We start from the raw sequence: 72,089 nt of genomic DNA, 5'->3' as shown, positions 1-72,089 counted from the left end.
TCTTGCTCCTTATACTGCATTAGGACAACAACGATTCAACTGCTACTTTTCTGCTGCGGTAGTTGAACCCATTCCTCTGCATGACCTGTCATTGCCACAGTAAATAGTTGAAACCCACTAGCATGAGTAGGAGTTGCTTGAGCCTTGATGTGCCTACTCATCCATGCTTGTTTTCTTTATGCCGGCTATGCTTAGAGTTGTGTCAGGTCCGATTCATCGGAAATGAATCGGTTTGGTGAACATGTCCTACCGGTAAAAGCTGAGTGTGTGAACACGTTTTGGTAAAGGTAGCGATGAGAGGCCATGTAGGAGTACATGGTGGGTTGTCTCATTGGAACCGTCCCTAAGCACTGAGTTCTGTGTATGTTGTCCAAGTCCAGTTCCTACCACACATTGGGTTCTGGTTATCCGGCCCCTCTCGGCTTATTAATCCACTTGATCTCTGTCCAGGAGTTGCAACTAGTTTCTGGCGTTTGTAGGTAGTGCTACTTGTCTACCAGGTGGTGTCCGACGGGACAGGCTTGGGACAGACTAGGCACCGTGGCACGGTGTACCAAGTGGCACCCGGATGGTGGGCTTGGGAACCCTGCACACATCATTTTGGGCCGTGAGTGACACCCCGGCTGGATCTCCTTGCGGATGGAACCTGAATAGGCGATAAACCTGGACGAGAGACTTGTGTGGTTAGTCAGGTCGTGGCCGACACCCTCGCCCGGCTTCCGCATGAAGGTTGCCGAGGTACATGACGTGTACAGGGCTATAAGTGGCGAGAGCGTGTGTGAAGAAGTACACCCCTGCAGGGTCAACATTATCTATTTGAATAGCCGTTTTCCTCGGATATGGAAACTTGGAGGACTTATGTAGTACATAGACAACTTGAAGTGGATACCCTAAAATACGCAAGATAAGCGTGAGTGCTATGGATGGCCTTCTCGTAGGGAGACGGGAACGGATCCATAGTGGAGTATTGATATGGTGAATATGTGGACTAGTGTGTGTCTTCTCACCTCAAAGAAGTTTCTGATACTCGTAGTATAGGTTAGCCACTGAGTCAAAGCTGGCTTGCTGCTGTTAAAACTCCACCACCCCCTTTGTTGATAATGTTGCATATGTAGATAGTTCTGATGTAAGACTTGCTGAGTACCTTCGTACTCACATTTTCTTATTTATGTTTTGCAGTTGGTTACACTAGTGACTTCGACGAGTAGCTTGTATCCTAGCTACGATCTTGTACCCTTGGGAGGGTCGTGTTTAGTCAGGCTTCTTAGTCTTTTACTTTTGTAGTTGTCTGTACTCAGACATGTAATGCTTCCTTTGCTTGTATGCTCTGAATGATGGGTCATGAGACCCCTGTTTGTATTGAATGCTATGTGGCTCTTCTGGGCCTTTATCTATATGAGTTTGAGTTATGTTGTGATGCCATGTTGTACAACACATACTTGCATGTTATGCGTACGTGTAACGTGTATTGCTATGTGTGGGATCCGACAACCTAGTTGTTTATCCCTGGTAGCCTCTCTTATGGGGAAATGTAGTCTTGTGCTTCCATGAGCCATAGTAGTCCGCTACAGCCCGGTTCACCGGAGTCCTGCTAGCCCAGCAGTACTGCTCCAGAACACTTGACTGGCCGGCATGTGATTCACTTCATTCCTGTTTCTGTCCCTTCGGGGAAATGTCACACGGTGACATCCGGAGTCCTGCCTAGCCTGCTACAGCCCGGGTTCCCGGAGTCCTGTTAGCCCAGTGCTACAGCCCGGATTCATACGCTGTTGACCGACATGCTCGAGGTTGATTCATGTATGCCTGTCCCTATAAGTTAGTGCCACTTTGGGTTCACGACTAGTCATGTCGGCCCGGGTTCTCTGTCATATGGATGCTAGCGACACTATCATATACGTGAGCCAAAAGGCGCAAACGGTCCCGGGCCAGGTAAGGTGGCACCCGTGGGAATACCGTGCGTGAGGCCGCAAAGTGATATGAAGTGTTACATGCTAGATCAGTGTGACTTAGGATCGGGGTCCCGACATGCATCCTTCCCGATTTTCATGTTTTCTACCACAGGGTGTGCATCATTATGGTCGGGGATCTTGGGCTTCAGCTTTCTCAACACAACTAAGTCATCATCTTCTTCTTCTTCAGCAGCTTCAGGCACTGGGGCCTTGTTTTTCTCCTCACCAGGAATGTTTCTAGTGCTTCTCTTGGGTTTAGGCTTCTGAGCTGGAGCAGTAGCCTTGGGAGCAGCTTTGGGCTTAGATGGAGTAGCCCCTGATCTGATTGCATCTCCCATGAGCTTTTGAGCATTAGGAGCTGGTGCAGCATCCTCTTCATCTTCTTCTTCTTTTGGATCTCTCATTATGGATGATCTACCAAGCACTCTGGCAGTGGTCTTCTTGACCCTTTCCTTCCTTTTCTTTACTTCTCCAGTAGCCTATTCAGTTGGCTTGGAGGTTTCAGTAGTTGAGGCTCTAACTTTTAAGGTTGGCACCCTCTTGGCAGGGGCCTTCTTATGCAAGCCAGGCTTAGTTGATGCAATTGTGCCATACTCTTTCTTCAGCACCTTTTTCCTTGAAGTGGCCTCATCCTCAACAGCCACATAATCCTCATCCTCTGAATCAGAAGTTTTCTTCTTCCTTGTTCTGGTGGCTGCCTTGGGCAAGTTGCTTGGTATTCTCCTGCTTCACTCATCAGAAGTGCTTGAGGGACTAGTGCCCTCACTCAGTTGAACCTGCTCCTCAGACTTATTCTGGCTGTCACTTTGATCAGACATCTTGTAGGAAAACTGTCAGCAGACCCTGTGAATAGATTATAGATGAGGTAGAGTAGATGAGCACCACAAAGTACAGGAGTTTTGCAAAACAATTGACTCAAAAACTTAGTTTTAGTTCTTCACAGAAAGCATTTTGGATCTACCGATTTGTAAACTCGGTGATACCGAAGCAGCTTTTGGAACCTAAATTAGTGAGCTTGGTCAGACGGAGTCACAGTTCGGTGGGACCGAGACTGCTAGGGTTTCACAGAGAATTGAACTCGGTCACACCGATTTGCAATTTTCCGTCAGACCGAAAACGCATGTGCAATGGCCTAAGCCAAATCGGTGAGACCGATTTCTACAACTCGGTCGGTCCGAGATGAGTTCGGCGGAGACCTAACCCTAAATTTTCAAATCAAATCTAATCTATAGGATGCTTTCGCTGGTCAGGATGATTTCATACGTGGCAAGAATCATGGCAAAGCAATGTGCTACGAATCGGAGTTAAGGAATAGCACAAAGATCAAGTTCACACCCTACTTCAGCGGTGAACTTGCTACAGCGGCAACGGCGGAGCAGATTGCCGTTGACAGTGGCGGAGACTAGCGGTGGGAGGTCGCTGACGGTGAGAGGATGATCCGGAGACCCGAGGAGGTAGAGTACGTTATGCGCGAGTGAAGGGTTTCAGAAAAATTTCCAAAGTTTGACTCGTCAGTATACATAACCTGACCTTGTCGGCGTGACCGAGTGGAACAACTCGGTGGCACCGAGATGCAAAACTTTGAGCAGTTACTGCAACTCGGTGTGACCAAAAGGTTCTAATCGGTTGCACCGAGATTGAAAACCTAGATCAACTAAGTGATCTCGGTAGGACCGAAAAGGATGAATCGGTCAGACCGAAATTCACAAAGAGGTTTTGGAAGTTTAAGTCTACGACGAATCGGGAACTCCGAGTGCTCCTCACACAGAGTGGTTCAAATCTGACTTGATCAAACTTTGTGATGTAGCATGAATAGAGTTTGAGACGAGAAAATCATAGATAGCTAGAGGGAGTTCTTAGGCATTCTTGTCCATCCATTTGGCAAAAAGAGAAAAAGCCAAACAATCAAAGCAACAAATGGATGTCCTCGAATGAGTAAAATATGCAACCAACATGCTCACACAATAAGATGGCAAAAGAAATATGTTATAAAGCATGCACAAACACTCTAGCATCTATCAAGCAATTGGCGATGACTAGGTCATCTATATATGAGTATATTGACTTAGGAGTCAAATGAGAACATTTGATCATAGGTCATACTCATCGTTTGAGCACAAGTGGGGTCGCCACTTTTACATAAAGCATTGTTGTGCTCACACCATTAGAGTTGCTTTAACTCAATTGATTAGAGTAAAGCTCCCCCTAGATGTGATATCCCCCCTAAGAGGGATGAACTAACCTTGGGTTTTGTCGATGATGACTTCATGTAGGTGTTGAAGATGTGGATGCTCAATGTTGATGTAGATATTTCGGAGCAATCCTTTGGAGTGAGTTGCACTTTCAATACCTACATGGGTTAGTACCACAAGGAACAAACAAGGATATCTATAGACATAGAGTGATGTGTACACAAGATGATGTCCATGGAAGCATTAGGTTACCTTGTCCCTTGTCTTACCAACAAGAGGGTTTGTGACTCCTTGAATTAGTGCAAGATATAGAAGTTGTTTGCACTTGTCCTCGCCAAAATGATATGAGTGAAGTATGTTGGCGGAGTCACCCTCAAGAACTCTCTAGTTCTTCTTCTTCTTCGGGATCCACACCATCTTGATGGGAATCCTTGGAGTTGTAGTCGTACTTGAAGTAGAACTTGATGTAGTCTTGGGAACCCACTTGACCAAGGCCTTAGGTGCTTCTTCAAATGCATCAATCTCCTCTTGAAGCTTGTCCTTGCCTTTTAGCTTATGGTCTTGTGGTGGAAGATCATCTTGAGATTGTGTTCCTTTGAAAGAAGTAGGATCATACTTCTCTTGTTGAGGAACAAACTTCGTCTTGGGGTATTGATCTTCTTCCCACTCAACTCCATTGGCATTGAACTTTTGTTCAAAACCAACACCTTGATTCTTCCGGTGTCTTCCTTCCTTGTGTACAATTTCCTCAAATTGCTTACTTCCGGCAAGGCCTTATAAACACCTTTCTCTATAATTCCCTTCAATAAGCTATTTTCTTGCTCAAATGTAACTTGGCTAAGAGAATCATTAGTGGAATCAAGAGAGCTACTAGAAGCAACAACATTGGATTTAGCATGATTGTTGTTACTAGTAGATGAAGAATCTTTCTTGTTCTTGTTACTATATTTAACTTGTGGCATGTAAGTAGACAAGAGTAAACGCTTGGCAATGTAAGAAGAACTTTTCTTGCGAAGATCATCATTGATTGCTTTTAAAAACTCATGTTCTTGCTCAAGGTTGAGCTTTTCAAAGCGTAGCTTATCATGAGTCTTTAAAAGTTCTTGATGATCTTCCAAGGTAGTTTCATGAGCTAACTTAAGAGTGTTTAGTTCTTTAGTTAGACGCTCAATCTCCTTCTTATCATTGTCATTCATTTTATCTTGATTATTATGATTAATAGCAAGCTCATCATAGTTTTCATAACTAGAGTTGTCAACAAGTAAATCATCATCTCCTAGCAAATCATCTTCATCACTATTGAAATCAACATACTCGGGGTGTGTTACCTTTGGACCTTTAGCCATGAAGCATCTCCCAATTCCTTCATTTGGTGAGTCAAATATGTCGTAGGATTTGGTTGTCACAAGTGCTAGTCTGGCAACACCTTCATCTTGAGTATATTCCGAGTCGGAGTGATAACTTCTTTCGGAGTGATTGTCGGAGTCGGAACCGGATAGCCATTCACCAACATGAGCTTGATGTCTCTTTTTGTGTAGCTCCTTGATGACTTGTCCTTCCTTTCCGAGTCCTTGCTTCTCCGAGAGGGTCTTCGTTCATAACGATCATCTCTACTCCTTCTCTCTCTTGATGGTGATTCTTCTCTTCTACTCCTTCTTTTGGGAGAATCTTCTCTTCTTTTGTAGGGATCCGTACACTCATTGGAATAGTGTCCGGGTCTTCCACAATTGTAGCAATTGCGCTCACGACTAGAAGATCTTTTGTCATTGTAGGACCTTGACTTGGAACTTCTTTCCTTGCTTCTACTCTTGTAGAACTTGTTGAAGTTCTTCACCATTAGACTCAATTCTTCATTGAAGGTTTGCTTCTCACTTGATGATGTGGGAGCATCACACGAGGCTTTGTAAGCACCACTTGACTTGTTGTGAAGCTCTTCCTTATCCTTGAGTGACATCTCATGAGCAACAATTCTTCCAATAACTCCCGTTGGCTTGAGATCTTTGTAATTTGGTATCATTTGGATCAATGTGCACACGGTATCATATTCTCCATCCAAGGCTCTTAGGATCTTCTTGATGATGAATCTATCGGTCATCTCTTCACTTCCTAAGCCGACAATCTCATTTGTGATGAGAGCAAGCCTAGAGTACATTTCAGCGACGCCTTCACCATCCTTCATTTTGAACTTGTCAAGCTGACTTTGAAGCACATCCAATTTGGATTCCTTGACAGATTCGGTACCTTCGTGCATATCAATCAAAGTATCCCAAATTTCCTTTCCATTCTCAAGACGACTGATTTTGTTGAATTCTTCGGGGCATAATCCGTTGAAGAGAATATCACAAGCTTGAGCATTGTATTGTAGCATCTTCAACTCTTCCACGGTAGCTTCACGGTTTGGTTCTCTCCCATCGAAGAATTCACCTTGCAAGCCAATACACACAATAGCCCAAACGGCGGGGTTATCTCCAAGAATATGCATTTTCATCTTATGCTTCCAACTAGCAACATTTTTACCATCAAAGTAAGGACCTCTATGGTGGTAATTTCTCTCGCTAGACGCCATACTCTCCTAGGTTGTGAAACCAAGGCTATGACCACCAAAAGCTATGGAAATAAAAGCAAATGGAGACCAAAGCTCTGATACCACTTGTAGGATCGAAAGTATGTCTAGAGGGGGGTGATTAGACTACTTGACCAAATAAAAATCTAGCCTTTTCCCAATTTTAGTTCTAGGCAGAATTTAGCAACTTAGCACAAGTCAAGCAATCAACCTACACATGCAATTCTAAGAGTATAGCAGTGGAAAGTAAAACAATTGCATATGAAGGTAAAGGGAGGAGTTTGGAGTGTGCAAACGCAATTGGAGACACGGAGATTTTTTGGCGTGGTTCCGATAGGTGGTGCTATCGTACATCCACGTTGATGGAGACTTCAACCCACGAAGGGTAATGGTTGCGCGAGTCCACGGAGGGCTCCACCCACGAAGGGTCCACGAAGAAGCAACCTTGTCTATCCCACCATGGCCGTCGCCCATGAAGGACTTGCCTCACTCGGGTAGATCTTCACAAAGTAGGCGATCTCCTTGCCCTTACAAACTCCTTGGTTCAACTCCACAATCTTGACGGAGGCTCCCAAGTGACACCTAACCAATCTAGGAGACACCACTCTCCAAGAGGTAACAAATGGTGTGTTGATGATGAACTCCTTGCTCTTGTGCTTCAAATGATAGTCTTCCCAACACTCAACTCTCTCTCATAGGATTTGGATTTGGTGGAAAGATGATTTGAGTGGAAAGCAACTTGGGGAAGGCTAGAGATCAAGATTTATGTGGTTGGAGTGGAATATCTTGACCTCAACACAAGTGTAGGTGGTTCTCTCTCAGAAAATGTATGTTGGAAGTGTAGGCATGTTCTGATGGCTCTCTCCATGAATGAAGAGTGGGTGTAGGGTATAAATAGCCTCCACACAAAATCTAACCGTTACACACAAATCACCAAACTCGGTGGGACCGAGTCATGAAACTCGGTCAGACCGATTTAGTTCAAAATGTGAATGTTAGGATTTTCGGTGGGACCGACATGTCAACTCGGTTGGACCGATTCCATTAGGGTTAGGGCATAACGTAATCTCGGTGAGACCGTTACACAAACTCGGTGAGACCAATTTTGCTAATGGACTAATAGAGAGTTGGTGAGGCAAACTCGGTGGGACCGATTCGCTCATCACAGTTGGACCGAAACGTTACGAAAGGGAAACAGAGAGTTTGCATTGCAATCTCGGTGGGACCGATCACTCATCTCGCTTTGATCGAAATGTTATGAAGGGAAACAGAGAGATTAGAATTCCATCTCGGTGAGATCGAGATCCCTATCAGTGAGACCGAAAAGACTAGGGTTTCTGGCAGTGGCTATGTCAATTGAACTCGGTGGCGCTGGATAGAAAGTTTCGGTGGGGCCGAGTTTGACTTTTGTTTGGGACATATATGGATGTGAGAAAGTAGTTGAGGGTTTTGGAGCATATCACTAAGCACTTTGAGCAAGCAAGCCATTAGGCAACACCTCATCCCCTCTTAATAGTATTGGCTTTTCCTATAGACTCAATGTGATCTTGGATCACTTAAAATGAAAAGATGTAGAGTCTTGAGCTTTGAGCTTGAGCCAATTTTTTGTCCTTAGAATTTTAGGGATCCACTTTTCTCATCCATGCCATGCCAATCACTGAGCTTTCCTAAAATGTTTATCTTTGAAATAGCATTAGCTCAATGAACTATATGTTGTTAGGAATTACCAAAACCACCCAGGGATAGTTGCACTTTCACTTTGCTCCCCCTTTTCCCCCTTTCTATACCAGGTTGTTGTGACCAGATGTTGGAGCCCAGGAGCCAAACGCCACCTACTCCTACTACACCGGAGGTGCCTACTACTACGTGTAGCCGCCGCCGATGACCAGGAGTAGTTTAGGAGGATCCCAGGTAGGAGGCCTGCGCCTCTTTCGATCTGTATCCCAGTTTGTGCTAGCCATCTTATGGAAACTTGTTTAACTTATGTTTGTACTAAGATATTGTTGCTTCCGCTTACTTGTCTATGATCGAGCACTTATATTCGAGCCCTTGAGCCCCCTTGCTTGTATTATGATGCTTGTATGACTTATTTATTTTTGGGTTGTGTTGTGATATCTTCCCGTGAGTCCCTGATCTTGATCATATATGTTTGCATGTATGATTAGTGTACGATCTTCATCCCAGTTTGTGCTTCCATCTCCCCGGTGGTGAGATGACAGTGACTCTCGAGGACTTCGGCATGATCACGGCCCTGCCAATCCAGGGCCGTGCTCTCACTAGGCGAGTGGAGAGGACCAACTAGCAGGAGAGGTTGATCGCCCTCATTGGCGACTGCCCTCCCATGAAGGGGAACATAACATCTGTTGCGTGACTCAAGTGGCTCCTCGAGAACCGATCTGTATGCCCGCAGGATGTCGATGAGCAGACCGTGGAGCAATACACAGGGCGTATTTGTGATACCTTCTGGCGAGAGGAGAGTGGCTGAGATGAACTCCTAGCATGAAGTCCACATGAAGTGGTATGACGATGGTGTCAAGTACCGTACACGCCTGAGGCCGTAGTGGACAGAAGACGATGTCGCCGAATTGGAGGAGGATGACAGTGAGGACGAAGCGTACTGTGGGCGGCTTAGAGATCTTGAAGGTGATTTCATGGAGTATGCGCCCCTGATGAACAGAGTGGTAAGTGGTGTTCTCATTTAATTTTAGCTATGAGCGGTTGAGTGAAAACTTGGCCTTTAACTCAATGCTTACATGTGCAGGCTTCGAAGCTCAACAGAAGCATTATTGAAGGCTCAAACGCTCTTTTGTATGAGGGATACGATGAAGGTAACATCGAGCTTCCTTAGCCATGTTATACCATCACAGAAGCTTGATGCCGTGAACCCTGGGCACGCTTGAGTTGATCCTTATTATGTTTCCGATTGTCTACTTTTGCAGAAATTGTTGACCCGTTATCGTAAGCTAGTGGGTATGCTTGGGTGCGCTCGCGCGACCAGCGTCCATGATCCTGCTCATGGAGGGTCGATGCGTAGTCTTCGATAGGACTAGCTACCCCCCTCTTATTCTGGCATTCTGCAGTTCAGTCCACTGATACTACCCATTTCATTGATACCAATGCATATGTAGTGTAGATCCTTGCTTGCTAGTACTTTGGATGAGTGCTCATGGTTGCTTTGCTCCCCCTTTTCCCCCTTTCTATACCCGGTTGTTGCGACCAGATGTTAGAGCCCAGGAGCCAGACGCCACCTGCGATGACTCCTACTACACCAGAGGTGCCTACTACTACGTGCAGCCACTGATGACGACTAGGAGTAGTTTTGGAGGATCCCAGGCAGGAGGCATGCGCCTCTTTTGATCTGTATCCCAGTTTGTGCTATTCATGTTATGGCAACTTGTTTAACTTATGCCTGTACTCAGATATTGTTGCTTCCGCTGACTCATCTATGATCGAGCACTTGTATTCGAGCCCTCGAGGCTCCTGGCTTGTATTATGATGCTTGTATGACTTATTTATTTTTAGAATTGTGTTGTGATATCTTCCCGTGAGTCCCTGATCTTGATCGTACACGTTTGCATGTATGATTAGTGTACGATTGAATCGGGGGCGTCACAAGTTCGTATTAGAGCCGACTACCTGTAGGAATCCCCCTTCCAAACTCCTTGGCCGAAGTTGAGTCTAGTCATTGAAAAACTTTTACTAACATGGCAGTGTGGCTTACGGGCCCACATCGCCATTTGGGTGGTATTAGGATCTTTTATTCCTCATCTATACTCTTGGATTCTGATCTCTCTTCTATTCAGGTTAAATGACTTTACTAACTTTGACTCTTGGTTCTCGTAATTACTTCCTCCTTGAGAGCCTATCTCTTTAGATGATTGCTTTGTGCATTGAAGGATTCTGAAGATACTCTACGATGTTCTCCCGAGAACGTGTGCTCATCAGGTTTGCAATTCCCTACCACTGATACATCCCTATGGATAACTACTTACACTTGCCGCCAATACCTTCATTCCCAATTACTCTTGTTAGTACAAGATGCCCTAAACTACTTCCCGCTATTCCGAGAATCCTTTGTGCTTACTTCCTTATAGCTCTTTTCTGCATGATTACCCCTACGGATAATTCCTTACACTTATCGAGGATTAGTTCATTCCTAGTTGTTCATGTGTTTCACAAAATTCTTCGAAATACTATTTGATTTTTCTGAAAAGCCTGAATAGCATATTGCTCTTAAAATTCTTGCTTGCTTGCAATATGATTAATGCCATAAGGCTGGTAATCTAATTGGCATCCTTTGTCATTATCATTTTGAGTCTGTTGATTCAATATGTTGCGAATGCTCGCAATCCTCAATCAGATCCTAGAATTCATCCTTCCGGCTCAGACGTCATTTCAAACATGAGCTGGATCTCGACCAATCAAATTGCCATCAATTATTCCCCTAAGCCTACTCGACTTATCCATCCTTAATCAGAGCCCTTGCTCCCGATCCCTTGATTTGGGAATCTTAATTCCTTTGCCCTTGAACTTTGAATTAGTCAGTTGTTTCTATAATCCAAAGCCTTTGCTTTGTTTCGTCCTCTGATCGTGTGCCGATGCTCACATCAGCCCCGTTATGGACCATCAGATGCTTTGTTGAAATATCATTCGACAGTGTCCTTCGTATACAAAAACCTCAAGAAGTTCTTCTCTCATACATAATGCCATTGGTAAATCCTATTCTTTGATTTGGCCGTGATAATTACTTCCGAAGCTTGTGGTATATGTTTCTAAGATGCCCCGATGGGTTGAACCTAAGCCTTCCTGAATATGTGTGAACTCGAAAGTTTTTCAAGGTTCATAGTCCTCTGGTAATTCACCAAGTAGGTCTTCGCACTCAAATCATTTTTAATAGAGAAGTGAATGAAAGGTTATGCATTGAAGGAGTGGGAGTCGACCTTGAACTTTATGTTCATGCCCATGGACACGATGGAGAACTTATCATGGAAGCTTTTCTTAAATTAATTATTCCCTTGGTATAAATTCATCTTATATCTGGGATTTGGTTGCAATCGTGGTTACAACCCTATTGTTCTCCTTTGATCCAATTTTTTGGACAAGTTAAGGCACTTGCCTTCTGTAGATCAATACGCCTACCCAACGTCTATTTTGATCTGCCTTCAAGTATTACCCCCTGGTATCTCGAGGATATATCTTATGAATTTCTGATGAAGTAGTACCTTCCCTATCATAGTGACTCCACGAGTTCTGGGTTGTCGTCAACTAAGAATGCCGAGTATTGAATCGAATCCGCACTGCAAATCGGTACTTCTAGTACTCTATTCCTAGGAAGTTTAATACTCCATCATGTCATTCCTAGCCTGATCGGCTACATCACTATCGTACAAATTATAACTGTGCTACCTGGTCCTTCTTCCCGGTGCACATCTTTGACAATGAGGTAAGCTTACATCGATTTCCTCGTCTTATCGTTCCACCTTGAACAGTAAGCTTGATCCCGAGTTGGTGTCGTATCCATGGGTCCAATAATCTTTCGCTCCAGCATTGCTTTTGCTTGATGTCATCGCTGTTTAATGGCATCCTCATGAAACCTCTCGATGAATTGTGTCATGATCACCATCAACAATTTAACTCATTCTAAGATATCAATTGAATTCATGATGAGAAATACCATCCTTGCACCTCGATGATTTGTTACCATCGACAACATCCTTACCTTCCTTTCATCACAAACTTCTTCATATTATGGATGCAACTTGCTATCCAACTTGTATTATGATCTACCTTGAAGTATTAATGTCTTTTGTCAAGGATGTTGTGAGAGTTTCACCACCTCTTAAGAATTCTTGATACAGTGATGCTTCTCGCCATCACCATTCTTTTCTTGGTCTGCGTGTTGAGTGAACTCTTTTGTGAGAAGTTAATATCTCTAGCAACCCTATTGCTTCAGAGTTAATGGACAATAATTCCAGTTTAGAGTGTTGGTTACTAAATTGCCATTCTGACGTTGGTTGTGCAACCCAACCCATATTTCGGGTGCACCTTTCAACCAATGTTTAACTATGGATGTTTTCCTCGAACATACATCATTATATTATACCATTTGATCTGACAAATATTATCTCCTTTGTTCGCATAATTGTGGAAATCCATCTTATTGGAATTCTCGATAAATTATCACTAAGTCCATCAGCCAACTCCTCATTCTCTCCTTGGTTTAATGATGAACTCTTGTTTTGGAACTCGCTTCCATAGTTCATTCCCGAGAATCTTAAAATGTCATCTTGTCAATTGGTGTTGCACCTTTTCTTCTCAGACATCCTAAGTCTGAGGTATCCTAACACCAATAAGATCTGAATCCCGGTCAGATATGATGGTTGGAACAGATTTCCAAGAGTTACAACACTGGTCTTTATATGACCCAGTATGGGTAATGTCATGAAATTCCTCTCCACTTACCTAAATGGTTTTCTATTTCCTATTCTGTCATGGATATCATGTTTTGCATGTTCTTGGGAAGGATATACCCCTGAAATATGTGTTTAAACACATTTTCCTTTCCATTGTTTTGTTTAACCTTTCTTGTAATCTGACTTAACTGAATAGTAATTATTCCCTGCTTAGGTAAGCACCTTGTTGTACCACCCTGTCAGTAAGACCCTGTTACTATTGTTGATGGCATTCCGGTAACCACCGATGGACGAAAACTTTGCCACCGATGGTTCTCTTTGTCCCTCGCCCTTGGTACCAGCGTTGTTGCCGACAAAACTGGCAAACTATTCTCTGGCATTGCCTTGCTATCATAACCGTGCAAGATGTCAGCGCCCTTTCTACCTTTAACCCACATGGTGGGCCCATAACCCACAGTCCCACATGATCGAAACTTGACTCTCTTGTACACCCCATGTTTTCAAAGTTATTCCTCATGCTTGACTTCGTATGTAATTCACAAACCACCTTCTGACAGATCATCAATTCTGGTATGAAACACAATACTTATTCCCGTTGCCCTGAACCCCTTTCACACTCTGGTTCAGGCAACGAATGCTTGTCTATGCGCTTGAAACTTCTTATGGTACCTCCTTACTTGTCTCTCGACGTGTTTCATTTGTTCAACTCTAGCGATACTATGTGTTCATTCCTGGAATAACCCCAAATGATTTCCCCTTATACCATTCTATCGTTTTAGAGCAGCCCATTACCTATTTGTAAGTACGACAGAATTTTCCAAAGAAAGGAGGACCACTTCATCATGATGACCTGGCGGAGAGGAATGAAGGCATCAACGTGGATTGACCTCTTCGAGAAGAGCAACCAAAACCGAGAAGACCCGTTAGAATTTCGTAACCGAATCCCTTCCCCCTTACTCCCGCTCCTAAATCTCACGATGAGATTTCTTGTAGCGGAGGAGAATTGTGACGCCCGGATAATTAGGCTACAGTAATCCCATGTTAATGGTGCCAAGTCATCGCAATTACTGTTGCTAATCTTGCTTTGAATCAAACACAATTCATTTTCAAATTTAAATTATAAGTGAATTAATAAAATTCTCAAACATGAAAACTAAAGTGTTCCAAATGTGGCAAACAATTCATAGTCAATATTGGTGGAGGAGCCAACATTTTAGAAAGTGTTTAAAGGTCCTAAAATAAGTAAAACAACGGTAAAACAATTAATTAAATGTTTTTTAAGAATTGTAAAAATGTAAACTATATTGATAGTGTACCAAACACTTTGTGCCAGTTGAGTAAACTAAAGCATTAATTTAGGGACTAGGCTTATGTTTTATAAAACTAAAATAAAATAAGAACAAATAATAAATAAGTTAGCAAAAGAAAAACAAAACAAAACAAAAAACTAAAATAAAGAGAAGCCTTCCCCCTCCCGCTGGGCCTTGGCCTAGATGGCCAAGTGGCCTAGCCAAATAGCTCAACCAGCTACCCCATGGCCTATATGGCCCCAACCCACCTAACCCTAGATCGACCCTCTCTCTCTCTCTCTCTGTCGATCCCCCGCTGTTCCCCTCGTCTCCCTCCCAGCGTCGCCACACGAACACACACACACACACACACACACATCGTTCCAGGGAGAGGGGCGCCCCTGTTCGATCCCCTCCTCCCGCACGCCCGTGCCTGATGCAAGCCACCGCTCCGCTAAGGCTGTCGCCAGCCGGCACCGGTGCCGCCCCTCCCGGACTCCTCCGCGCCCCTTCTCTCTCTCTCTCTCTCTCTCTCTCTCTCTCTCTCTCTCTCTCTCTCGCACGGCGCCCACCTGAAGCCGCGGCCTCGTCTCGTCGCCGACCTGACGCCGTCGCCACCACCACGTCACTGGACCACCTCGTCGGACCACCTCCATCGCTCGTCCCCGACCTCCTCCCCATCGGACCACGTCGAGCCTCGCCGCCCCGCTCCTCTCCAAATGCTAGTGAGGGCATCGCCCTCCCCCTTCCCTGCCTCCTCTCCATGTCGGCCGCGCCGTGCCCCTACAGCTCTTGGCACGTGCCCCAAGCCCTCCCCTACTCGCCCGCGCGCCCTCCGACCCACTCCGGCCGCGCCCTGGCCGCGCTTGCCCGCGCCCCCGCGCCGGCCCGCGCCCTCCTAGCCTCGCATCTGCCTCGCCGCGTGAGCACGCGCCGCGCCGCCCTCGCCACGCTGCGCCCTGCTACCACTCGCCGCATTCGCCTTGCTCCACCACCCGCATGCCGCCCAGATCCCCGCGCTGTCGCCCTGTTCCGCTCCGCAGCCCCCCTGTCTGTCGTTGCCTCGCTACGCGCCACCGCTGCCGGCCATGCCTCGCCTCGTAGCGCCTTATCAGGCGGGCTGGCGCCCATCTCGGCTCCGCCCGTTCACCCGCTAGCGCCCGCATGCCCGCGTGCCCGTTAGCCCCTTTGGGCCACTGACTAACAAGCCCCACACCCTAGAACGATTAAAAAAGTATAACAAAAAATATTTTAAAATAAATAAATTTGTAATTAATTGATTAATTAATGAGTTAATTAAGTTAATTAATCATGTTTAACTAAACTAATTAAAATTGTTTAGTTAATCTTAGTCAATGACAGTGGGACCCACATGTCAGTTTGACTAAGTCAACTATGGGGTTGACTGCTAACATCACCCTGACATCGTGTTGACATCATAAATACATTTTCTAATTAAGTTAATTCTGTTAATTCTAAAAATGAATTAAATCTTTAAAAATTAATATAAAATAATCTGTAACTCGGATGAAGAAACTTTGTACATGAGAGTTGCTTAGAACGATGAGACGAATCCAAATACACAGTCCGTTCGTCCGCCACATGCCCCTAGCATAGCGAACATGCAACAATCCACCTCTGTTTCATCTGCCCCAAAGCGCCAAACACCGGGAACACTTTCCTGGATGTTTCCCCCCTTCGCCGGTAGCACCTAGTACTGCATTAGGTCATCCCTAGCATTGCATATTGCTATGTTATGCTTTGTGATTCTTTGATTGCTGATGACCAACAAGTATAGGGGATCAATTGTAGCTCTTTTCGATAAGTAAGAGTGTCTAACCCAACAAGGAGCAGAAGGAAATGACAAGTGGTTTCCAGCAAGGTAATATCTGCAAGTGCTGAAATTGTAAGTAGTAGAGTAGTTTGATAGCAAGATAATTGGTAACGTGCAAGTAACGATGATAGTAGCAAAAGTGCAACAAGGTAGCCCAATCCTTTTTGAGGCAAAGGACATGCCAAAACGGTTTCTTATGATAAGCAAAGCGTTCTTGAGGGTACACGGGATTTTCATCTAGTCACTTTCACCATGTTGGTTTGATTCGTGTTCGCTACTTTGATAATTTAATATGTGGGTGGACCGGTGCTTAGGTGTTGTTCTTACTTGAACAAACCTCCTACTTATGATTAACCCCCCCGCAAGCATCCACAACTACAAAAAAGTATTAAGAATAAATTCTAACCATAGCATTAAACTTTTGGATCCAATCGGTCCCTTACAGAATAGCACATAAACTGGGGTTTAAGCTTTTGCCACTCTCGCAACCCATCATCTAATTGCTATTCCACAGTGCATTCCCTTAGGCCCAAATATGGTGAAGTGTCATGTAGTCGACATTCACATGACACCACTAAGGGAATCACAACATACATACTATCAAAATATCGAACACATATCAAGTTCACATGATTACTTGTAACATGATTTCTCCCGTGACCTCATGAACAAAAGTAACTACTCACAAATGATAATCATGCTCAAGATCAGAGGGGTATTAAATAGCATATTGGATCTGAACATATAATCTTCCACCAAATAAACCATATAGTAATCAACTACAAGATGTAATCAACACTACTAGTCACCCACAAGCACCAATCTATAGTTTCGGTAACAAGATTGAACACAAGAGATGAACTAGGGTTTGAGATGAGATGGTGTTGTTGAAGATGTTGGTGGAGATTGCCCTCCCCAAGATGGGAGAGTTGTTGGTGATGATGATGACGATGATTTCCCCCTGCGGGAGGGACGTTCCCCCGGCAGAATCGCTCCGCCAGAGGGCAAAAGTGCTCCTGCCCAAGTTCTGCCTCGAGAGGGCGGCGCTCCGTCCAGAAAGTCCTCTCCTTATTTTTTATAGGTCAAAATGACTTATATACTAGAAGATGGGCACCGGAGGTGGGTGAGCTCAACCCACCAGGGCACGCCTAGGTGGGTTGTGCCCACCTGGTGGGCCCCCTCTGGTACTTATTTTCTCCAATATTCTTCAAATATTCCATAAAAAATCTCCGTGAAGTTTCGACTTGTTTGGAGTTGTGCAAAATAGGTAGCTTGACGTAGCTTTTCCAGGTCTAGATTTCTAGCTCCCGGAATTCTCCCTCTTTGCGTATACCTTGCATATTATGAGAGAAAAGGCATTAGAATTACTCCAAAAAGCATTATTATGGATAACAACATCATAAATAATAGTAGGAAAACATGATGCAAAATGGACGTATCAACTCCCCCAAGCTTAGACCTCGCTTGTCCTCAATCGAAAACCAAAATTGAAAAACATGTCCACTTGCTTAGAGAGAGGTGTCGATAAAAACAAAATACGAACATAGAAGCATCATGTTCATTATTATAGCAACAAAAAATTTAAACATAAGACTTTCATCAAAGAACTTTTATCATAGACTTCTCATGAATAAGTGACAATTCATCACACTATTGAAGTATAAAGCAAAAACTCTATTAGAAACTAACAAACTATGTTCTCTGTCAACTTTGCAACTACAATTCATCATCTTTTCAGGAAGGGTCACGTGTCGGAGCCTTTAAGCAAGTCCACATACTCAACCATCATATAGTCTTCCATGATTGCTAACACTCACCGCATACACATGAGCAAAACGTTTCAATCGGACACATAGAAAGATAGGGGCTTATATTTTTGCCTCCCAACGTATTGACCTCAAGGGTGATGTCAACAATAATAACTCATGCTATCTATATTCAACTGGACATATGTGCCTAGATATTTCCTCACCACATGATGCTTGCCAAAGGACAAAATAAAAAGGAATAGAGAGAAAACTTTGACTCTTTGCATAAAAGTAAATACATAAAAGTAAAAGATAGGCCCTTCGTAGAGGGAAGCAGAGGTTGCCATGCGCTTATTTGTTTGTATGTTCAACCCCTTAGTGCAAAAGAACATCATGTTGCATTGCCCCTTGTGATAGCGACCTTTATTATGAAGTCTGTCGCTTTTATTCTTCACCATCACAAGTTCGTGCAACGCTCAATTTTATCTTACAGTAAATGATCTCACACTTTTAGAAGCAATTTTTATTTCCTTTTTGCACTGATGACAACTTACTTGAGGGATCTTGGTCAATCCCTAGGTAGGTATGGTGGACTCTTGAAAATAAGATTTGGGTTTAAGAGTTTTTGGATGCACAAGTAGTATCTCTACTTAGTGCGAAATTTTTGGCTAGCAAAGGTAGGGGGAAAGCACCACATGTTAAAGGATTTGTGACAATATGACTTATATGGGAATATAAACAAACATAAATCATTAAGTTGTCTTCCTTGTCCAACGTCAACAATTTTGGCATATAATATTTTTGATGAGGGCTCACAATCACAAAAGATTTCTAGGATAGTATATTTATATGTGAATCTTCTCTTCTCTTATTAATTCTTTCATGAGTTGCATCATTGACTAATGCTATGTTTGTCAATCTCTAACAAAATTTTGTACTTATACTTTTCCTTATGTGGTGTCATCACCTACCATAAGATTAGCATATGATCTTTTTCATGTATTTCCTTTCTTTTATTTATTTCCTTTCTTTTTAACTACAACATGAAAATAAAGAATGCAAAAAATCAAACTTCTCGCACACGATTACAAGGATAGATCACTAAGCAAACTCTCGAAAAGAAAGGATCAAACTAAACTTTTATTCATCTAAAGCAAAAGATTGAACTAAAATAAGTAAATGCAAAAGGTAGTGGGGATGATACGATACCGGGGCACCTCCCCAAGCTTGGCTTGCTCATACCCGATACTCAATTCTATTTTGGTGATGAAGAAGAAGGTGGTGATGATGATGAAGAAATCCTATCCTTGAGGATCAAGAGATTATACAATCGATGGATGACGCTCCGGAGGTGGATGATGTGCTCTTGATGCAGAATATTTTCACGGGTGAGATACTTATTTTGCACACGAACCGTTTCAATGATGCGAAAGGCTTCAATCTCAGTAGGAGTAAGATGAGCATAGTAAGGTTTCAGGATATCTTCCTCTTCCTCCTCGACTGGCAGTGCTTGCTCGAAGACTGGAGGTTGATCTACGGTAGCCTCCTTGCTCTCGTCTCCCTTGACGACTTCTGCGTGCTCTTCTCTCTTCAACTCGATCTTCATCAACCAAGCATCCTCTTCCATGTTGTTGGAGGAGGAAGAAGACATGATGCCTGGCTCAATAGATCTGACCGAAAATAGCAAGAAAAGAGAATAGAAGATTTCTCCATGATATAGTGGTCAATAGGTCCGGCAGGTATATAAAGATTTTTTTATCTTGGGAAACAAGCAAGCTATAGAAAAACGGAGTCCGGAAGGTACCCCAGGTGGGCACAACCCACCTGGGCACGCTTGGCAAGCCAGGCGCGCCCTGGTGTCTTGTGCCCGCCTGGGTACGCTTCCTGGAAGTTTCTTATTTTCCTATTTTTTAAATATTCCAAAACTAACAAAAAATATTTGAGGATTTTTTGGAGTCCGTTCACGTACCGTATCACGTACCTCCTTATTTTCACGATTCTGGATTGTTCCGAAAGGACTCTTTTATATGTTCTTCCGGTGTCAAAGTTTGGATAATATTACTTTCAACATTAATGGGCGTACCTGAGATATAATGTTTTATTCGTTGCCCATTAACAACCTTCGGGTTAGTACCTTCGACATTATTTATTTTAATGTCTCCAGAACGATAAACCACCTCGATGACATAGGGGCCTTCCCATTTTGAGAGGAGTTTTCCTGCAAAGTGTCTGAAGCGAGAGTTGTACAAAAGAACATATTCTCCTACTTTAAGCTCACTCTTTTGGATTCTCTTATCATGCCATCTTTTGACTTTTTCTTTAAAAAACTTGACATTTTCATAAGCTTGGGTTCTCCATTCATCTAATGAGCTAATATCAAATAACCTCTTTTCACCAGCAAGTTTGAAATCATAGTTGAGTTCTTTGTTTGCCCAATATGCTTTATGTTCTAATTCAAGAGGCAAATGACAATCTTTTCCATAAATCATTTTATAAGGAGACATACCCATGGGATTTTTATATGTTGTTCTATAAGCCCAAAGTGCATCATCTAATTTCTTAGACCAATTCTTTTGGGACCTATTGACAGTCTTTTGCAAGATTTATTTTATTTCTCTATATCTAAGTTCAACTTGACCACTAGATTGAGGATGATAAGGTGATGCGGTTCTATGGTTAACATCATACTTGGCAAGCATTTTGCGGAAAGCACCATGAATAAAGTGTGAACCACCATCAGTCATTAAGTATCTAGGGAGGCCAAACTGTCGTGGAATTGTCACAGCAGATGTCCTAGCAAAAGGACTTAGTCGTAGGGCCATCGCATCTAGGAAGCTTAAAGGGGTTAATCGGGACAAAGGACACGAGAGGTTTTATACTAGTTCGGCCCCTTATGATGAAGGTAAAAGCCTACGTCTAGTTTTGTTGGAATTGCTGTGGTTTCGATCACCAAGAGGCTAATCCACCGGCTTGGTTATCGATCTCTTGTTTCTTGCCCTAAGCCGCCGCCGGGTCGTCCCCTTATATACACGGGTTGACGCCTGGCGGCCTACGGAGTCCTGGCCGGCTCATAAAACGTGTCCGGCTCGGTGACTTATTTTATATGCCTTTCTTTACAAGTCTTTCCATACATACGACGGTTTACAATATTGGGACTTAAGCCGCCTCTGGGCTTAGGCCTTCTATAAGCCTTAATAAACTATCGCCTTGAATGTTACTGGGCTTCCTTTATGACCCGCCATTGGGGCTGACCCAGCCCCTCCTGGGCGGGTCATACCTGGTAGCTATATCCCCAACATTAGGCCCCAGGTTGACTTTGAACTTTGTTCTTTGCCAATCTTCAATACTTAGACAAAATCCATCTTCCTCTCTTCGCAGAAATTTTTGTAACCCGCCATGATGTCATTTCTTGAAAACACGAAAAACTATTATTATGTCATCTCTCAACGGATCTTTATCCTTTAATGCCTTCCGAGAATCAAGGCGTCTGTTTAGTTGGATAATCATTATTCGCGTCTTCCTCGATTTTTGCGCCCGCCTGTTCGCTTATCCCCTTATAAATAGGCACGCCCCGGTCTTTCTCATTCTTCTCTCTTCTTCGTCTTCTACCTCTCGCAACCCCCGCTGCTGCTCGAGCTCCGCCGCCGTCAAAGAGCACCTCACCTCCGTCGACTTTGGCCGCTGCATCAACTGGAATCGGTCCAGAGAACGGCGGCGACTCTCCGCGGAAGATTTGTGGCTGTAAGTGTTTCCCTTCTTGCTCCTCAGATCTACATCAGGGCTTTCTAGGTTTCTGCGTGTTCTTCATAGTTCATCACAGTTTCTTCGTAGTTCTTCCACTGCAGCCTTTCTCGATCCAAAAAGAGATATATACTTGTGCGGTAGTTGTTTTGTGCCTACTCTTGATACTAGTAGATCCCTTTTCCCGGTATAAAGGCCTCATTAGGACTCATGAACTCATATGCGCTAGACTTTTAGGTCTAGAATATTTTCCATTTTGAATAGCCATTTGATCTAGAATAATATCAAGCAATTAGGAAACTTGTTTGTGTCAACACTTAGCCGAATCTGTTTTCTCAAATATCTGTAGTCATGGCAGCTTATTGCGCCAGCTTACTTTTCCTTATATGACATTAGCCCTTACTTAAGCCGCCATTAATCCTTTATACCATCATCACTTAACTTTACCATTATCATTGAATTGAACCGGCATGTCACTTTCTTTTCAGTTCGTCTTTTGAACATCATGCCATCAAAAGCATCGACTGTCTGCAACTGGGTTCCCTCAACAGTAACTGAGGATAATTTGAAGGACTTCTTCACCATAGGATTTTTGCCAGGGAAGAATGTTATGTCTTACCATGCACCTGACTCGGACGAGGAACGGCCCAATCCAAAAGATAGTGAAGTCATTGTCTTTTCTAACCACATGAACCGTGGCTTTTCACCACCCGGCTCAAAGTTCTTCAGAGATGTCCTCCATTTTTTCAAACTCCACCCTCAAGATCTCGGGCTCAATTCCATATCCAATATCTGCAATTTCCAAGTTCTCTGTGAGGTGTAACTTCAAGAAGAACCGACTGTGGAACTCTTTAGAGAGTATTTTTATCTGAAGCGCCAGAACGAGTGTACCAATGGCCCTAGCTTGGAACTTGGAGGCATCTCAGTTCAGCGTCGACAGGGCATCGTCTTCCCCCTAATAGTCTTGCCGAATCAGACTTGGTTCTATTGTCAAGACACTTCACCAGCAAATGAGAAGCCACTGCCGGGTTATCGCGCAGAGCGTCTCGACTCCAAGTTTGCGCTCCCTGACAAACTCACTGCCGCCAAACGCAAGAAGCTTATTCCATCAATTAAAAGGATTAACGCCTTATTGGGGAACGGCTTAACCGGAGTTGACTTGACCCGTTGCTGGGTCTCATGGCGGGTCATCCCTCTAAGCCGCCGATCCAAATTGATGTATGAATATGGTGGAGGCCCAAATGACTCTCTTCGTCACAGCTCCGTTCAATTAACTGAAGAAGATATTGTTTCAATGTCGACCCTTCTGGTGAACGGCAAATATGAAGACTGCAGTAAAGTCGGGTTAAACCCCTTCTGCAAACTTAACCCGGTGCCAGAGGTAAAAAACCTCTGACCTCTTTCTCTTTGTATTTTTCTCAGCCGTTTTAAATACCTGCATGACCTTTTATCCTATTTATTTGTTTACAGGCCAAATCTGATTTCTGGAAAGCCAAGTATGACCACGAAGCCACCAAGAAGGCTAGAGCCGCCGCCATGACCGCCAAGAAGACGACCCGGAGGTCTAAGAAGAAGAAGAAGAGCACCGATGAGGACCTGTTAAAGCTTGACGATGATACTCCTGAGTCGGAGGTAGCCCTTGACTCCCTTGGACAGGTTTATAATAACCTTATTGACACTAATTATTGCAAGGACGACACGGGGGCCAGTCAGGCCAGAGCAGAAGAGGTAATTATTTCCTCCGACTCAGACCATTTGCCGAGACAGAAACTTCGACGGGTAACCCGGAAAGTAAGGTTTTCGCACCCTTTGGCTTATTTGGACCCTCATTTTCTTTTGAAAAAATAGCAACACGAGAGCCGTCGTCAAGCCCGGAATGATGATGAGCCGCCTTCTGTTGTACAACAAACTCCTCAAAAATGCCAAAATGAGGTATCTTTTATATTCCTCTTCGGCTTTCATTAATGAATCTATTCTCTCTTGTTACTGACGTTATTTTCCCTTTGAAGGAGGTTTCTCGCTCTTCTGGCGACTCATCTCAGATGCAATTTCTGGCCTTCAAGACTGCCCCTGGGTAGGAAAAAATCATTTTTCCTCTGTGTCTTTAAAATTGCACCGCTGCACTAATTGTCTTATAAATTCTTTCTTAGTGGCCAAGCCAAATCCAAGAAGGACAAAGTGGTTAAACCGGTGGAATACCTGTCAGTTATTGCACATGAACTGGCTATGCCAACTTCTCCCCTCAAACTGAAGCGCCAGAAGATCCGGCTGTGACGGCTCAATCGGACCCTCCTGAACCGTCAGCTGATGAGACCACTCTCAACCCGGCTATAACTGAACCATCCAATTCAGCTAACCCACCGACAACCTCTAACACCGACGTCTTGGTTACTGGTAGCCGGTTTGTTGAGCTAGGGAACCCCACCATATTAGCTCGACACGCTGCTAAACAAGAAGCCTTAGAGAAGCAGAAGGTGCGGTTTGATGTCTCCTATTACACCCATCTCAATGTCAATGACGTGTTGTCCGGCTATCTCAGTCATGTGCACTCCAGCCGTGACTCTGAAATCGAGATGGTCAAGCAATTGCAGCTGAAGTATGAGGTATGCTCTTCCGACTTACTTATATTCTGCTAGCCCCCAAGTCTTTAGATTATGATAAAACCTGAATGATCTGTAGACTTATGATATAGGCTAAAGCTTTACCTTTAGATTTTTCTGAAGTCCAATAAAGTAGTATAAACTTCACCTGTAGTCCCCAAGGGCCGGTTCACTTGATCATAAATGAGCCGGTACTTAATTTCATAACTGTCTTGTGCCAAACCCAACATATATTGTAATCCGGCTTAATCTTGAGAGACTTTCGGAATATCATGCATTAGCCCCCAAGTGCCAAGTGCTGTTACTTTGTAAGGTACTTGGGACTTGAAATATATTAGAGTCATAAGAAATTGTTTTGGCATACATTAGCCCCCAAGTGTCAAGTGGTTTTGTAGTGCAAAGCACTTGAGACTTGAATCTTGAACTTTTTGTTTAAACCTTGACACCCCCGTGTATGTTTTGTAGAACGCCTTATCTGAATTGGGTTCCCAATTAACTGACGCCAAGACCCGTCTGGCGGATCAAGAGGTAGAAATCAAGTCCGCTGATTCTAAACTTCAATTAAGTCTTGCCGAGACGGAAAAACTGAAAACCATCTTGACTGCCAAAAAGAAATCCTGGGCTGAAGAAAAGACACTGATGACACAACGCGCCGAAAAAGCTGAAGCGACTCTTGAGGAGGTTACCACGGAACTGACCGGTTTAAAGAACCGGGTGTCTCAGATGGTTTCCGCCATCTTTGGTAAGTCATCTGTACTGATCTTTTATACCTTCTTTTGACCCGGAATATGAACCGCCAGCTGACCCCTTGTTTAAAAAATATGTGCAGGCCCGCGAAGCAAGAATCTGAGCCAAGATAATGTGACTAAACTGAAGGCGGTCTATACCTTGGTGGAGCAGCTGTACACTGGCGCTCAACGAGCGCTTGCTGCTATCTCGCCTGCCAATCAAGGACCCAACCGGCTCAGTGATGTCTTGAAAAAAATTGTCAATCTTACCCGCCAGGTTCCAAGAAGTCAAACAATCCTGTGCCAGAGTCAGAGCCTTGACTGCCCTGATTCGCTCCAAAGCCTGGGTGCCAGATCTAGACCCGACGGATGTATCTAGGGGGTACCCTACCGTGAAAGAAGACGGATCTCTGTTTGAGCAGGATGACTTCGTTGCTTGTGTGAGGGGAGTTCGACCTCAGGCTACCATTCTTGGAGATGAAACCAATATTGACAAATACCAGCCGGGTTTTGATTTGGAGAATAAGAAGATGGCAACTCCCTCTTACAAGGTGACATATCTAATCCCGCCGGTTCGTCAACATACATTTGCTCCGGAAGTTGATCCGGCTGGCCTGATTGATGAAGAAGCAGAATTCATTGTCGTGAACGGTTTTAACTGGTCAAAACCCAGCTTCCAATCAATAGAAGGAGGTGAGCCGGTGAGGGAAGAGTGAGAACCATCTTCGTGGGCTCTTTAGAGCCTTGTAATAGATTTAGCTTGAAACAACCGCATACTTTGCATATGCCATCGTGCATAAGATGCCGTGTGTGACTCTTTGCTTCCTGATGTCAATATATGCATCACATTTATGGTTATCTCTGTAATATTTTGGCTCTGTTCCTGTAGAAAAGGAAAAACTGGCTTGGCGGTTTAGCACCCAATGGGTCAGAACACCCGGTATATAACCAATGGTTTATTATAGTAAAAGAAACAGAAACAGATGTGAAAATAAACAAGGTTGAAACAACCTTTGATTAACACAAAAACAACTATTCATAAATGACAGTCATACCTGTATTTTTTACCTCTAGACCATCGGTTTATATGACCCGGGTGATGAGGTTGATGATCCAATCCATTTTTGAGAAGTCAATGCTTCTTCATGCCTGATGATCATCATGCCTGGGCGGCTTATTGTCAAATAGTCAAGCCGGTGAAAAGACCATGCTGATCGTTTAAAATTGAGACGATAAAAGACCAGTAAGGCAAAATAGCAGTTTGCAATATAAATTAACTTTGTAACTGAAAGTTGGGGGTTTCTGATTCGAATACGATCAGTAAACCGGACCAAAGGGGTTAAGCTAAGATTCGAATACGATCACCACTACAAAAAAGACACATCTGTGACATTTTGGGCCGAACGAAAATGTTTTCTGTCATACCTATGACACTTCTATGATGATAGTTGTGACAAAACCCGGTATCATCATAGATGTGGTGGGCTCCTACTTCTATGACAAAAAATCATGACAGAAAATGGGCTTTTCGTCCTGGGCGGGCCAGAGACGCAACTGCATGACATTCTTTGGGCCGTCCATGTCGGAAAAAATCGTGGTAGAAGCGAGGGGGAGGAAAATTTCGGGGAGTTCCCGGTTACAGTGGGAGGTTGGGGGCCGAGCGATGCGCGTTTCTCTTGTACACATACGCGCGTGTGTGGGAGGCGTTGTATCAAACTGAACCCGGGCGAGGCGTTGGGCTCTAACTGAACCCGAGCGATTGCACTGCAGGCTACGCGTTACTTAACCCGAGCGATCGATCGATGGCTGTTAACTGAACCCGATCGAGCGATTCCTTCGCTACTGCTGCTAACTGAAGCCGATCGATGATGCCTCTGGGATGAACAGTGAGCGTTGCGGGGGGTTTGGATGAACAGTGAGCGGTGGCGTTGCCTATGGATGAACAGGACCCCGTGCTGTGGTGGAGGGCTGGATGAACAGTAGATGGTGGAGGGGTGCCCGTGGAGGGGTGGTTGAACAGGACCCCATGGTGTGGAGGGCTGGATGAACAGTAGACGGTGGAGGGGTGCCCGTGGAGGGGTGGTTGAACAGTAGCCGGTGGAGTAGCGCGTGGTGGAGGCTGGATGAACAGGAGCCCGTGGAGGCTGGAGGAGGTCGACGGTAGCCCGTGGAGGCTGGAGGAGGTCGACGGTGGAGATGAACAGTATCCCGTGGAGTCCCGTTTTGTGGTACGCCACACCCCTCCCGATGAACAGGACCCCCGTTTCGACCGTAGCGCTCCAACACAAGTCCGTTTCGTCCATTTTGCGGTATGCCACACCCCTCCCGATCAACAGGACCCCCGTTTCGACCGTAGGAGGTCCGTTTCCTCTGTTTTGCGGTACGTCAGACCCCTCCCGATCAACAAGACCCCGTTCCGAACGTAGGAGGTCCGTTTACTCCGTTGTGCGGTACGCCAGGCCTCGTTTCCATCGCCTATTCCGTCCAAGCCCTCCCGATGAACATGACCACACATTCCGTTCCGACCCAGCCGGTTGGCTCCCACGCGTTTCGTTGCCTCCCGATGAACACGATGCATTCCGTTGCCTCCCCATGAACATGACGCATTCCGTTGCCTCCCCATGAACACAACAACGACGCTGTTTCTCTGTTCCAACCCAGCCATGTACAGGAGCCCTGGCCGTACGTATGTGCGAGTAGGCGTTCGAGATCCCACCCATATGTACACATACGTGGCTGTATTTTCTTTCTTGCACCCTGGCCGCTGTACGTACGTGTACATGCTACGTGCGCGCCTCTACTACGACACGTACGCGCCTCTACTACGACACGTGCGCGCCTCTACATCCACCAGTATATATGTACGTACACATTTGCGACCAGAATGACAACGCTACGTACGCTTCGACCTGGTGGGTCCCGACTGTCAGGCACTTCCTTGCCTGCGAAGATGTAGCTGGTGGGTCCCAGCAGTCAGGGGGGCGAATCATTTTTTTTGCCCGGACGCACTTCCTTGCGTGCGAAGATGTAGCTGGTGGGTCCCAGCAGTCAGGGGAAACGTTTTTTCGCGAAATACAGTGGCCCGTCCGGTGGGTCCTAGCTGTCAGGTGGAGGAATCATTATTTTCCGCGTAATAAGGAGGCACTTCCTTGCTGCGGCCGTGGACCCAGCTGTCAGCCTCTCCACGTACAATCCATGTCCAATGGAAGTCGTTCCTTGACCATGTTGACCACGCCGCGCCGAGAGCACCAGGGCGATGGACGACGGCGAGGCCTAGGAAGGGGACGACGGGGAGCCGGGGAAGACGCGGCAGTGGAAGCCCGCGCAGAGAGGAGTACGAGGGTTCACTGGTTCGGCTGCGGTGTGAGGCTGCCGTCGCCGCAGGGCCTGGCCAGTGGTGGGAATAGTAGGGGGCGGTGAGGCCTCTGCGGCATCACAGCCGGCCACGGGAGGCAGGAGCATGCGGCATGACCGGCATTGCTTTGGGCGGCTGGAGCAAGAAGACCAGAGGTTGAAGAAGCACTATGGCCGTTGGATGGGCATCGTATGGTCACTGGAGCTAGAATCGTTTATATTGACTAAGTTGACAAAGCCCTCCGTCCCCGTCAACTTAGTAGGCCCACAAGTCAGCCTCCCACCAAGGTGGGTCCCAGCTAGCAGGGGGTATTCATTTTTTTGTGCGTAATAAGGAGGCACTTCCGGTGGGTCCGAGCTGACAGTAGGGGGAACATTTTTTTCGCGAAATACGGTGGCCCTCGGGTGGGTCCCAGCAGTCAGGGGCAAACGTTTTTTCGCGAAATACTGGTGGGCGTCTGGTGGGTCCCTGCTGTCAGGTGGAGGAATAATTATTTTCCGCGTAATAAGGAGGCACTTCCTTGCGGCTGCCATGGACCCAGCTGTCAGCCTCTCCACGTATAGTATTCTTCCGATGGAATTCGGTCGTTGACCACATTGACCACGCCGCGCCAAGAGCACCACGGCGGTGGACGACGGCGAGGCCTAGGAAGGGGACGACGCGGGGCCGGGGAAGACGCGGCAGTGGATGCCCACGCGGAGAGGAGTACGAGGGTTCACTGGTTCGGCTGCGCTGCCGTCGCCGCAGAATAACAGGGGGTGTGGGTGAGTGGAGTGGAGGGATGGCCTGGCTAGCGGTGGGAGTAGTATGGGGGCGGTGAGGCCTCCGCGGCAGCACAGCCGGCCACGGGAGGCAGGAGCAGGCGACACGATTGGCGCTGATTTGGGCGGCTGGAGCAAGAAGACCAGAGGTTGAAGAAGCACTACGGCCATTGGATGGACATCGTACGGTCAGTCGAGCTAGAATCGTGCATATTGACTAAGTTGACAAAGCCCTTCGTCCCCGTCAACTTAGTAGGCCCACTATACTGGGTCCCAGCTAGCAAGGGGAGTATTCATTTTTTTGTGCGTAATAAGGAGGCACTTCCTTGTGTGCGAAGATATAGCTGGTGGGTCCAAGCTGTTAGCGACGATAACGTTTTTTCGCGAAATACAGAGGCCCTTTCGGTGGGTCCCAGATGTCAGGTGGAGGAATCATTATTTTGCGCGTAATAAGGGGGCATTTCCTTGCGTGCGGCCGTGGACCCAACTGTCAGCCTCTCCACGTACAGTCCACTTCAGATGCATGTCGGTTGTTGACCATGTTAACCACGCCACGCCGAGAGCACCAGGGCGGTGAACGACGGCGAGGCCTAGGAAGGGAACGACAAGAGGCAGGGAAGACTCGACAGTTGTTTTTGTTTCCCACGCGGAAGGGAGTACAACTGTACGAGGGTTTACTGGTTCGTCTGCCGTCGCTGGAGAATAACAGCAGGTGTGGGTGAGTAGAGGGATGGCTAGGCCAACGATGGGAGTACGATGGGGCAATGAGGCCTGCGCGGCAGCACAGCCGGCCGCGGGGAGGAGGGAGCAGGCAGTCCCGCCGACACTTGTTTGAGCGGCTGGAGTAGGAAGAGAAGAGATTGAAGAAGCACGACGGCCGTTGGATGGACATCCGACAGTATATAGGCCATTTGTGGAAAGCCTCAAATATGTGGAAAACAGCATACAACCCATCTGCCATTATTTCAAATAATTTATAGCCCATTTGCTAATTCTTATGGGTTTTTTTGGAGCCCATATTCTTTTCGTTAGCATTACAACCCATATTGTGGCCACGGTTAAAAAATGATACGAAATTTTGCATATGTCGGTGCGGTCTTAACTGTTTTTAATCCCAAAATTTCGAGTCACATTTAGACTGATTTTAAAAATAAATGTATATCAATATAAAATCCAATAAATTGTCCACGCATAAAAATCAATGCAATTTAAAATTTTGAAATGAAAAAAAAGATATTTGAAACTAATTGCCGGTTTGATGTGTTTTAAAAATGTACAACCCATTTCTCATTACTGATAGGCCATTTTCTTGGCCAGCCAAATGAAGCTCTCCTCGTCTTGAAAGATTTTTGCAGCCCAACATGCCTGATAAAGCGACTTACTTGACAAATCACAAAAAACTGGGCTAGCCATTTTCAGAAAGAAAAAAAAAATACTGGGCTGGTCTGTGGTAAACATAAAAGAAAAGGTTGTCTATACAGGCCAGAGTGAATCGCACAGCCCAGTTGACACCCTGCTTCCGTCTCAAAAACAAATTAGATAAATGCCACTCCAATTATGGTGATTCGTAAAAATGCCACTGCAATTTCAAACTTTGAAAAATGCCACTGCAATTTTTGCAAACTTTGAAAAACGCCACTGCAGTTTGCAAACTTTGAAAAACGCCACTCCAGACTTCGAAAAATGCCACTGGAAATGGCATGAAATGGCATTTTTCAAAGTTTAGAAATTGCAGTGGCATTTCTCGGATACACCAGATTTGGAGTGGCATTTATCAAATTAACCCAAAACAAAAATAACTGGGCGAGCTGCTGGGTCCCTGGTGTCAGTCGCTCGTTGTGCAATTCTCTCGTTTATTGACTATGTTGACAATGGCATGGGACCCAGATGTCAGAAATCCACTAGGAGGAGCCATTTTTTATTAGCTTGAAATAAGGAGGCACTTGCTTGCGTACTGCCATGACCTTGGTGGGTCCCTGCTGTCATCCTTTCCATGTACAATCATCTCCTGATTGTGTACGCGTCAACTTGCTAGGCCCACAAGCCAGCCTCTAAACCCGTGGAGGACAGATACAACCCATTTAAAAAAAATAACAACCCATTCCATACATTCAAACAGAAAGTTCAACATTCAGAGCAAAGTAACAGGTCTGATCCACATATAGACTACTGAACTTCCACGTTGACAACCATCATAGCCAAGTTAACTATCTACTCCCACTAATACTCTAGTAGCGTACAAGTACTAACTTACTCTTAGCTAACTAGATGATGCCGGCCGCCATCTGTGGTACACGCTAAACGCCGACACCGGCGTCGTGCGCCTCGCCTCGGACTTGCCAGAGGTGCGATAGGGCGCGTTGCTCGCACGCATTGGCCCTTTCCATGCCGGCATGGTCCACCGAAGCTTCGGCTTCCAAACGGGAAACCACTTGACGAGCTGGTAGTAAAAATCAGCGTCGCGAACGTGTGCGTGCCCGACAGCCTCCAGGGCTATTTGCCGGGCGCCGGCCTCCACGTAGTCAGCCCAGTTGCGGGTGCTCTGCTCGCGACTCAAAGCGTCGGTGCGCTGCTGCTCCATGTCCCGCTGGCGGCGCAAATCGGCGATATGCTGCTCCTCCGCCAGGCGGTCGCGCTCCAACAACTCCTGCTCCTCCGCCATGCGGTCGCGCTCCAACAACTCCTCGATCTCCGCATTGCCATCTAAAGACATATACAATGCCTCCTCCCTCCGTCTACCTTCCGGTGAAAACCCGAACACTAGTTCTGGCGGTGACCACCTCCGGCGTCGCCTACCACGGACGGGCGAGGGCATGGCGGACGTGGCGAGCGACGTCGGGCCGGTGGGGGCTTATGAGGATATGGCGAGTTGGGTCACGGTGGCACCGGAGAAGGCCGTGAAGCAGTACTTATAGCCGGAGAAGGCCGGAATTCAATGCATAATGGCTCAGCGCGCCAGCTTGCCATGGAAAACTAGATAAACTGAAATTATGACTGTGCCGTCCCGTCCTGTCTGGGTCGCACGCCGGCATGGCGGTCAAACGAGTGCACTCGAATCATCTCCCTCCTTGTCAATAATGATTCCATAGATTTAAAAAGCCCGCAACAATTAAAGCGTATCTTTTTTCGCATCAGTTAGCTGCCTTAATTACGGCCGGCTGCATGCAGGCACTCATAATCGCTCGCAAGCAGTACGTGAAGCTGCATGCAACGAGTCGCAGCCGAGGGCATGCATGCAACCACTTAAATCACCGGAATTAATTAGGCTTAAACTTCTGCATGCCATTAATTATTGCCATGCCTTGGTCTTGCTGCTTTGCTCATGGAATTAATTAGGCTTAAACTTCTTCAGAGGTAGGCATTTTTATCCGTGTAGGATCGATAGTGTAGCTTGTCAGTTTCTTCAGAGATAGGCATTTTTATTCAAAAAACTGCCACTTCGCATCTTGCGTCGCAAATAAAACTGCCAGGAGCGCATTTGTAGGCTAGCTAGTGATCGATCAGTAACTTGTAAACACTGAGCGAACATAAATAAGTAACTGTTAATGCATCTCAATGATTCACAGATCATATACAAATATGTAGCTCCAAAAGCAAAGATCAGCCACTTCGGATCTTGCGTCGCAACTAAAACTAACTAGTACGATTCCCATACGTAAGATCAACATGTTAATGCATCTCAATGATGCACAGATCATATACAAATATGTAGCTCAAAAAGCAAAGATCTAGAAAAAACATCTGTTCTTCCTACTAACATGGATGCTTCTCTTGGCCAACATTCAGTACAGACTGAAAGACAAATTTGTTTGTGAAGTCTACAATTCCTCTTGCAAACGTAAGTGGTTTCACCAATAGCTGGAACCATGAGAATGAACCACACATGATGGAGGAACATCCATTGCAATATGATTTGGTCTTCTCTCGATCACACCGTGAGACTATTTTTGGAATACAAACTTTAACTTAGGCAAAATGATGCCCATTGTATAATCAGACCAATGCAATGAAGCACCTAGTGTTGGTCAATAAATAGTACAATACTACTTTTCTGCAGTCCATGAAGTGACTATCCAATCTTTCAGTGTCTATTTTCAAATGGCACTGCATGCAGTGACTATACTATTCTCTTGTGCAGTTCAACCAAAATTGCGGACACTTTGTTTGTTTGCCAAATAGCAACGGGCATACATCTCTGTCTGCACAAATATCAAGCAGCTAGTAAACATATACCACACCTTGTATTTTCGGTCTAAACATGTCTCTTCCGCTTAGCATCTGTCATGTTCTGCACTGGACAATCTGATACAGTTATGTTTTGCCCTGGACAGTTTCATACTGAATTGATTTGCTGGTTCAGAGCAAAAATATAGCACCTATTCTTCATCAGACCAAGGATATCCATGTTTGCAGTGATGGAAGAGGTGAAATCAATACAACCAAAATTGAGCATCCAATCATTGAATCCTGTCCCGCACCTCCAATGTAGGCCCACCCTACCAATAAATTCACATGCAAACCACTAGTATTACTATTTAATGGAAGTACAAAAAGAGTAGCAAGATAGTAGCAAACCATGTACCTTCGTAATGAACATCTCATAGTGCCACCAATTGGATATAAAGGTTTGGAAAAAAACATGCTCCTAATGTTGAACCAGTTGGACTTTTTGTGCAGTTCCACTAAAATCGAGCATCCCTGTTTGCATAGATATTGAAAGTGTGATTACTCTAAAAGTGGCACTAGTTGAAGCATAGACTCACAAATTTAAGCATTCCAATTTCTTAATGGGAAAAGGTAGCAAGACTATTTCTAACCACCTGTTTGAAGTAATAAATAAAGCAACAGTGACTGATGTCAGGAAGGCATACATAGTTTTTTCTGAAAAACCGAGCCATTGCTGACCTTTCCTCTTCTTTTAAGCAAATTTTGTGCAGTTCTACTAAAATAAAATGCCATCTCCGCCTTGACAATTCAGTGACACTGTACAAAAGGAAATGACTTAACATTACATCATGATGTCAGGTATGTAGTCGACAGGCATTAGAGACAAACATACAGACCTCCTCCGATAACATAATGAACATTAATTTTAACAAAGGTGTGACTAGCTTTACCGGGATAATTTGAGTGAACTCTACACCCTTTGTTTCTTAATATAAGACATTTTCGCGGTTCAATTTAAAGTACCCAAACGTCTAGTATTTAGAAAAACAGGTAGTAGTTTTCTTGAGCACATATCTGGAAAGCTTGCCACACTTTATTTATGTCCATACACTAATGCAACACCATTCGAATACTACAAATATACACTAATCTAGTGGCTAGTGCAACAGTAGAGTAGTTAGTTTATTACAGCGTACAGTACAATGGTTTTACTGAACATATTTCAATAAACTCTAGCACTGGAAGGTTTCTATAAGAATTAACAATACAAAATGTAAAGGTAACAAGTTTCAGCATTGGTATACTAGCTGTGCATGAGCATTAAACCAAATACAAAAGTCTGAAGGTAACTAGCATTATTCACTAATTATAGTATAAAAAAACTTGCAAACCATGTACCTCCAAGGTAAATATCATTTCAAACTCGGGGGGGGGGGACCTTAAAAATTGCTATCCCAATCTTGATAATCGATCAAACATAAAAACTTGATCGAATGAATCAAGAGAACAACCGGAGGAGGAGGTGCCCACTCTTGACCTTTCCTCTTGTCTTCATAATTGTCTTTGCAGTTTAACCAAAATAAAATGACATCAGCGCCTTGGCATTTTGGTGACACTGTACAAAAAAATTAACTTATCTCATGAAAGTGAGGTATGTAATCTATAAGCATTAACAGTGCAAAAATCTGAAGGTAGTAACAAGTTTCATCGTTGGTATACTGGCTGTGCAACAACATTAGAATGCCTTAGCTAAAAAATCTTTAATACATCCACAATCAATAGCTAACCCTGAAATACTCCAGTGACATTAAATGGCATTGCTTAAATTTATCGGTGGCATTAGACTGAGAGTGACATTAGTTAAATGTGGCATCACTTTAGCAGTAGCATTGCTTGACTTGACTGCTGGCGTTATACTAACAGCAAAAAAGTGGCAATAAGAGCATGGGAGCCCCATTCGGACAGTGGGTGCACCAGTACGATGTACCTCCACGGACGCAGAGTGGTGAGGGAGGTATGGTTGCCCAGAGCAACAAATATCCAGGCAGCATATGTGGATTACGTCCCATTTTTGTTCTCTTTAGCCACCTTTTTCCTATGCGAGGACAACAAACTGATCGACCTGGTCATTCTCTATTGCGTTGTCATGCCTTTCTACCCTTCTTCAACCAAGAGACACGAGACTCGTTCCTTAGCTACTGATTTTCCCCTTTTCAACCTAGATGCGGGTTCAATGCCTACTCTCTTGGACAGTACAGTCTCCCTTCCTTTCCTTATTCAACCCAAACATGGATTAGTCTGCATGAAGTAGGGTTTCCTTTAATAGTGCAAATTATGGTTTTCGTCTGCGTGGCCAGCAGAGCAGAGGATAGCAAATTGGGAAGATGGTGGAGTGGAAAAAGATCCACATGCAACGACGTGGCGGATGGGGCAATAGAACAAGGTTATGGTTCGAAAAGAGGTAGCATACCTGAGGGTCGGCGGGAAGTGGCTTCGCTCATGGCCGTCGTCCTCTGCACACACTACGGCAGCGAGCTTGGGGACGGAGGCCATCCCGCCCGGGTGCTAGGTTTGAGAGGACGGCCTTGTCGTCAGTGCGTGACCTCGCTCGCCGACGACGAGTGCGTCAACGCTGCATGTCCTTTTCTTCCCCGGCGGATCTGTGACCACCGGTGAGGAGGGAGAGAGGGGCCGTGTAACGCCCTCGATGCGGCTATATCTCCCACGTGTCGAAGCACGACTTAGAGGCATAATCGCATTGAAAGCAATGTCGCAAGTGAGGTAATCTTCACACAACCCATGTAATACATAAGGGAAAGAGATACATAGTTGGCTTACAATCGCCACTTCACACAATACATGAATAAAGCATTACAACATACAAATACAATCAAGGTCCGACTACGGAACCAAAATAAAAGAAGAACCCCAAATGCGACAAAGGTCCCCGATCGACCCCAACTGGGCTGCACTACTGATCAACTAGAACGAAGCAACACAAATGACAAGATCTTCATCGAGCTCCTCCTGAGCTTGGTTGCGTCATCTGCACGGTCTCATCGGCACCTGCAAGCTGGTTTTGGAAGTATCTATGAGCCACAGGGACTCAGCAATCTCGCACCCTCGCGATCAAGACTATTTAAGCTTATGGGTAAGGTAAAGGTATGAGGTGGAGCTGCAACAAGCGACTAGCATATATGGTGGCTAACATACGCAAATGAGAGCGAGAAGAGAAGGCAAAGCACGGTCGATAAAAGTATGATCAAGAAGTGATCCGAAAACAACCTACGTCAAGCATAACTCCAACAACCGTGTTCACTTCCCGGACTCCGCCGGAAAGAGACCATCACGGTTACACACGCGGTTGATGCATTTTTAATTAAGGTCAACTTCAGGTTTTCTACAACCAAACGTTAACAAATTCCCATCTGCCCATAACCGCGGGCACGGCTTTCGAAAGTTCAAATCCCTGCAGGGGTGTCCCAACTTAGCCCATGACAAGCTCTCACGGTCAACGAAGGAATAGACCTCCTCCCGAGACATTCCGATTAGACTCGGTATCCCGGTTCTTCAAGACATCCTCGACAATGGTAAAACAAGTCCAGCAAAGCGCCTGATGCACCGACATCCTGATGGGAGCTGCACTTATCTCGTTCTCGGGGCAACACCGGATGATACATCCTAAGAGTAAAACCAGCCCTCAAGTTTCCCCGAGGTGGCCCCGCAGTCTACTCAGTTCAGACCAACACTTAGACAAGCACTGGCCCGGGGGGGGGGGGTTAAAATAAGATGACCCTCAAGATGCGCGACTCCCAAGGGAAAAAGGCTAGGTGGAGAATGGTAAAACCAAGGTTGGGCCTTGCTGGAGGAGTTTTATTCAAAGCAAACTGTCAAGGGGTTCCCATTATAACCCAACCGCGTAAGGAACGCAAAATCCGGGTACATAACACCGATATGACGGAAACTAGGGCCGCAAGAGTGGAACAAAACACCAGGCATAAGGCCGAGCCTTCCACCCTTCACCAAGTATATAGATGCATTAATTAAATAAGATATATTGTGATATCCCAACAAGTAAAACAATGTTCCAACAAGGAACGATCTCCATGTTCCAACAAGGAACAAACTTCAATCTTCACCTGCAACTAACAACGCTATAAGAGGGGCTAAGCAAAGCGGTAACATAGCCAATCAACGGTTTGCTAGGACAAGGTGGGTTAGAGGCTTGGTTCAACAATATAGGAGGCATGATAAGCAAGTGGTAGGTATCGCAGCATATGCATAGCAAAAGAGCGAGCATCTAGCAAGCAAAGATAGAAGTGATTTCGAGGGTATGATCATCTTGCCTGAGATCCCGCAAGGAAGAAGAACGAGTCCATGAAGAAGACAAACAGATGTAGTCGAATGGATCCTCACAAACGCGACGTTACTGGAACCAACCCGAAGAAGCAAACACCGGAAAGAAGCACACAACATAGTAAACAACCAACACATGAACATGGTATGATATGCGGGATGCGGTATGCGATGCATATGCATGATTTGCAATGGAATCATGAAACCTGGCCTCAACTTGGAAATCCAAGTGTGCCACTGGAAAGGTGAGAAGAAATCGCTTGAAAACGATATAAAGATCACCGGAATCAGAGTTACGGTTAGGAAATGGCAAGCGATTCAAATATGGCCACGTTCTGCGATTTATAGCAAGTAGCCAACTAAATTCAACAAGATGAACATGCTACAACACTCAAACATGGCAACAAAATACATGGCATTGATCCATTCATGATTCTTAACAAAATATGAACACTGAGCTACGGCCAATTCATCCATTAACAGGTTCAAACAAGCATGGCAAAAATGCATATGGTAAACAGATTTCAGACTTGGTGAAATTAACACTTGTCTGGAATTTCAGATCAGGTAGCACACTTTGGAGCATGAAAACTATATGCTACAGGGCCTGAACATGGCAAAGTAAAGCATGGCATGGAGCTACTCAAAGAGCTTAACAAAAGTCCCTTAGTGACCTTGAGCCAAAAGGGATCAGAAAATACAATTGCAAGCATGCGAACATGGCAAAAACATAATCAGTTCACAGACTTAGTGAAAACTGGAGCATGCTGAAAACAGATATCAAGTAGGCATGTTTACGAGCTCGATGCACTCACTACAGAGCAAGGCATGACAATATAAGCATACAACCATCAAGAATACACAAAATACAAGCTATACATGGCAAGAACAATAACATAGCATGCACGGATCTACTACAACACCCTCGGCAAAATCGCTAACAAGTAGACAATCTGCCCAGATTCACGAAATAGCAAAAGTAGAGCTCGATTGACTCAAGCTATGGTGCTCCATAATTGCAAACAAAGACATGGATGGATAGAGCACTACAATATTAAAAAAACATCCTTACTGATCATCCTCAAAAGAGGCACGGATCACTAGGAAACAACATGAAAATATGGCATAATGAGATAAACAGACCAAGGACTTGGTGGAAATGCTAAGTCCCTGAAATCAGCATTAACAAGTGCACCACTTTGCAAGCTTGTGCTAGTCACCACACACATCACAAAAATACATGGGTTGCACCTCTGGAAAGATGGAAAAACCCTTAACAAAACATATGTAGAGCTCATGGGCATATCATGCACACAAAAATCATGGCAAAAATGACAAATATCTAAATGGAGCAGCAGATCTGACAATTATCTCAAGTAGCACTCTTCTAACAGCATTTCGGGCATCAAGATGAACTCAAATGAAAATGATGCAATGGAATGAAATGATGTACTCTCTGAGACGAACATTTTGATATGCTATATGTTTAAATCGGAGCCACGGATGCAAAGTTATGACATGATAAACATGGGCATATGAATCTGGGAATTTCGGGGACTTAGTAGAAATATAGACCTCTCCAAGAAAGTCAACCCGGGACGGAGACGTGCAGGACGGAGGGATCCGGATCTGGACGGGGCGTTTGGATCGGGGAGTGGTGGATCTGATCCCGATCCATGGGACCTCGCCGGAGACGATGGAGATGGCCGGACTTGGAGGAGATCGCCAGAGTTTGTGCTTGGGGCGGCGCCGGTCGAAGCAAGGCGGAGGAGGCGGTGTAGATGGCCGGATCCGGCGGCCGGCTGCGTGCAAGCACGGTGGCGAGGCGGCGGAGCACGGCTTCTCGCGAGCTGACGAGGAGGCGCGGTTTGCGAGGTCCTCCGAGACGGGGCGAGGCAGGCACGCCGGCGAGTCCGGTGACCGGAGCCAGGGCGGCGCGGCGGCGTTGCCTGGCAGCGGTGGAGGCGGGCGGCCGCGGGCGCTGAAGGACGCGGGCGGGTGGTGGCGAAGGCCGGGCGGCGGCGCATAGATCCGGGCCCGGGCGGGCCTGCCTCGGGTCCGGCGGGCCGCGGGAGGAGGCGCGGTGAGGTGGCGCTGCGCTTGATGAGGTGGCGGCGTCCGATAGGAGGAGAGCGGCGGCGGCCCGACATGGCAGCGCATCATTGGACGGGCGACGTGGCCGGATGGGGTGGACATGTCCGGCCGTCGGGCGGACGTGTCCGGCGGCGCAAGAAGGACGAAGATAGGGTTAGACTACGAGATTTTCGGGGAGAGCCACATATATATAGGTAGAGGGAGCTAGGAGAGTCCAAATGAGGTGCGGTTTTCGGCCACGCGATCGTGATCGAACGACCGAGATGATGGAGAGGGTTTTGGTAGGTTTTGGGCCAAAATGGAAGGGTGTTGGGCTGCAACACACACGAGGTCTTTTCGGTCCCTCGGTTAACCGTTGGAGCATCAAACGAAGTTAAAATGGTACGAAACTTGACAGGCGGTCTACCGGTAGTAAACCAAGGCCGCTTGGCAAGTCTCGGTCCAATCCGGAAAAGTTTAATCCCCACACACGAGAAGAAGGTAGAAATGACCCCCGGAGGAGAACGGAGCGCCGGATTGCAAAACGGACAAACGGGGAAAATGCTCGGATGCATGAGACGAACACGTATGCAAATGAAATGCACGTGATGACATGATATGCAATGCATGACATGCAAGAAATGACAAGGCAACAACAGGAATAACTGGACGACACCTGGCACATCGGTCTCGGGGCGTTACAGGTCGTCTTTTTTAGATCTGGAGACAGGGTGGTAGTGTGAGAAGCAAGTGGGTAGCCCTTAGCAAGAAAGCGCTCAAGCTCTAGCCTATATATCTTTTTTATACTACTAGTACTGGAGGTGGAGTAGTGGTAGAGTAGTTTATATTTTCTCTGCGTACAGTACCAGTTAGTCGTGCTTCAAAACTGATCGGCATGCCATTAAAAAATAAAGGTCGATAACTAATGCGGCACCTCGGGCCAACGCGGCCAGATCACATTTTGCACGAGAAATTACACACCATGTTTCGTTGACATGTGGTCCCGTTCCAACATATCAGCGAGACAATGGCGAGTAGTAGGAGTATTTCCGAACGGACGTGTAGGCCGGGGTGCCTCTTCATGAACCGTGGCAAACTCGCAACCGTACACCGACTCTTCGCCTTTCCCTCTCGATTTGGAACTGCTGTCGCACGCTGTTCCTCTCCCTCCTCCGTTTTCCTTCAGCCCTTCACCCTTTCTTCTGCCATTGTTCGATTTTTCTCCATGGAGGGAATAGGCCGGAAACGACCTCGTTATTCTTGCCCCGATCTGAAAGATGACGTGGTGGAGGAACTCATTGATCGGTGCAACGTCATCACCTCGGCTAGCATGGCAGGTTCGTTCGAGCTCATTCACGACTCAACTAATAACATCATTACAAAGAACCCAAGAGTCAAGGAGCGGTTTGATCTCCCCTATCTTCTTCGCCGTGACCCTGATGACTGGCGCCGGCACGACGGAGGCCTCGTCCTGTGCCAGTTGATGCCGCTTGATAATGATATGTATGATGTTAAGATGCCATCGCTTGAGGGCAAGGCTTGGCGGGTGCAAATGGAGATTGGGTTGTTTACATTGGGTCCAACTATGAGTGGGAACTTGTGAATGTGTACACTCGTGACCGGGTTCCACTTCCAAAAATCTCAGCAGACTGCCCAGCGGTTGAGCACACTGGTATTGTACGCACGTTCAAATACGATCATGGTGACTGTCTTCTATGGAAGATAGCAATTTGTCGAGTTCCCAACCGCTCTTGGAATTACAACAACTATCAAGTTGTTGCTATCTTCGACAAGCTTGTTGCCATCCTTCATGGTTCGACTCGATGGATATTGCTCAAAAATCAGTTTCTGTACACGGATGAGTACTGTGATGCAATTCAATATGAGGGCCTTGTGTTTGCGGCCACCACTCGTGGCACTGTTTTTGCATGGGATCCTCGTAGTTTTGGTACGTTTGTCTTCCACCGTAATTATAATTGTTTCATCCACATGCATGCGGGTTAGCAAGTTTCCCTTTACTAATTAACCTTCTTCTTGTGTTTCCAAGGTCCTGTGAACATCCCACCACCTATACTTGAAAAAATTTATAACCAAGGGGGAGATGACGATGGTGATGATCACGAGCATGAGGACGAGCAGTGCCCATATACTTTGTGGCGCCTGGCAACTAATTCCGATGGATCACCTCTTCTTGTGTGTATACAGCCCACTGATGATGTTACTGCTAAGGAAGCAGGTGTAGTCTCCCATGGTCGCACTCTCCGGACCTATTCCAACACCTGTTGCATGGTATTCGGGATGGATACTAGTGTGCTAGCGCCAACTCCTTCTCCCTGGTATAGAATTGATAGTCTTGGAGAAAACTCGCTCTTCCTTGGACAAAACTATCCGATGATGGTGAAAGGCGATCCAACTGTTGTTGACACAACGTTAACAGTACCATTTATGAGAAGCAACTGTGTCTATACCTCGGACATTTGGGTGGTTCCCTACCCTGGTACTGATATAGTAGGCTGCTTCAGCCTGGATGATCAGTCCTGCGTTGGTTTCCAGATCGACAATCGATGGCCCATCCCAGAGAATCACTTGTGGTTCAAAGCAAGCATTTCCAACACCGAGGAATGGTTGAGTTGAAGTTCATTTCATTGCTTGTTTTTTGTTGTGTGGTGAAAACTTTAGTATTTATAATGTATCCTCGTTGTCGATGTGGGTTGATGACCTGCTGTATGTAATAAAATGACATGCCTGTGATAAACTTACTAAATTTATGAATGGCTTTCGAGTCGCTTCTCTGAGTGAGTGGTGCAACGAGGCAAAATAATATTTTCCGAATACATTATTGTACGTGCATTGCAACATGTTATCGGATGAGGCCAATCAACAATAGTAGTACACTATTTGTACTAGCTTCACATGCTTCGCAGTCGGGCGGGTTTTTTTTACTGTAGCCATATGTTAATGTGTTCGCTGTACGTAACCAGCACCTCGAATCCTCGATACTTGTATTATATAGTAGGAGTAAGTAGTAGGAGTAGTAGGGTGGCATGGGCCAGAACAAGCATTCACGTCCAGGAGTACGACACACGCCACCACCACGACATCCATCTAACACCATATTATTTCTTGGAGTCCGTGCTAGAGCAAAATCTTCAACCTCGTCGTTTCTCTAACTTCAGCCATCGCGCGGCGGGCGAGGTGGGGGTTTGCCGATAGTCGGTTTCCTTAACTACGGTCCCACTTGTAAGGCCAACTCCAACGGACGACCCCAAACGAACCTCCGCTTTGCACGAACTCCAACGATAATTTTGACTAGAAAAGCAAGACCAAAGAAAACAAGAACCACAAGAATACATTTTACTACTCCTGTAAGTTGGATTAGTGCCTTCTCGATGCATTCATTGTTGATCTGCGGAGGCTCGATCTTGCGTGCTTCTTTCTTCTTCGAGTGTAAAGAAGTAGACGTTGCTTCCTCGCATCTAGTCTCTTGTCTAGCCTCTATTCTAGTAGGAGTATCAACAAGTGCACTAATCTCATCTCTAGCCTCTGTGCTAGCTAAAAGTGATAGAACATCTACTAAATTGCACTCTATCAATATATGGATGTACTATTCTTCCCAATACAAAAACTTGCATCCATTCTACTCCCTCCGTTGCACAATACATGCCTTCTATTTGTCAAAATATATATGTATCTAGACATGTTTTAGTATATCGGTACATCCATTTTGGACAAATGGAAGTCAAGTATTTTTGGAACGGAGGGAGTACACAATAAATTTTTTAAGTTAGCACAACTAGTCTAATCCGAGAGCACAACCGAAGATTTGGTCGGGTTCTTCCTCCTATTGCCGACACGTGGGACATCCAGCATCCAGGTCATGTCATGAAAGAAAATAGAGTGGTAGTTGAAGCCACGAGATGTGCATCTTGGGTTAAACTGTAAATAGAATCTTACTACTCTTGAGTAACTCCAAAAGCGGCCACCGAAGATCTTTATTGGATTTGTTTTTCATCACCAGCACGTCGAGGTGAAAGATGTGCAGGTTCAGTGGGTCCTCTTGCATTTTCACTGACATGTGGGGCCGCATGTGAGCAAACAGATGATGGGCTCCGCGCGTCCGCTGGCTGGCTGAGAAGAGAGATAGAGGAGGGCTGAGCACAGACTACAGGAAATTTGTTCTACGTACCTCGATATAGGCTCGATATAGTGGGGTGGCATGGGCCATAACTAGCATTCACGTCTAGCAGTACGGCACATGCCACCCACACGAGTCCCATCCCACACCAATTTTCTTGGAGTCCGTGCTACAGCCATCTCTTCTCCCTCCTGTTTTCTCAGCCATCGCGCGGTGGGCGGGGTGGGGGTTTGCCGATAGTCGGTTTGCTCAACTGCGGTCCCACTTGTAAGTGAAAATGCAACACCACACTCATTCCCGCTTGAGCGGCGTGCCAGACCAACCGTGTGGGGGTGCGACGCGAACACGGCAGGCTTTTCCTTTTGAACTCGTAACTTGTAAAATTTGGTTATGCTCCATGGCGCAGTCGATAGATAAAAAATAACGATTTTGCCTAGAGTAATGAGAAGTTTGGTTCTGGCGCCGTTCATGCATGGAGTACGTACGAAAATTATGAAGTTGATGCGAAAGGTAAGATAATTACTGTAGTATCATATACTACATGGATTTTACGGAAAGATAAAAATACATACGGATCCATCAACGACATCCTCACGCCCTAGTGCGCCGGGTCACCAACCGACGTGTGAGGAGCAGCGGCATTGGCGGCGAGCTCAACGTGCTTCTGAACAGTGCCGTCCAAGGTTGCCCTGCGGTCCAAGAAGGCCAGCTTCCTATCCCTCCTCTTGCATGTAGTAGTCCTTATGGACGATTTGCGCATAGACGTGGGTGATTATGTCGATGGTGTCTTGCTGCGCCAGGCGCTGCGCGGCAAGCGCAACCTCGAGGTGGACATTCTCCGGTGCGACAGCGGGCAGTCGCAGGGCCACCAGTGCGTCGAAGAGGTTGTCACCATACACTACAAAAAATACACTTCCGTGATGATACGTGTTTGTCACAGTAGGTCGCTTTTTTTGTCATGCATGTACATCCATGACAAATTTATGACAGAATCAAGATAGTCATACCTGTGCTGTCGTAGAAGTGTTCCATGACATTACCAAAATTATCATCACAGAAGTGTCCACTTCCATGATGATAAATCGCGCGTCACAGAAGTGCTTTCGTCAAGGGTGACCGACATGTGGCATCCACCGTAACGGAACGCCGTTAAGCTATCGGGTCGGGTTTTGGATCCTATAACCCGTTAACAGCCCCGACCAATGGGGATTTTCCACGTGTAAAATCATCATTGGCTAGAGGAAACACGTGTCGGCTCATCGTTAGGACATATGTCATCCACTCACTTAACAGAAGGTGCCTATGATACGTCGACACGTGGCACGGCCCAACAAGTTTAAATGGGCCGGCCCAACTAAAGGCCCACAAGATTTTGCGGACCATAATGGGCCGGCCCAGCTAAAGGCCCATGAGATTTTGTGGACCATAATGGGCTGGCCCAGCTAAAGGCCCACAAGATTTTGCGGGCCATAATGGGCCGGCCTAGGTAAAGGCCCACAAGATTTTTATGTGCCATAATGGGCCGGCCCAGGTAAAGGCCCACAAGATTCTTGCGGGTCATAATGGGCCGGCCCAGCTAAAGGCCCATGAGATTTCACCGACATTAATGGGCCGGCCCAGCTGTAGGCCCACAAGATTTTGAGGACCCTAGTAGGCCGGCCCATTAACTGGCTGCCATGTTTTGGGCCAAATGCCGGCCCATATTTGATCTGGTCCATTAATGGCCTGCCACACTCCGGGCCTAATAGTGGCCCATATGAGATCCGGCCCGTTAAAAGCCTACCATGTTTTGGACCAAATTACAATCCAGATTAGGTCTGGCCCTTTAAGAGGCTTTGGGCTCAATTATGGCCCATATCAGATTTGGCCCATCAACTGGACACTATGCTTTTGGGCCCACTTGCTAAAGGCCCACTTAGTAATTCGTCCTGATATTAGTTTTGGCCTGTTAAGGGCCCGTTTAACATTTCAGCCCTATATTAATTTCAGCCTGTTAAAAGCCCGTCATATAGTTGGGCCTAACTACGGCCCGGTTTGCATCCGGCCTGCTCGCAGTCGATATCTGATTGGGACAAACAAGGACCCAGACAATTTTGGCCTGTTAAAAGCCCGTGATTTGATTCGCACAATCATGGGCCGGGGTTCATTTCGAGCTGCTGTGTAACTAGTAGTAATTAAGAACAAACCTACTCTATACAATAAAGAAATTACGGCATAGTAACTAAGAATAAACCTACACTACACAATAAAGGATTTAAGGTATATTACATCCACTGGGCATCAAAGTTCGCCACCAGTGATCATAAAGCGCAACGAAGAAGCAGATTACAAAAATTGGGCACCATTGCAGCGTAACAAAATAATACTGAACCGAGACCACTTCCAAGACAGTTCAAGAAAGGTTAGCCTTGCGGGGGAATTGCTGCGCAAGCTGCTGAGCAAGGCTGTGAGACCGGCCTAGCATGTCGGTCATAGCTTCCAGGTGTAGCTGTTTAGCGATGAGGTTCTCATTGGTGTTCTCCGCAATCTTTCTTAAAGATAGGACTTAAAGTCGAAGTTGAGTTGCAGAATGCCTTTCTGCTGGAACTTGGGACTGAAGAAGTTGAACTGATTCAGACAACGAATTCTGTGAGCTTGTCTGACTATTAGTCTCAAGTAACTTGAACACTACATCAAGACAAGACTTTGGGGTTGTCTCGCTATCTTCAAGATGTTTTGCCTTCTTTGCTGCAATATATGTTGGGTTTGTCTCACAGCCTTCAGCAGACTTGTGCATGCCATCAGGCATATCACCCTGAAACAAAGCAGAGATATGACAGGTTTTGCACGTGTATAAACAAAGATGATAACTATTCTGTCAATTCTATCCAATTTCAAATTAGAAAATAAATAGTATGTTCAAAATATCAATAGCATAATTTGGCATTGTTCATAATGCGGGGAGCTTCACCACACTACTGGATGACCATGTCAACATAACAAGCATAGATGAAGGGCAAAGAAAATTATTGTATCTATTTTGGATAATGTGCATGGCATGTTGTTCATATCATCAGCCACATCAGTAAGATAAAATAGGAGATGACAAGGTGCAAACGTGGGCTGCTTCACCACACACTGGATTATAGATCCACAAAACAAGCATACATATAGGGAGTATTAAGTAATGTGCATGGTATGAATAAGGAATTTGGTTTTACAAGTAAAACGTAGAACTTACGGTTCTTATGAACATGCATTTTGGTAGAAACAGCAGTAAACGATAGGGAGTATGAGAAAATTAAACAACAGTTGAGGATAAAGGCTTTAGAAGGACTGACTTACATTAACAGTTAACACCGGCTTTATAATGCCCTTCTCCATGACAAGGGAAGGATAACTCAAGAATTGCAGCACAGAATCTTATTCATAAGCATTGCCTGTACTCTACATTTTGTAGAGAGTAATTATAGATATGATAATACTGGAAGGGATAGAGGATAATGAAGATAAGATGCAGATTGATGCTACATAATCAACTACCAATCCCTGGAAGTACAAGCGTTACAGGACAAAATGTACTGATAAGAGCAATGGGCTACACTTCTGCACTGGCATTGTCTGTGTATTCTACTTGTTGGTAAGATTAAATATAGATATGATATTTTTTAGTAAATGGTGGGCGAGGGAGATAAGATGCAGAATGCTACAAAATGAAGCAATCCCTCTTCCCATAATACAAGAGTGTTTTGAACACTGGTGTACTGTACAAAATGTTCTTATATTATGGGACGGAGGGAGTAGCTGTTAATGTAAGTACAGTTGTAGACCACGTTTAGTCCTTACAAGAGGACTGTAGAGCTAAACCTCTTCAAAAGTATTGGGTTGATTCTAAATTTATGTAAGAGTCCATATGGATCTTATAATGTCCACCAAATGGACGATTACGAGGCTAACATGTGCAATGATGCTACATAATCAAACAGCTATGAAAGTAAGTATGGTCATACAGGGCAAGAGGTACTCACAAGAGCAATGCAGTGTGCAGTATAGTTGCGAGATTCTATGGTCCCTTGAGAACAAATGTTCTTCTGCTAACAGTTTTCGTACAAGTGAGACATTAAGGCAAATGCAGAAATGTAGTTCAAATTGTGATGTGATATCATAGACAGTACCTTACGCTGCAGCCGAGACCAATGTGTAACAAGATTATTCCAGTCACCGTCGGATAAATGTAGCACCGGAGACTTTACAGAAATTTCATTCAGAGGCTTGCCATCAAAGTGCTCTTGCCTCAGGTAGGAATTATACTTCATCAATGAGTGCTTGAAAAGCGCAACCAACCCTTGCTCGTCATCACAATCCAGTTTGTGCCTCGCCTATTAAAAAGAATGAAATCTTGTGTCTTCTGTCAGCAGAAACATATGCAGTAATGACCATGAATAACATTAGTACATTACTTACTCGTAAGTTGCGGAGGAAGACTGGAAATTGTTCTGTGTCTGCGGTATAATCTTTCCATGAAGGAAAGATGCGCACAAAGTTCCTGACAACAACATAAGCTTCGTCTTCTAAACTGGGAAGAAATGGAACAAGGGTCCTATTTGCTGCAATTGGGGCTCTCTCTGGTTCGAAAAGGGATTTGGCAACTGGATTTGGTGTACTCTTTGCTGGAATGGGGGTTTTGCGTCGTACAGCTGGTGCTATGTCAATTGGCATAATCATACTGTTTGCTGTAGTTGGGGTCTACTGAGTTGGGGCATCAGAAATGACTAGTGTAGTAGGGCTAGAGTCTGCTACAGTTGGGGTATTTTGTGGGTCAGGTGATATTGCAACTACACCTAATGGGCTATTTGATTTATCAGGTGCCACTACCTTCTCCAAATACTTTGCTTGTGCTCCTCCACGATCAGCAATCGCCCTCTTCCTTTTGAACGTCTGATACACAATAACAGCATTTGAATGGATAAATATGGTATGATGACAGATGGAATATGTACTGAAAATGGATAGGCAGGGCGTATTCACATACACGATGTGTAAACTAAGCTAATGGCAGTTCAACAAAGTAGAAGCAATGCAAAGCATCAGTTGCAAGATATGTGCGAGCAATGTAACCTTGGAAAGTTAGGGCAAGTACCTTGATGGGTGAATAAGATAGGGCATATTCCTCTGACTCCTCCACTAGGGAGCTACATTGACTTAGGTCTCCCTCTAGCTCAGAATAACGGTTAGGATCATATTCTGAGCATGAATCTGTAGGTGGAGAGTGTTTGCATTTCATTGCATCCAGACTTGATTTCAGTCCCTTAATGCCAAGTTTGACAGCCATGGCAGTGTTCTGCTTTATTCTTTTCATGCGTGTAAGCTCATAATCATTATGATGTTGTTCAGAATCTGAGATTCATGAAAACATAAAAAGTAGTCAGATTATCTATGGAATGCATTGTGGTTTCAACTCGGAGAGTGTCTCCCTATAAACCCCTGCATATGCAAAGTTCACCTCCCCAACCGTGCTGACCAGACCACACACAGAGATACACACCCGAGCGGCGAACATGCATTTTCAAAACTAATTTAGGAACATTTAGCTGATCAATTAAACAACTCTGTTTTAATAATATCAGATTCGTATTTGAACAACTAAGCTTGTTTAGCTTGATGGGTGGAGCAGTGTTATTATGACACGAAGCATGTATTCTGATCGTATAGTAATCATAAAAGGGGGAAACTCTAAGCATATATTTTTTAGCAAAAGAGGGTTTCCCCTCTGATTTCTATGAAATAAACCACCACGGAACCAACATGATCAATTAAACCCTAAGCATGATCAATTAAACCGTATTATGGCTGTGCCATGGCAGATTTGAAGCTGCAAACCAGAGAAATGATATTTAGCATCCATTGTTTGCTTCGAACTAAGAACTAAATTCTAAGAGCTGAAAAGAAAGTAGAGTAACCAAGTTAAGATCTATTTTCTGGTTGAGATCAAAAAGTTGAGGAGATATGAAGTACCACCTCTCTTGTGGCGCTGTGTAGGCATCAGGGGTGCGATGGCTGTCGATGGCATTGAAGCAGATCTGCGACGGTAGACGGGTGCATCGGGGGATAAGTCCCGTTGCGGTGGAAGAGAAGGTCGTGTGAGCGGCCCCGACAAAGAGGACGACGGCGCCGATGAAGCGAGAGGACGCGATGCAAGGCTATTGGTCCGTTGCCGTGGATGAGAAACATCCATCTCTAGCAGTGGACGACGCGGTCTTGGTAGGCGCTCCGGCATGGTGGAGGACGGTGGCGATGGATGTGGTGGAGGACGGCGGCGATGGATGGGGTGGCGGACGGAGGCTGGTGTGGGAATGGGGTGTTCTAGCGCGGACGGTGTATGAATGGGAAAATGGAGGGAGAGGTACGGGGAACCATGTTTTTGGGACGTGCCTGTCTGAAATATGGGAAAGTTACGAACTTATCCCCCATTTCAAATTTGGACGTCTCGTCGGTTGGGGATAGGACGGTAATCTCGCATCTCCCAAATATTTGCCGGTAACTATTTCAGGCAAGGAGAGGGTGTTTTGCCGCCCACGGTTGGCACCCACAGTGTATGAACGGGGCTGACAGGTAGGGTGGTTGTGGCACGTCTGATGGAAGTTACACATCTGCCCCTATTTAAAATATTAGCCTACACCTATTTCGGACGAGGAGAGGGTCTTTTTCCGCCCACCGTGTATGAATGGGGAATGGAGGGAGAAACAGAGGTCTTTCAGACGAGCTTGAATCAAATGAGTTTTGCCGCCCATGTTTGACGCCCACCGTGTCGGAATGGGCTCAGAGGCGGTCGTGTCACGTCTAATTGAAGTTACTAACCTACCCCTATTTAGAGCAGTGGAAATCGGGTCGATGGATTGTCCGTGTAATGGGTAGACAGTAATTTCCATCTCCCAAACACTTGGCTTCGGGCAGCCAATGTGGGAGTGGACATTTTGCTGTTTCTTTCGAATTTTGGGACAATAAGAATCCACGTTTACCCTGGCAACTAAATTCGAATCCATTTTGTATTCCTATATGAATCTTTATAAATCATTCTATGTGTTTTTATATATGTTCGAAAGGACGACAAAGATGTATTCCACTGTCATATATGAATATGGTTTACAAATGCCGATACTCAAATTCAGAAACTAGAATCCAGTTTAAGGTGAATTCGAATATTTGGAACACTTCATGTCCAACTCAAATGTCACACGCAGCATAATGCGTACTCCCATTTAGATATGTACACAAGCGATGTATCAAGATTCAAATACCGAGTCAATCAACCAAGAATGTACAAAACTAACAGACATATAAACACTTATAGAGTATATGGATCAATAATATCAACTAACATACATAAGCCAGGCCGCTGTACTTTTTTTTGGCTACAACAACATCCTTTTTTAGCCAGCATCTTGGCCCTTTCCGATGCATGCCACTTATGGTCCATCTATACTACTATTGCTGAATGCATATTCAGCCCGATTGGCATATTTGTAGGCCTGGCACAACAATCCAAATGAAATGTCTCTGAGTCTTATCAATTAATACAGACTTGTGCTCAAATAAAATTACAAACAAAAAACAAAAAAAAACAATTATTACATGATCTCTAAAAGAAATGGTTTGATTGATTACATGAACAGACAACACAAAGGTTATTCAACTATGGAAAGAACATTTCACCTATGATTTACCAAGTAGGAATTTAATTTCCTTTTTTCCTTCAGGACCTTAACAATCTGGTCAGTCTCAGCTTGCTTCATTTTGAAATCCACCAAATATTTAATGGTTGTCTTGAGTACTGCTTGTGATTGTGCTGTTTGCTTCCTCAACATGTCAACTTCATCTCTAAGTGTAGAAGCAGAATCTCTTTCTACCACTAGTTTAGCCTCTAGAGCATCAGCAGTTGGCAATTCATAATGCACGATTGGGCCGGTGCCACTGCTGTGGGATGATGCAACGTCCATGGGGACCTCGCTCTTTGATCTTGGGCTAACCTGTTTTGCCATTAAAGTTCCGATTGGATTCAGAAAAGTTGAAGTTAGCAAAACATCTCAACTGGGAGTTATAACAGCAAACCAGTTAAACAAATAAGGAATTAAAGAGTTACAATTGGATGCTGAAAAGTAGTTATTAACATCATTGTAACCCGCTATTGCAGCAGCAAAACAGTTAAACAAACAAGTAGATATTTAAGTTAAGGCAAACAGGTAATTCTTAACAGTAAGTATCAAACACATAGATAGGCGCAGTCTACAATATGATTAACAGGCTGTGCCATTATGTAATCAATAGCAAACTAAATTAAGCCAAGCAACGTAATTGAACAATTTTGCAATAAGTGGCTAACTAAAATTCCGAGAAGCAGGTAACTAAACTTACGCTAGTTCTTTGTACATGCACACTACAACTTCTTTTTAGCTTACAAGGTTGTACGAAGGAGTCCATGGCATCAATTGCTTGGATACGCAGTCCCAATACTTATTTCTTCCCACACTGCATGGCTAAGTCGAATGGTTAATCTGGTAAGATGGTGCGTCCTTGATATGTTATATGAGGACGTGTAGTCAGACTAGTTGTAGCCAAACACATCACACTGGCTTTTACTGCATATTTCATGCGATTGCTTTTGGCATATCGAGATCTAAGCAATCTACAATAGGATGAAAAGACTGGCATCCTTCACATTATTGGCGAACTCAGTTCATAGAAACAAGCAATTCAACCATTCTGTGGGTAAATCAAAAGCGCCACTGGAATATTTTTCACTATCCAATCATACACGCAAAAAGGGGCGACGCCACCATAGGGGCTGGTATGGGCGGCTGCCTCAGGTGGCTGGAAAGTGTGCACCTAGTTTGAGTCGTCTAGGTTGGCCCATGCTAGTTTTGTTCGTCCCAACGCACGAGCAGGCAATGTAAAAAATGAAGAAAAATGTTTCAATTTGGATGGGCCAATAACAAAAGTGCAAGGCAGGCCCTATAGCAGGCTCGCGGCCCAAATGAGTGCCTCCCATATCGATCGACACCAGGAAAAATCCCAATTCATTCGCTCCAGCCTCCAGTCTGGTTCGCTCCTAACCTAGCCGCCGCTGGATAGACCGACACAGCACTTCCTCGCGCCCTCGTTGGAGCGCGGTCGCCAGGCTTCAAGCGAACGTAAGGACAAGAAGATGAAGATCCAACCCTGGGTGTAGCCTGCGTGGGAGGCAGCGGCGGCAGCACGGGCATGGGATCGAGCTTGCGCAAACGAACATTCGCAGATTGCAAGAGTAGCATGCACAACGAGCAGGTACATCACATCCCCGATTATATCTAATTCAACTCTTCAATTTCTGGCCAATAGTTAAACCTGACGGTGTTGTAAAACTGCTTGTATGTAGGGAATCTATGAGAAAATGAAACCAATTTCTACTTATTTTATAACTCCCCCAATTAATACTGAACTGACTGAATCTGATGTATCTAATCAAGTTTCCGGTGCAAACATACAAGCTCATGTTGTTCTTGAGCCTGAAGTGTCTAATGAACAGACTTCTAATGAAGGATTTGATGCAAACATTTTACATGCTCCTGGTGATGAACATATAGTGTCTAATGAGGGATCTAATGCAAGCATTTTGCAAGCTCATTGAAGGATTTAGTGTCTAATGATGATCTACTAAGTTGAGAGAGACAGAGATTTGCAGGCATTGATGACAAGCAAATTATAGTGCATTTTCATAGCTTGAGGAAACGTCGAGGCCATCTACCAGAAACTCCCCATATCATGACAACATAGCATAAATACTTTTCTAATCTGTTGTTTGAAACTATTGGCATACTTGTGCAGGATAGATATATTGATATGCAGTTTGCGCACTGGTTATACGTGCAATTACACTTCGATATTTTCAGCCAGAGAACGAATAATTCAAGTAGGTACAGACCATGTTTGTAGTCCTTGTACACCATGTTGCATTTTGTGTTTTTTGGTGCTTGCATCATTTAGAGTTTATAATCTGAACTACTTTGGATCATTAGATGGTTTTCAAAGTGCATGTAGCTTCACATTTCTCAAGTTATGTTGATTTCCGGAGTGCAAGTGCCTTCGTATTTTTTAAGTTAAATGTTCGCCCCTGGTAACTTGAATTCGTGGATCAGCCACTGCACACAAATCATACACGAATGCCAGTACGAATTAAATGAAATGCAGAGACTTATGCTAGCTCGTTGTACAGGCTCACTGCAGCTCTGCTTGCGCTTGGGGTGTTCCATGTACAAGTCCATGTTACCACTTGCTTGGATGTGCAGGCCTTGTGCTCCTTGCATCCCCCTCTACATTTTTGACACGGTGAATGGTTGATCAAATAAGAGGAATTGACCTTGATGTTGTACCGAAGGACAGATACTTACAAGGTTATACGGGTGTGCAGGATGTGTACCAGATCCCGTAGCGCCGTCATGCTTCGCTAAAATATGGATTTGCTTGTTTCAGATGATATCTCCAGAAGAAATAAGAGTTAAGGTCAGAGTTGCATAGGCGTGTAAGCTAAGAGAGCAGTGAAAGGATATCCAAACATCATCGGAACAGTGCACAAGGGAGTGATGTGTGGATACCTAGTTCGGGCCGGCGTTTGGGCATGCTCGCCTAGATAGAGTGCGGGTCACTTCAGAGCCGTTGAGGGTGATGCGCTGGCGTTGGCTGGCCGCGCACGGATGCAGATCTTGAGTGGCAGCGGAGCGCTACGATGCGGTGGACGAGACCGTTGGTAAAGCCCCAATGGCCTCGGGGGGCGGAGGTGCGACGATGTGCTCGGTGAAGTAGCCCAGGTGAGCTGGGAGACGGCGTCGGTGAAGCGCACCTGATGCGGTGGAACTCGGTGTCTGTGAGGCACGTCGGTTGCAGCGGCCGACGTTGTCGGTGGACCACCCGGTGCGGTGGACGAGGGCATAGATGAGGTAGCTCCGGTGCGGTGGTGAAGCGCGACCGTCGTCTTCGTCATCGTCATCCTGCACAGAGGTGGGGAACGGTGGGAAAGAGACGAGACGAGGGGCAATTCTGTCGACCACCCCAACAGGACTATGCTTCGGTGCCTTAAGGCACCTGCCTTTGTGTCCATGACATATGGGCCCAACAGGTGGCTGGCCCACATGTGAGTGACCCAAAGGCAGTTGCCTTTAAGGCACTGAAGCAGCGTCCACCCCGACACGACCCTGGTTTGCCTGGTGCACCTACATTTGAGAATGCAAACGAATCTTCTTTCATTTGCAAACGAATCTGTATGTATTACCATGCCCGTGTTTTCCTTGCAATAATTAGTCATTCGAAACGAGATACTCCATCTGTTCACTTTTGTAAGTCGTTTCAGACAACTTAAAATGAACTGTTTTGCACATTGTCTGAAATGTCTTCAAGGTCTTATAAAAGTGAACAGAGGGAGTACTATAAATTAATTATTGAGGAGTTATTTGAATTTTTTTTTGAAACGGTACCCATGCTAACGTGGATTAGAGTGTGTGTCACATAATTAGTTATTTGAATTAGAGTGTGTGTCACATAGTTAGTTATTTGAATTAGAGTGTGTGTCATGTAGTGATCTCCAATTCTAATGTGGATTTCACATTTCACTGTATCCACGCTACTTTTTTAATACAAATTCATATGTATATGATGAACACCATGGTAGTGAGAAAACTTTTGGATGGATTCAAACATATGACCTACAAAATAGCACAACAAACTGAGTCAATGTCAACTTTTTGAAACTTAGTATGGCACGAATTCGAAATAATTACCCGTATGCCTGGTCCTCGGTTCAAATCTTACAATGTACACCGAATTGAAACATCGATATTAAGTCTCGTACTATGTACATTCAAATGTTATTTTTAGCCCCCCCCCGCACAGACGCTACATACTTCCTGTATCGGTCAATCTTCCCCTCTCCTAACCATCTTAGGAAGCTATTGGTTTCCAACACACGTTCATTCTTTCTCTCCATGTTTCGATCTCTAAGTCTCTCAACTACACAACCCCTCACTACTAGGGAAAACCCTATACACAGAATCTTAGAAGTAGCGCGGCTCAAAAAGGAGCGCTGCTGCTAAGTAGCAGCAGCGCGGGTATGGAAAACCCACTACTGACAAGTGCTTAGCAGTAGCGCGCTCGACGTAACCCGCCCTGCTACAAATATGGATATACAGTGCCCACCCAACTCCATTTAGCAGCAGCGCGGTGCCGCGAGTCGCGCTACTGTTATAGCTGTAGCAGTAGCGCGGTTTTTCTGAGGTCGCTGCTGCTAATTTTCAAATCTGGCACACTTTTGGTCCCGGTTAGCAGTAGCGCTTATACCTAAAGCGCGCTGCTGCTACTTCCTTAGCAGCAGCGCGGTTTACGTCTCGCGCTACTGCTAACCCGCACCCACCACCTTTTCCCCACCACCCCCTCCCCCTCCTCTCCCTTTCCCCTACCTCTCCCACTCTCACTCTTCTTCTTCCTCAATACTTCTCCCCCATTACTCTCCCTCTTCTACCTACCTTTCTCTCTCTTCATTACTCCTACCTAACTACACCACCTCCATTAATGCATCTCCTTTCTCTTTTTCCTTCCCCCTCTAGTAGTTGAAGTTGTCTCCTCCCAAATTAGGTAGCTAGGTAGATGTAGTATTTAGTTAAGTGACCTATTTGCCCCCTAACTAGATCTATCTTTGTCAAGAAGAGATTTGTGCACTTTTGATCTCCCTACATCATCATCTCCACTGTGTGCTCGATCTCGAGATATAGGTGATTAAAATTTCATGCTTTTGCAAAATGGAAATATGTTTATGTGTGTGTGATATGTTTATGGAAATTGTGTGTGTGGCATGAGTTGATGCCAAATTGTGCTTTTGAGTTGCCTATGTTTTGCCGAAATGTCGATTTATTTCCGTTTCGGTGAATTCCGGGCAAACTCTAGATCTATATATGTCCTTTTTTTAAGGAAGGTCATGTTGAATTTTTGTATGACTTTGATGCATGCACGCGTTTTTATAATCAATTTGTTTATTATATTACTGTGTAGAGTTGATGATGGTCAGTGGAACGATGGTGGCCAGGTGGTTGCGGTCGGCGGTGCAGGACATGAAAGAAAGTAACCGGACAGAGGTTTTATGTCTGTGTCGAAAATGCAAAGGAATAGTTTGGCTCGACCCCCATGACGATGGTCGTGTCGAAGGCACCTGCTCATGACTGGTTTCATGGATGGCTATACTGGGTGGATAATTGAAGATGAGGATGGCGATGTTGAGGATGCCGACGGGGCAGGCAATGATGACACGGGGCAAGACGAAGAGATGATCGATAATGGCGGCGGGGAAGAGGCCATACATGGCGGCGGAGAAGGGGCCGGACATGGCGGCGGAGAGAACGACATGGACTCCATGCAGCAGAGTTTGTTGGTACTATGTTCAATCGTGTGGGACCCTCATGTTCAAGCATTGCTTCGCAAGGAGACGAGTACTGAGAGAGCTTCTTCTAGAGAGGAGGCTAAGCTGGAGCAACTGGTGGTAGACTCGAACGCTCCATCGTATGATGGTTGCAATCCTGAGGTGACCCACTTGAGTTTCACGCTCCAACTCCTGAAGACGAAGGCTAAAAACAAATGGACCGACACTAGCCTCGATGAGCATCTCAAATACCTAAAGGATGTTCTTCCCGCGGGTAATCTATGTCCTAGTAGTGTTGATGAGGCCAAGAAGATCGTGTGCCCTCTTGATCTGCCACACGTGAGATACCATGCATGCATCAACGATTGCATAATTTATCGGAAGGAGCACGCGGAAAAAACAAGCTGTCCGGTGTGCAATGCTTCTCGATACAAGAAGTCCAAGAAGAAATGTCCCCAGAAAGTGGTATGGTACTTACCGATCACTCCTCGTCTCCAGAGGTATTTTGTAGATCCCAAGGAAGCAAAGCTAATGCGCTGGCACGCGGAGAGGAAGAAGCCCGACGATGGAGATGATCCGAAGCTAAGACACGTCAAGGATGGAAGCCAATGGAGAGTGTTGAACAGTTTCTATCGGTATTTTGAATGTGATGCAAGGAACATCGTGCTCAGCGTGTGTACCGATGGCATGAACCCGTTTGGCAACCAGAACACCAACCATAGCACATGGCCCGTGTTTGTATGGATGTACAACCTCCCCCCTGGTTGTGCATGAAATCAAAGTACATTCACATGAGCATGCTTATTCAAGGGCCGAAACAACCAGGAAATAATATTAATTTGTATCTGGGGCTACTTCAAGAGGAGTTAGACACGTTATGGAAAACACCGGCCAGGACATGGGACGCTAGCAAAGGCGAGTATTTCAACATGAGAGCCGCGCTGATCACGACAGTGCAGGACTATCACGGTTACGGATATGTGGCAGGCCAGGTGTGCCATCGATATTGCGGATGCACATGGTGCATGGATGATACGATGTCTCAACAGCTAACATCAAGGAAAGATGGCGGGTCTGGGAAAATCGTGTACATGGGGCATCGAAGATGGCTCGAACAGGACGACCCGTGGAGAAACCGTGGAGATATATTCAATGGTCACGCTGAGCATCGAGGACCTCCACGTAAGCGGAGCGGTGCCGAAATCGATGAGCTATTGAAAAACTAGAAGGAGTGCCCCGCGCCGGGAAAGACGATGAGAAAGGCTATGATCAGTACGGCAACCCAATGAGGGAAGATGATGATGATGATGAAGTATACGTCAAAAGAAGAATCAATACTACATTACCTAAGAAAAATCGTACTCCATGGAAAAGGCAAAGTCACAATGAGGGGCTCAATTATTCTTCGACGAACAAGAAGGGAAAGAAGTTTACTCAAAAACGAAAACGTCAGCGCTGAGGAATATATGTTCCTATTTTGTATGTTATCGGTCAAATGATGTACTATACATATATGTTCCTATTTTGTATACACACTTAGCCATTATTATGCATGGGCCCAATGATGTAATATATATGTTCCTATTTTGTATACATATTTAACCGTCAAATGATGCAATATATATCGCCTTCCCTTCGTTCACTGCTCTCGGGAAATAAAAGTGGGAGAAAATAAAGGAAAAGAAAAAGGAAAACTGGCAGCAGCAATTTCCTTATAAAACAGCTACAGTCAAGCTAGCAGTAGAGATTTCCTTATAAAACCGCTACAGCTAGTGAAGGTAGTAGCAGCACGTTTTATCTAAACCGCTACAGCTAGTGAAGGTAGTAGCAGCGCGTTTTGTCTAAACGCGCTACAGCTAGTGAAGGTAGTAGCAGCGCGTTTTGTCTAAACGCGCTACTGCTACGTCCACTTAACCCAAATTCTCACTCTCCCTGCTTCATCCCGCCCCCTTTCCCCCCAAATCCCCACTCTCTCCCCCGTCGCACCGCTGCGCCCCGGCGCTCGCCCCCGACCCCGGCCAACGCTCGCCCCCGACCCCGTCGCATCGCCGCGCCCCGGCGCTCTCCCCTGACCCGTCAGCCCTCGCCTCCCTCCTCTGCTTCCTCCCCTCCCAACCTCGGCTATTGTCGGGCCTGCCTCCTCGCCGCTGCACCCTCTGTAAACCCCCCTCTCTCTGCTTGCTAGGGTTCTTCGGTTAATTTACTTAGGTTTTAGTTAGGGCAGTAGGTTAATTAGGTTATCTATTTAGTTATGCATTTAGCAATTGTCCAAATCAACATCCCTTGTTAAAGCAAATTTAGGTAGGCTAAATTTATATGCAAATTTGAACTGGACATGTGATATGTGGATATGTCATGTTTTGGACATGTCATGTTTGGAATTTGAACATGTCATTTGGACATGTGATGTTTTGGTTCCATTTTGGTAAATGATCCGAGTGGCCTATGTTACGCCGGAATGTTGATTCATTTCCGTTCCGGTGAATTTCAGGCGCTCGATATGTCCATTTTTTAGCAAAGGTCATGCTGAAATTTTCCGTGAATAAAGGCATGATTTGTGCTACATAGTTGGCATATCGAGTGCTGGCACATAGATTTCTTTTTTATGTCATTTCTCATTTATTCATACTTTTAGAAATAAACGAGGACACTTAATCGTAGGAAACATGTCGAACAACGAAGAAACTGGGCCTTCTGACCAAGATGCAGACGAGATGGATTATGAGGGTGAACAAGAGTACCTCGACTATTTGACTGCTAAGCAAGGTTTGCAGGTCGGCCTCGATGATGGTACTGACGCCAACATCGACACCGACGGTGCCGGCACCGATGGCGGCGCTGAGACCGGCGGGGAAGGTACTGGCGCCGATGCCGCTACCGAAAAGAGGAAGCATAAGAAGCAGAGGATACGAAAACCTAACAAACTAGGGATTGGACGACTTGTGATCACAAAGATGGCACCTGGCAAGTTTGAGCCATTAGAGCCGGAAGAACCTCGCAAGTGCTATGGGAACCAATTAGGATGCATCCTACGGGAATGCGCGAGCATGAACGACGATGACTTAAGGAGTAATGAACATTTGACACAGTTGCTCCTAACGAAGTTGCACAAGAGATTCAAGTTCCCCGACCGGGATGATAACATAGAACAACCATGGGATGATCCGAAGATGAAAACGATTAACAATCACGCCATGGGCATGTTTAGCAATGATTTGGTCTCCTGGAAAGGGAGGGTGGAACGAGCTATCGAGGCTGAGGAACCCCTGTCCAAGATTCTGGAGGAAAATCCGACACTTACGGAAGAGGAGTTCAAAAAGTTCAAGGACACTTGCGCTACCGAGGCAGCCAAGGCTAAGGCTGCGAAATTCAAGAGCCTTCAACAAAGGAACACGGGGAAGCATCGCCTCGGAAGCCGTGGCTACCTCGGTAAAAGGCCCATATGGGATAAGGAGGACGCGGAACGTGAAGCCGCGGGTCTCCCAGACCCCTTCGCGAAGTTCACCAACCCCTTGGAGCGTGACTTCATCAAGGCCCGCTACAAGTGGGACAAGGAGAAAAAGTTTTTTTACACGGACCAGATCACGAGGAAATTGATTAGACTACTGGAGAAGCATCACCAGCTTGCAGCCGAAAGCCCTACTTCTCCGACGAGGCCCAAGTGGGACACCCCTCTCAACCGGGCCTTGAACGAACTTAAGGGACTCCCTTTGGGCCAGCGGCCGCAATATAGTCGTGTTCATGGCGCTGGAGACGGTGCCATGTGGAAGGTGTTTTACAACGAGGGCCCGGAGGCCAAGAAGTAGAAAAAGAAGTTTAGTCAGGCGGCATCGACGCAAAGGTGAAGCTTGCGGTCGAGAAAAAAAGCAGCTGAGGATGCGGAAAAAATAGCCGAGAAGAAAAATGAGTTGCTACAGAAGACAGTCAATGCAGCTGTAACTGCCTGCAGAAATGATTTCGCTACTAACTTGGTTCCAGCTATCATCAACTGGACAAAGGAAAATCCAGACAAGACGGTACATGATTTCGCGATGCCCAGTTTCATCGGGAGCAACTCCATGAACAACAACAACACCGCACCATCACTTGCTCACGCAACCGGGCCTCCTCTCGCGGTCGCTCCCGCTCATAGCAGCCCGTCCTCAGTCTCTGGTGCGCTAGGTGGGCCTTTGTCTTTGGCTGAGCTCGACGCCGTCACGGTAATTACATGTCGCACCAACATATATATATATATATATATAGAATATTCCATTTTTGTTGCCTTTCGTATGTTTTACGCCACATACATATGTGTTTGCAGGGCGAAGAAACCCCATGCACCATACTCTACTTGATCAAAGGCCAGAAGGTGGACGTGGGAAAGGGGATGATAATGAACCCCATGCAACCCACGTTCCACAACCAGCCGATCCCCGCTGGGCACTTCAGGGTTAACTTGTCCAGTGTGAAATCGGGGCACGAGCATTTGCCTCCTCCGGTATATCCCGTGGGAGAGGACGACGAGACCCCGCCACGGATTGGAAACTACAAGGGTTGGGTGCTGCTATGGCCGAAAAATCTTATTCGTCTGGAGCCGGCCGAGAGCACACCAATAACCACACATCAACAAGCATGTGCGGAGACCACCACCCCATCTACGCAATTACCAGCTCCTGTAGTGCCGAGTGAGAGCAGCGGACGACGTGATGAAGGGGGTGCAATAGTAATGGCTGATGTAATCAGTCCTGTAGAGCAGATGGATGATGAGACGGAGGTCGACCCTATGGGTTTCCTCAATACAAACACGTATGCCTGTGACATAGATCTGATGAGTCAACCATATGACGAGACGTGTATGGGTTTCCTCAATACAAACCCTTTCTTTTTCAGTGTTGCTCTAGTATATTTTGTTGCATATATATGATTGTACATCCTCTTCATGCATGCATCTCTAACAGGTACCTAATTTCTTGATGGCGAGATGGAAGTGCTATGTCGTGTACAAAGGGAAGGTTCCGGGGGTGTACAACAAGTGGCATGAGTGTCAGGCGCAAGTGAATGGGTTCTCGGGCGCCAGCCATAAAGGCTTCAAAAGCAGACAAGAAGGAGAAGCTAGTTACTTGAGGTTCACGCTAGCGCGAGAGAGGACTCGTAACCGCCACCTCATGTACTGCATAGTTCCTCTCTCACTCATAGTGATAGCTCTTCTCGCGTATACCTTTGTTTAGATGGATGACGTTGTAGTTGCAAGTATTCGAGACTTGCATGTATCACTATTTTCGAGATGATGATAAGATACCACTTTGTGTTGGATGATGATTATGATGAGACTATTTGTATGTATATGCTATGATTACATTTGTGGTCTCGCAGGCATTTGTATGTGTATCATGATGACATTTGTATGTGCTAAAGATTCTTCTATAAAGCCTGTTCAAATACAAAACAAATATGCCTAAAAAAACAGAAAACTACTAAAATTAGCAGTAGCGAGTGGAGAAAAGTTAGCAGCAGCGCGGTAGTAGCAGTAGCGCGCACAGGAGAAGCGTGCTATAGCTATTAGCAGTAGCGAGCTTCCATTAAGCACGCTACTGCTACACTTGTGTAGCAGTAGTGCTGGTGAGCACGCGCTACTGGTACGTGTTAGCTGTAGCGCCTTATTAGTAGCGTCGGTCCCCGCGCTACTGATACACCTATAACCCGCGCTGCTGCTAGCCTTTTCCCTAGCAGTGCCTTTTTCCACTCTGTTACCAAATGTATTTACCTCACACACCCTCCATTGCACCCATGCCGAGCTCTCTCTCTCCCCCTCTCCCTCTCACCCTCTCGCGCTAAATACATGCATTGTCTATCTAGCCCCCCAACCTCTCGTGCATGCGCACGCATGCACGTTGTATATCTAGGTCACTCCCTCGAGACTGTCTCACTCTTTCTTCCGCACGTTGGGCCACACTCGCTCAATCTCGCTCTCTTTATCCGAGTCTCGTTTAACCTCGTTTTCTTTCACACACAAATGATATATCTCCCTGTTCGGGCCTCGATCGACACACTCTATACTCTCTCACGCAGATTGTCTATCTAAGTCAGTCCATCCAAGCCGCCACCACTCTTTCAACCTCATGGTGGGCCACGCTCACTCAATCTCTCTCTCTCTCTCCGTATGTCTCGATTGACCTCGCTCTTTCTCAGACAAAAACAATATATCACCATGTTTGAGCCCAATTCGACCTATTCACATTGTATACTCTCTCACGCACATCGTCTATCTAGGTCACTCTCTCCAACCGGTCTCACTCTTTCGATCGCACGGCGACCCTATGGGATCGGTTGACCTTACTTCCTCCCACGCACAAAATATATCTACACGTCTGTGACTGGATCATCTCTCAAGCTCTATCTTACAGCCCTCACCCTTGCCAAAAAGCTCAATCGGACAATATCTCTCTAGAGCATATATATTTGTACAATGAATGTCGGACCACACTCACTTTGTCTCTCTATCTATATGTCTCTCGATTGACCTCGCTTTCTCACACCGTATCTTCCATGCGTTGAAGCTACTACCTCTCCATCCCTCGCAAAGACGGAGCTATTTACATTGCGAGGGGCACTCCAACCTTGGATTAATTTGTGTAGGCATTTATTCCGGTCAGTTTAGATTATATTTTTGTAGCATACGGCCCACAACTACTCCAATCACCGTAGCAGGTAGTTAAGCTACGGGGAGCACCTAATATGAGCACCGGGGAGCCGTTGGATCAAAGATGCAGCGGCACACACGAGGCCTGAATGTTTTATTTGCAAAAAACCTTTGGAGAGTTTTGAAATTGCCCATAATTACAAAGACTACTCCCAAGCCATTGGATCTCACTTCCAACGGTGTAAAAACTCGTATCACCATAGTATCTAAGATGCGGGGTGGATGTGATATTCTATGCCACTGTCATTTTTGTTCGTAAACTTGCAAAAAACGTGTAACTCGTGCCGTTATGTGTCTAACCGCGCAAAGTGTTTGTTCAAAAAAACCATCCTACACTGAAATATCGGAACAACACACGAGGGTCCCACTTGTCATTAATCAAATTTGGACCTAAAACTAACAAATCTGAAAGACGAGATTCGAACTGGAAACCTGGACTACAAAGTGTAAGTCGATAGCCTGAAAAAATGAATGATTGTTGGCTTTGTCCCATAACTTGATTTTATACAGTACTTGCGTTGAGTAGAGTAGAGGGAGTGCCTCGTCAACACGTGCATGACCGTTATCTCACTTACTGGTGGGTCCCAGGTCTGCGATCTCAATCTCTCTTCTCTCCATCATCTAACCTTTGCACGGGCACACACAAAGAGCGGCACTAGCTTGCCGTGGTGTTATTACAACTAAAAAACTTGGAAAATAGAAGAACCGCCTAGAACAAGAGACGTTGTGGCTGGTCGAGACGGAGCTAACCACATCTATCCTCCGTGCCACGTTTTCATGATTAAGCTGTGTGGCTAGTGGGCTGTTTTCAACTGACTGGCTGGGTCCTGAAGTCGAACCATAGGTACTACGTCTGATACAGTATATTTTTACACGCACATTTTTCCTCCGTGCTAAGACGTGGCACACCCTACCGCGCGGTTTCGGGGTCCTCCCGGGTGGTGCACGCATATATTATTCCTGACGTGGGACACCCTACCGCTAGTTTTCTGGGTCCTCCTCGGTCGTAGTGCCGAAGCAAGTAAATGAGTCGTCAAATCACGAAAGACCACCTTTCCCGCCGAGTACATCAGTGAAGCACGGTGGCTAGCTAGTTGGGCTAGTTCGACCGATTAGCTAGTCCGCCGCCACATTTGTTTTTTCACCCCTTTTTTTATCTACTTGCCGGCAGGTAAATTTAAATATCCACCGCGGCGTTGCTCTGGTGTTTGTGTGCGGCAGGATTTTTAATTTTTTGATTGACAGGAGCAGGCGCGATAGGATTTTTAATTTTTTGATTGACGGGAGCAGGCGCGGCAGCAATTAGTCACGATGACTCCGCCTATACCCACTGCTCCCTGATGTGAGAAGTCGTCGACTAGTGTTTTACCGTGGTGAAAACCAAAAGATTCCCCGCTCCCTCCGCCTTCCCGTAGATTGCATTGCCTTTCAACCGTTTCGCCCCCTTTGCTTCCTCTCCCCATTGCTTCTACCTGGTGCCATGGCAGCGCAGCAGATCACGGAGTCCGAGGTGAGGCTCCTGACACAGGAGCTCCATGCCAAGGATGCGGAGCTCAGGGCCAAGGACGTGGAGCTCCGTGAGCTCAAGGAGGAGAGGAGTGCCATGCTCCTCCGTTATGTGCGGGAGTTCATGGAGCTTCAAAAGCGGCAGGCGTCCACCACAAAGATGCTCGAGGCGTCGGCGGCGTTGCTGCAAAAAGTGGGAGATACGATAGGCCGTCAGGGAAGCCGGCTGGAGCGCGAGCGGGCCAATCGTGACGAGGTCCAGGATCGCCTCAGCCACTTGGTGAACCAAGTTGCCACGCATGTGTTGCGGCTGCGCGATGCCTACCGTCGTGCCAGCGCGACGATGCCAGCCGTCGGGCTAAAGCTGTTCGACCACCCGGTCGACTTCAACGAGCTACGGCTTCCTGACCAGGTCTCCTTCTTCACCTATATCTCCGAGGAGCTGAGCCGTCTCCACGCGATGGTGGGGGCTGAGATGGACAAGGAGGGGTTGCTGGCTGCCGTCGCCGTTGCCGGGCGAATCCTTTCAGGGCTCCGTCACCAAAATCCATTCGTGCCATTGGACGCCGTCTTTGACGAGCGGGCTCCCGTCGAACAGGAGCGGGCTCTGCAGGCGGTTGCACCCTGCATCACCAACATCGTGCACCTCGAGAAGTAGAGGGACTTCGGTGGTGTTTAGGCACCCTATGCATGGGCATGTCCATGTCTTGGCACAACATGACCGTTGGATCAAACTCAGATGGTGCAGATCAGTCACTGTAGCACAAAGCGTGTGGGTGTGTTTGGTTGCATTCTTATCTCAATGTAGTTGTTTCCTCTTCGTGTATTTTTGTCAACCTACTAGCATGGACTCATGCACCCTTCATGCACTCTGCCAAACACCTAAAAGTGGGTCGAGAAGGGAACTTTTGCTCCCATCCCGTGCACCCTTCATACACCCTGCCTAACACTATTCGTGCTTCATATGGTTCATGTTTCGTCGAGTACTGTAGCATCGTACTCTCCGTGTGCTGTGGACCTAGTTCTGTTAACATTGATCTCACCATCCATTCTCGACCGGACAGTCGAAAAAGCGGTACTATGTTACATATAGGAGTAGTTGACATGCGCACAACATCATTTGTTATCATCATATCTTACTACACTAGCAACAAGATTGTATAGTACTGACATATGAACCACTGCACATGCCTAGTAGTAGGAGCACCGTGTATGTTCAAGTGGCTGCCGTGTTTCGCACTCCTCTATCGTAAGAGTGGAAACGCTTGCTGTAATCATTTTTCTTCTTCTAAAAAAAGTGGACACCCTCTACCATGTGGATCCTCCTCCAGCCATGCACTAAATTACTCACTTTCGTCGACGTGTGGGACAGCCAGCATCGGGGTCCACCAGCCATGCACTAAATTACTCCGTAGTAGAGTGACGGTAGACTACCCCGATCGAAGTGCCGCAGTAATGCCCAGTGAGTCGTCAAATCACAAAAACCCCTCCTTTCCAGCAGTAAGTTGGACGGACGAAGCAACCATCATTTCACTCTTCTCTCTCAGCTTCCTCTCTACACAACCCTCGCTTCTGCCTCATCTTGTTCCTCATTTCTTCAAGAAAACCCCGACCTACTTCTGCCATTGTTCTTCTCTCCCAAAGAAGGAAAGGTGAGCGCAACAATGGTGTTGATTCTGGCCAAGGCCCGGTCTTGCAACCCCGAGACTGATCCTATAACTCCCTCTCTTTTCTTCTTTTGGGTTTGTGATTATGGTTTCTTTTCTTTTATTTCTATTTGACAGTTTCTTGATGGACGCTGGAGCACCGGCCGAAGTGATGTCTATGGCTCCGGCCAAAACCGTCGAGGCTCATGGTACGAAGAAGCGCAAGCACCCCGCCGAGACTACCACAGACAAGCTCAAAGCCATCGCCCTGTCCAAGCCCCCCTCTCCAGGATCCCTCATTAAGCAAGTCCAGGTAATATCTCTTCTTGACGATCTTTTTCTCGATCTTGATCGTGTTTTTTCATCTAACACGCAGTACTAGTACTAGTAGTACAACTTTCTGGGTGATCTTGCATGTGATTTTTGTGTGCCAAATGACGGTTCTAAATTCCTCTTTTGACCAAAACATGCGAGAGGTTGACACTGATTTCTTATAGATTACTTTCAACTACTCCCTCTGTCCCAAATTTCTTGTCTTAGATTTGTCTAGATAGGGATGTATATAATACTAAAATGTGACTTGATACATTCGTATCTAGACAAATCTAAGACAAGAATTTTGGGACGGAGGGAGTGCTTTATGAACATCAATGCTACCTTTTAAGAGGGTATATTTGCCTCAGTAACTTGTGTTATGGATATTGCATGTAATCCCTCTGCTCTCATGCCTTTGAAGACATGTTCTAGTGTCTTTGTTCACTCATTTTTGTGCGTATATGTAGTCATATATGGAGTATAATATCGAAAATCATCTTATATTTCTGAACGGAGGTAGTAATAAAATATGGTTTCTGTTTGAATTAGAACCAGGTCCGCGGTGGAGATGAAGTTCTCAAAGTCATGCCGTGTGAACTGGAAGACCTAATGATGAGTTCTACTGCTGAACTATCTAGCTGTTGTGTCCTTGTCGCCACGTGTCCTGAACTAGTGTTTTCCTGTAGCATTGTTGTCAAGCGTGTTCTCGAGGCTGTACTTGACCACAACAATTTCTTGGTTGTGCCTTCGATTATGAAGGGTGTGGTTCTTGTAAAGCTTCCCAACAAATCTGATGCGGCTTGTCTTCATCATCATTTTTATGAGTGGAAAGACCACTCTGTTAGGTTCTCCAAGGTTGACAAGATGGTGATGGTGCATGTAGACATCTCACACGAAGTCCATGGCCTAGTCAGTTATGCGGGGTTCATCCCGTAGGTCGGTGGCAAAAAATAGTCTACAGAGTTTAGTTAGTGCAACTTTGCTTGTCTGTAGTAAGTACTATTGTTCAGTACTTGATTTGTGTTTGTGAACCCTGCATTGTTTATTAGTACTGCCGCTTTTGGTGTGTGGTCAGTCCTGAGAACGGTCTATGTTATTGTCTGTCCACTCAATTCAGTCTGTATATTTTGAAGTATCCATATCATATTTTTTGTGAGGACGGTCTATCAATTATGGTTACACTCCAATATCTGTATGCATTGCAGGGTTTATCGCACCCACCAGGATTTCCAGTCCCATGGATGTTCGGTCCATACGATTTGTCACGACCTTTGGACTATCTTGCTTGTGGGAGTAGGCGGGGCCCTGCATGCCACGCATAGTTGGACGATCAATCTTCTGTTTAGTACTTCAACATAGTGATTTCCTGGTAAGGATTCACTTGTGTCACATCAAGTAAATCTAATTGATTTACTGTCTAAATATTATTGATTTAATGTCATGTTTTCTTTCTTTTCCTGTAATTTTACGATGCAGGTTTTCCCATGTGACATTCATCATAGAATAAACCGTTTGGTTTGCTCTACGATGGCTATTTTTGCAGGTTTCACTTCTTATGTGGTGTCAGTAACGAAGGCACTGTCCATCACTTATATTAATGAAAAAAATTGGATCAGTCTGTTGTCTGAGTACAAGCTGAATCCCTATGATGAACTGCAGTTTGGTTTAACAAAAACGCCACAATTAGTCCTTCTCGCGTTTAAAAGAAATGAAGAAAAAAACTGGATCACGGTCACGGATCCTAGTCATGTTAGAAAGCTGATCATAGCAGACCAGACACGATCACCGCTGTCTCGCACAGATCGAGCAATGACAGTTGCTCTAGCACTGACAGCGGCAACCGCTCAGTCTGATCCATCTGAGGATTGGGCACCGACCGCGTCAACAGATTAGTCTGATCTATCGGAGGATCGGGCATCGACACCGGCACCTGCTTCGACACTGGCACCAACTCTACAAGGAGCACCATCTCCGGCAGCAGCAACGGCTTCGGCACCTGCACCAACACTTGCACTTGCATCTGCTCCGGCCCGTGAAGTTGCACCGACAACAGACTGGGCTGCAGTTCGCACTTCATATACCAAAGTCCTTACAAAAACTGACATGTCCACCTTCTTGGTAAGCATTGGCCGCCCAAGTGCTTCGTTCTTTTTTCTTTCCATGTTGTTTCACATGATTCACTATGTTGATCTAACTTTTTGGGTATGTCTTCTTGTTTGCAAATAGAGAATTCCTAGAGCAACGAGGGAGTCGTTCAACAATCCGGGCGACCGCGGCCAAGTTTCTCTTACCATGCGTAGCCTTGGTGTGAATGAACCTGCTCAATATATCGTAAGTACAAAGGATGGTCGCATGATGATTGATGCTAAAGGATGGTCAAGGTTCAAATCTAAATCATATCTTTTGTTAGGGGATGATGTCAAAATCGAACTTTCTTGGCAAGGAGAGCTGGTCCAAATCAACTTTGAAATTCTTCAGTAGCAGCACGCAACTGCTTAACTGATCTATCCTCCGAGAGATTTTGATGTAATAATCTGGCATGGTGAAACAAGTGTCTTGTGTGTACAAGTAGTATGATAGTATTATTTATCACATGGTATATCGTTGATAGAATTGCAACTCTGATTGTTGGTTAGGAACTATCATTCGATTTCATTCCAACGGATGTCGTGCTTTATTCAATTTTGTGTATTCGCCTTGCGACAGCATCTAAAACCAGCGTCGTACCGATCGCTTGCAATATGAAAAGCGCTGAGGTAGAACACATGGGCCCCCAAACATGCAGGGTCGGCCTGTGGCACAAAGTCCAGAACCTGGTTTCGAGAAGCACTAGCTCAGTGCAGAAGTGGCGTCCTCCTCCTGCTGTGGGTTGGGCGAAGATGAATGTTGATGCTGCGTTATCTCGCAATGGTGAAAGGGAAGCCCTGGCAGTTGTGAGCCGGGATCATACAGGCTTCTTCCTTGGAGCATCGGCACTAGTGTGCGAAAGTGTTATTGATCCAGAGATCCTAGAGGCAATGGCATGTTGCGAGGGGCTATCTCTGGCTCTTGACTTAAACCTGCAACAAGTTCAGATTAGCACCGATTGTTCAGCAACAGTCAAGCATATCGGAGAGGCATACTTGGGGCCCAGGAAAGTTATTACGGACGAGATCAAGATGAAGAAGAATATGTTCCAAACCATGGAGATCATACATGAAAAACGCGAGTGTAATGTTGAAGCGCATGTGCTCGCAAAAGCTGCTACTTCTTTGCCTTGTGGACGCCATCTTTGGCTCACAGGAACCCCCGAAATTATTTGTATACCTATGACTGTTAATCTTCAATAAAGCAGCTTTTATCCCTCAAAAAAAAATCTGAGTATTATATTCTCAGCTGAACCCCCATAATGCCCGTGCATTGCAGAGGGAGTATATTTCTCGGCAAGGTGAGCCTGTGATATAAAAGATTTGTATGTTTCTTTACAGAGGGAGTATCTCTCTGTCAAAAAATATATTTATGTGTAACTAGTTACTCCTGTCTTTCTACTTCCTTCCGCGGATATGTGGGGCAACCGGCAACGTGGTCCACGTGCCATGTGCACAAATTAGAGTGCACAACTTCACGGTAGACACACCCCGGTCGTAGCGCCGCAGTAATGCCCAATGAGCCGTCAAATCACAACCCCCCTTTCCAGATTTAGCGGTAAGCTGGACGGATGAAGTGGCAATATTTAACTGGGCATGAATCCCCTTCTCCCTCGTCTTCTTGTTCAGAGAAAACCCCCTCTCGGTGATTTCATAGGGTTTTCTCATGGAGAACCAGGTACGAATTCTTCATCCATCCCCGATAAACCCAAGTCCCTTGGTGGCAGGTAATCCTAGGATGGCAGCCGCCGCCGTTGATGCATTTTTCTTCCTACTGAATCTAGTGTGTTTCATTTGCAGTGCCCGACAGGTTTCTGCGCCCTCGGCGAGATGCCACACTTGTTCCTTCTCATCCTAACACAACATTTTGAAACGCGCACAGTATGTTCCTAGAATCCTCTTTCCTCTCCGGGAGGGTGGGGTTTTTTTGAACATGCTGTGTTCTCATATTATTTTTCCTGCAGTGTATTATTTGCTCTGCCAGAACACATGTACTCAAGATGCTCAGCCTTGCCATAACTGAATACACTAGTTTAATGGTCACAACGAAGACAAGCCATGGATATAAGTTCCGAGTTGGGTTCATGAACCAAGAAGATTGCTGCTTTTTTATGGCCGAACTTGGATAAACTTTCTCAAGTGTTACGGACTGAAAGTTGGCGCACGAATGTTGATGGAAATAGAAGAACCTGGTCTCATCTTCACTGCGATCTTCCACCCTGACGTCGTTCCAATTGTTCATCCATGTTAGTTTTGTATCTGGTTCTTGCTTGTTGCCTCGATTACTTCTTAATCCACCTATTCTGTCTAACTAATCACAATTTAACTTTAGAAGTAGCAATGAATCTCTCACGAAGATGCTACTTCTAACTAATGTTTTCTTATAATTGCTGGCACGTGTAGGTTTTTTCAGAGTTAAGCAGTCTGCTCATTTGTTACTCTGTAATAACTCGGCTGTTACTAATGGCACTGAAGTTGACTGGATCGACATCCATAAGT

This window comes from Triticum urartu, chromosome 1A (genome assembly GCF_056163025.1).
Source record: "Triticum urartu cultivar PI428250 chromosome 1A, HENAU_Tu73, whole genome shotgun sequence".
Lineage (NCBI taxonomy): Eukaryota > Viridiplantae > Streptophyta > Magnoliopsida > Poales > Poaceae > Triticum > Triticum urartu.
The sequence above is the reverse complement of the archived record's forward strand: the minus strand, read 5'-3'. Positions refer to the sequence as shown.